The 72,089-nt window shown below is 37.5% G+C and overlaps 1 pseudogene across 1 annotated transcript; it reads right to left on the reverse strand.

Annotated features, from left to right (window-relative positions):
• Positions 1-23,586: 23,586 nt before the first annotated feature.
• On the reverse strand, positions 23,587-51,126 carry LOC134486849 (killer cell lectin-like receptor 4; annotated as a pseudogene). Its single transcript, XR_015686208.1, has 7 exons — positions 51,014-51,126; positions 48,999-49,079; positions 47,923-48,144; positions 46,008-46,150; positions 43,450-43,553; positions 23,857-24,012; positions 23,587-23,782 (listed from the first exon to the last, which is right to left on the reverse strand). The product of XR_015686208.1 is annotated as a killer cell lectin-like receptor 4 (transcript).
• Between the last annotated feature and the right edge of the window lie 20,963 nt (positions 51,127-72,089).

The raw sequence follows: 72,089 nt of genomic DNA on the forward strand, positions 1-72,089 counted from the left end.
AAGAAAATTGGGCACCAATGGAAGGAAAAGCCCTTGGCCCTCCCAAGGCAGGACCCCCCGCCCCAGTGTAGGAGTGTAGGGGAATCTTACAGGGCAGGAAGAGGGTGGTTGGGAAGGGGAACACGCTTATAGAAGAAGGGCAGAGGGATGGAATTTGGGGCTTATGTCCAGGAAACCGGGAAAGGGAATAACATTTGGAATGTAAATAAAAAATATCCAATAAAAAATGAAAACTGTTTATTTATTTATTTATTTATTTATTTATTTTATGTTAAAGACAAAATTATTTTCAAATGAACACATGCTCTTAGCTGACAAGGCTATATAAATTGGATAATAAATAGAACAAAGAACAAATGTAATATCTCCACATGTAGAAGTTTAACAGTCAAACAACGGCAAATGCATTCATCTATGGATAGAACCATAAATATTCAAAAGGTAGGTTGATGGATTCAATTCACCTGAACAAAGTATCCAGTTGCCCATTTGAGAACACAATCTGTCAGTCCACGGATTTTGACCAGATTCCCATTACTAGACATGAAAACTCTTCTCTACAGTGGGCCCCATGACAATCAGAAGTAATTTTTTGCTTACTTCCATAAATGACATGCTATTATTTCACAAGGCTGTACATCTTGGCTGGGAGGTTGATATTCTAGCCCTCATGGTTCATAGTTGCATATGAAGGTTGATAGATTTTTCCCTCCTTTTCCTATATGTCACCTTCTGTCACTCTGTACACAGTCCAGCAGCATGAAACCTTGTGTGTGTTCCAAATTGATTGCTCTATATGCCCTAACCAAAGTGTTCAGAAATAGAATATTATAATATTGTTGTGGTGACAAATCAACAGCAAAAGCATTACCCTATGTTGCTTTGGGTACCTCCGGGAACTTTCTGTCCAAAATATGGCCGGGAGACTTTTCTTTGATGGCTTCCAGCTTCTGGAATAATCATTATCCACCATGAAAAGATACCTCTCTTAACCTATGGATGTCAGTACTGAGACTGCACAAGTTTCATTCTGCCAACACTCAGTCTTGTATAGGGAAAAGGTTCATGGGACATTGGCCCCTGCTTGGAAACTATTGGCTATTGAAAAATGAAAGGAGGAGGGGTCATCATTGCTTTCATTTGACTTACTTCAAGTAACCATAGCAGCCTATATAGACAAAATTTCTCCACCTGTGCTCTGCATAGATGCAGGGATTGGCCTAACTGGGGCAGTAAGCAAATGAAGAAAAGACATAAACATGGATGGCTACAGGAAAGCTACTTAGATCAGGTGGACTGGACTCTCTGAAACAAGAACCATTTTTAAAGGAAAAATTAGTGTTTGTTATTTTCCTATAGAGTCTCATTGGGTATATAGACCACATTGAACGATATACCCCATGTGCTACAATAGAAGGTCAACGTAAAATGAATTCAATGGCACTTTCACAAGATCTTTGTCCCACAATGTCTTAAATATTGGAACTTTTTTTCTTTCTTCCTTATAGGCCCTTTGCTTATTTATTACAGACTCTAGTTGTGTATACAAATGTAGATGGCTCTGTGTCTACTTGTATTCCTTCAGAGTTTTCATTACTTTTTTGATTATGTTCCTTTGCTTTGTCCAGTTTAGATATTTTTATTACTGTACATAATTTTATTTCATTATTATTATCATCTTGATGTCAGTTTGTATACTAAAGAGAGAGGAGAAAATTTTATATTGATTTGAGAGTGTAAGGGAATTGGGACAGAACTGAGAAATGTTCATGTGAAACCATCATATGAACGTATACTCTTACAAAATTTATTTTTAATACAAATATACTTGAAAAAATAAAACTTCTTGGAAAAGTAAAGTCAGTTTTAAATGCCCAGCACTTGGTTGAGCTCACAGAATGTATTCACTGAATCTCTGTTATAATATTTAAAAGAGAATGAGGAGTATGCTACTCTTGCAGAGGATCTGAATTTATTTTCAAGCACTGAGTTGGTTCACAAATACCTAAAACTAAAACTTCAGGAGATCTAGTAGCACATTCTGGCTTCTGCAAGAACTCATACACACACAGCATTTGAACAAAGACATACCAACAGATTTGTAAATGAATATTTAAAATAAAATATTATTTGATCTAAATGTATAAGTTAAAGCTACAAGAATCGACAAATGGGACCTCATAAAACTGCAAAGCTTCTGTAAAGCTGTAATAACATTGTCATTAGGACAAAACAGCAACCAACAGATTGGAAAAAAAGATATTTACCAATCCTACATCAGAGAGAGGGCTAGTATCCAATTTATACAAAGAAGTTAGACTCCAGAGAGACAAATAACACTATTTAACAATGGAGTACAGAGCTAAACAAAGAATTCTCAGATGAAGAATATCAAATGACTGGGAAGCACCTATAGAAATGTTCAACACCCTTAGTCATCAGGGAATTGTAAATCAAGACAACCCTGAGATTCCACCTCACACCAGTCAAAAATGGCTAAAATCAAAAACTCAGGTGACAACAGATGCTGGTGAGGATGAGGAGAAAGAGAAACACTCCCCCATTGTTGGTTGGATTGCCAACTGGCACAACCAATCAAGAAATCAGTCAAGGGGTTCCTCAGAAAATTGGACATTGCACCACCTGAGGACACAGCTATACCTCTCTTGGCATTTACCCAAAAGATGCTCCAACATACAAAAAAGACACATGTTCCACTATGTTCGTAGCAACCTTATTTATAAAATCAGAAGCTGAAAAGAACCCAGATTCCCTTCAACAGATGTTATAGTCCATCTTACAAGTGGGAATTAAATTATTCACAGGAAAAATTAAGATTAACTTTGGAGCAGGCTGAAGGAATGGCCATTCAGAGCCTGCCTCACCTGGGGATTTAGCCCATGCATATACAGCCACGAAAACTAGATAATATCTATGAAGTCAAGAAGTACCATGCTGACCGGAATCTGATGTTGCTGTCTGCTGAGAGGCTCAGCCACAGCATGACAAATACAGAGCCAAATGCTAGCAGCATACCATTGAATTAAGAATGGGGTCTCTGTTGGAGGAAGGAGGAAAACAATTAAAGGAGCTGAAGGAGCTTGCAACCCCATAAGAAGAACAAAACCAATCAACAAGAGCTCCCAAAATCACTACCCAAAGAGTACACATGGCCTGACCCATAACTCTAGCTCCATATGGAGCAGATGATGGCTTTGTTGGGCACCAGCGGGAGGAGAAGCCCTTGGTTCTGCCAAGACTGAACCCACCCAATACAGGGGAATGTCAGGGCAGGTAGGCAGGAAGGAGCAGTAGTTTAGAAGGGGGAACACCTGTATAGAAGATGGGAAGGGAGATCGTATTGGGGGCATATCGACCAGAAACCAGGAAGGGGAATAACATTTGAAGGTAAATAAAAATTATCCAGTAAAACAGGGGCAAAAGAAGTCATATAAGTAGTTAACTGAAAAATAATTTAAAAAAGAGTAGAGAAAATTTCTACATCTACAAAAACAATACATAATTTTTGGGAAAATTAACAGATAAAATCTCTGCAGTTTGATACAGTTTGATGCAGAAAGGATTGATAACTGTTAAGTCAATCTTCAATAGAATGCTAAATTATCTGTTATTAATTGATTTATTTCAGAAAATGAAGAACTAGACATTGGGAACTTGTTATAGCATGTAGTCAAAGGTTTTGAATACAAATTATATGTGTGTGTCTCTACTTGTGTATATAAGTATGTATATATGGATATTTTCTTACAATTCAAAGATGAAAAGACTTGTAAGCAATGAGCTTATGTGAACGGATTTTTGAGAAAGGAAAACATCTGAGTGATCAAAAGGTACATGAAAATATGGTTGGTATCATTAGATCTCAGAGAATTAAGACCTCCTCAATTCATCCAGATGATTAAAAATTCAATGCATTGATATTACCAAATGGTAAAAGTAAGGGGTAACTTTTAAAAGTTTCTTGTGAAAATATCTTCACAGGAAAACAAATATAGCTCTGTATGCTTAACAAACAGACATAGATAGATAGATTAGACAGATAGACAGATATTTGATATATATTCACTCGCAGTGAATAACATAAGATTTTTTATTGGATAGTTTATGTATTTACATTTCAAATATCACCCATCCTATTATGAAGGTGCTCCACTTCACACCCATCAACTCCCACCACAAGACACTGCCATTTCCCTACACTGGGGAAAATAGCCTTCACAGAACCAAGGGCTTCTCTATTCATGCCAGACAATGTCATCCTTTGATACATACGTGGCTGGAGCCATGGGTTCCTCCATATGTACTCTTTGGTTTGTGATTTAGTCCCTGGGAGCTCTGGGGAGGTCTAGTTGGTTGATATTGTAGTTCTTCCTATGGTGTTGCAAACCCCTTCAGCTCCTTCAGTCCTTTTTGTAAATGCTCCACTGAGGCCCATGTGCTGAATCTGATGGTTACCTGAAAGAATCCTCATCTCTATAAGTAAGGCTCTGGCCAAAACTTCACATGAAAGTTTTATTCAGAATTGATAAAACTTAGAAATACATATGTTCAACTGTGGACAGAGGAATATCATTGTTATTTGTGAAACAGGCAAAGTGCTGATTAATAAAAATTATTAAACACTGATTTGTGAAAAAAGTTTGAATTGGCTGAAATTCAGTAATAGAAATAAAAATAATACAGAGAAAATGGAGTCAAATTCTCACTCTGAAATAGGACATACTAATTTGCATTACAACCAATGTATGTCTACTTGTCTGGAGTCAGGCAGGAGAGTGTCAAGTAGAATAGTCTTTAATGTTTCCCTAAAATGTTTCCTAAAATGTTTCCCTGTTAGGGATTGATGGCTCTATTCATCCGACTTTTCATTTGTATGATGAAACAGCATGATGAAAGTAACCTTGAGAGGCAAGCAATTATGTTGTTTACATTTTCACATTATAATCCATCACTTAAGGAAATAAGAAGAGAAACTCAAACTTGACAGGAACCAAGAGGAAGAAGCTGATGCACAGGTCAAGTAAGGGTGTTGATCAATCGTTTATTCTGCTTGGCTTGCTCATCCTTCTTTATTACAGAACCTAAGATCACTAAGCCAAAGGTGGCACCCACATCTGACTGGCCCACACACATTATTTGCTAATTAAGGAAATAACACCAGGTTTACCTACAGTCAGATCTTATCAAGGTGCATTCAGAACTGAGGTTCCCACCTCTGATATGATTTTATTTCTATTCTATTTTAATAGATATGAAACTACTGAGCAAAATAGTGATTAAAGAGGTGTGTATATGTGATACAACTCTTATTTCTTATGACTTACTGAAGATACATATTGTTACATATACACTCCAACTTTAAGTTTACATTTTTTAAATGTCAAGTTAAAAGACGCAAAGAAATTACAAGCCAGTAAGCATTTCAAAAGCAATGTTCATGAGGACATTACAAGTGACTATACAGCATGATACTGACCATAATGACATAGTGAGATCATCCAGAAAATGGATAGATATGAATGTGAATCATGCAATGGAACATAGTATTAGATCATTAATAAATTTTTGAGTTTTATCATTTTAGTGTTATTCTGTGAATGTAATTGCTTCTCTGTAGAAAAAGTTTTATAAATAATTTATATTATCATTATTATTATAGGACAGGCTCAGATGCCTGTTGTGACATCAGTTGAGAGATAAAAACATGATAATCTGGAATTCAAGGGTAGCCTGGCTGATATGACTACCTATATGAATACAAAAAAGAATAAGAGTTTAAAACACATTTAAAGATATAGAAGACAACTCTGAAAATTGCTAACTATAGACACTACATTAATAAAACTACAGAATTGTTGGGGGAAATTAATATTTAGTGTTTCTAAAACCATCAATATACCAGAGGAGGGATAAGTGTGTTATATGAAAACTGAGGGCTTGATTGTGAGTATTAAAAGATCAAAATGAGATGAAAAATGAAAAACAAGATGCAGGAGAGAATAAAAGATGGATTAACAAAAACAAAAGCTCTCTGAAAATGTCTGATAGAAAAATACTAGTTAGTAAGTCAGAAGTTGACATCATGAAACAGACTCTGTGTTTCTTTGGTAGATTGCTTTTTTGTTTGTTTATTGTATGTGTTGCTCTATTTATTGTTTGATTTGGTTTATTTGTTTCTTTACTTGTTTGATTTTCACATTTTTATTTATTATTTTATTGAATATATTTCTTTATTTACATTTCAAATGTAATTCCCTTTCCTGGTTTCCTATCCATAAGCTACCTATCCCCTACTCCTACCCCATAAGAGTGTTCTCCCCCATACACTTTCCCTTATGAGACCCCCTCAACATCGTCCTGCACTGAGGGTCCAACCTTCACAGGACCTCTGGCTTCCCCTTCCACTGGTGACCCAAAAAGGCTATTCTATGCTGCATATTCAGGTGGAGCCCTGGTCAGTCCATATATAGTCTTTTGGTAGTGGTTTAGTCCCTGGAAGCATTGGCATTTTTGGTTGGCATTTTGGTTCTTATGGGGTTGCAAGCCCCTTTGGCTCTTTCAGTCCTTCCTCTAATTCCCCAAAGGGAGTCCTGTTCTCAGTTCAGTAGTTTGCTGCTATCATTGATCTCTGTATTGGACAGGCTCTGGATGTGTCTCGGGAGACATCAAAATCCCGTCCTGTTCAGCATGGACATTTTAGCTTCATAAATCTCATCTAGTTTTGGTGGCTGTATATATACGGCTGTTCCTTCAGTCGCTGCTCTAAACTTTGCTTCCATATCCCCTCCTATGGATATTTTTCCCCCTAATAAGGAGTGGAAGCAGCCGCACTTTAGTCATCCTTCTTCTTGTGCTTCTTGAGGTCTGTGGATTGCATCTTTGATAATTCTAGCTTTTGGGCTAATACCCACTTATTAATGAGTGTATACCATGTGTGGTTTTCTATGACTGGGTTACCTCACTCAGGGAGATATTTTCAAGTTACTTCCACTTGCCCATGTATTTTATAATTTCATTGTTTTGGATTGAGGAGTAGTACACCTTTGTGTAGATGTACCACATATTTTGAATCCATTCCTATGCTGAAGGGCATCTGGGTTCTTTCCAGCTTCTAGCTATTTTAAATAAGGCTGCTATGAACATAGTGGAGCATGTGCCTTTATTGTACATTGGAGCATCTTTGGGGTATATGCCCAAAAGAGGTATAGCTGGGTCCTCAGATAGTGTGGTATGTCCAACTTTCTGAAGAACCTCCAGACTGATTTCAAGATGGCTTGAATGAGTTTACAGTCCCACAAACAATGAAAGAGTGTTCCTATTTCTCCACATCCTCGCTAGCATCTGCTATAAACTCAGTTTCTTATCTTAGCCATTATGATTGGTATGAGGTGGATTTTCAGGGTTGTTTTGATTTGCATTTCCCTGATAACTAAGGATGTTGAACATTTCTTTAGGTGTTTCTCAGCCATTACATGTTCCTCAGATGGGGATTTTTTGTTTAGCACTGTACCCATTTTTTAAAAGGGTTAGTTGGCTCTCTGGAGTCTATCTTCTTGAGTTCTCTATATATTTTAGATATTAGTCCTCTATCAGATGTAGGATTGGTAAAGATCTTTTCCCAATCTGTTTGAAGCCATTTTGTCTGAATGACAGTGTCTTTTGTCTTACAGAAGGTTTGAAGGTTTCTGAGGTCCCATTTATTGGTTCATGGTCTTAGAGCATAAGCCATTGGTATTTTGTTTAGGAAATTTTCCCCAGTGCCCATGTGTTTGAGACTCTTCCCCAGTTATTCTTCTATTAGTTTGTGTTTACCTAGTTTGATGTGCAGGTCCTTGATTGACTTGGACTTAAGCTTTGCCCATGGAGATAAGCATGGATCAATTTGCATTCTTCTACATGCTGACCTCTAGTGGAACCAGCACCATTTGTTGAAAATGACATCTTTCTTCCATTGGATGATTTTAGCTCCTTTTTTCAAGGATCAAGTGACTATAGGTTTGTGGATTCTCCTCTCACCTGTTTCTTTTTCCAGGCTCTCAGAGCTATGAGTTTTCCTCTTAGCCATACTTGTATTGTGTCCCATAAATTTCGGTATGTTGTATCTTCATTTTCATGAAATTCTAATAAGTCTTTAATTTCTTTTTTATTTCATCCTGGACCAAGTTTTCATTGAGTAGAGCGTTGTCATCTTCCATGTATATGTGGGCTTTCTGTCATTTTTGTTATTATTGAAGATGAGCCTTAGTCCATAGGGATCTGATAGGAAGCATGGGATTATTTATATCTTACTGTATGTCTTGAGGCCTGACTTGTGACTGCATATATGGTCAGTTTTAGAGAAGGTTCCATGAAGTGCTCTATATACATGAAGTGTTCTTTATACATTTCTGTTAAATACACTTGGTCCATAACTTCTGTTAGTTTCTCTATATCTCTGTTTAATTTTTGTTTCCATGGTCTGTCCATTGATGAGAGTCGGGTGTTAAAAACTCCTACTGTTATTGTGTTAGGTGCAATGTGTGAATGGAGCTTTAGTAAGATTATTTTTATGAATATAGGTGCCCTTGCATTTGGAGCACAGATATTTAGGATTGAGAGTCCATTTTGGTGGATTTTTCCTTTGATGAATATGAAGTGTTCTTCCTTATATTTTTTGATGACTTTTGTTTGAAACTGAAATTTATTCAATATTAAAATGGTAACTCCAGGTTTTTTCTTACAACCACTTGCTTGGAAAATTGTTTTCGAGCCTTTTACTCTGAGGTACTGTTTTGTCTCTGAGGTGTGTTTCCAATATGCAGCAAAATGGTGGATGCTCCTTATGTATCCAGTCTGTTAGTCTATATCTTTTTATTGGGTAATGGAGTCCATTGATGTTGAGCATTGTTAAAGAATATTGATTGTCACTTCCTGTCATTTTCATTGATAGAGGTTAAATTATGTTTGTGTGTCTCTCTTTTTGGTTTCATTGTGAGGAGCTTAAATTCTTGCTTTTTGAATGGCATAGTTCCTCTCCTTGTGTTGGAGTTTTCCAACTATGATCCTTTGTAGGGCTGGATTTGTAGAAAGATACTGTGTAAATTTGGTTTTGTCATGGAATACCTTGGTTTCTCCATCTATGTTAATTGGGAGTTTTGCTGGATATAGTACCATGGGCTGGCATTTGTGTTCTCTTAGAGTCTGTAAGACATCTGTCCAGGATCTTCTGGCCTTCACAATATCTGGTGAAAAGTTTGGTGTAATTCTTATAGGTTGGCCTTTATATGTCACTTGACCTTTTTCCCCTACTGTTTTTTGTATTTTTTATTTGTTTTGTGCATTTGACTATTATGTGACACGAGAAATTTCTTTTCTGGCCCATCCTCTTTGCAGTTCTGTAGGCTTCTTGTATGTTTATGGGCATCACTTTCTTTATGTTATGGGAGTTTTCTTCTATAATTTTGTGGAATATATTACTGGCCCTTTAAGTTGCAAATCTTCACTATCTTCTATACCTATTATCCTTAGGTTTGATCTTCTCATTGTGTCCTGGATTTCCTGTATGTTTTGGACTAGAAGCTTTTTGCAGTTTACATTACCTTTGGCAATTGTTTAAATGTTTTCTATTGTATTTTCTGCCCCTGAGATCCTCTCTTCTATCACTTGTCTTCTCATCTTCTATCTATTGGTGATCATTGTATCTACGGCTACTTGTCTCTTCCATTGGTTTTCTATATCCAGGGTTGTCTCCCTTTGTGCTTTTTTTATTGTTTCTATTTCCATTTTCAATTCCTTCACCTGTTTTCTTGTGTTTTCCTGTAACTCTTTTAGGGGTTTTTGGGTTTCCTCTCTAAAGGCTTCTACTTGTTTACTTATGTTGTCCTGAATTTTTGAGTGTGTTATTTAGGTCCTTCTTAAAGTCCTTCATCATTAACATAAACTGTGATTTTAAACCTAAATCTTGCTTTTCCAGTGTGTTTGGATATCCTATATTTTCTTTCGTGGAAGAACTGTGCTCTGATGATGCCAAATAGTCGTGGTTCCTATTGCTTAGTTTCCTGTGCTTGCCTCTTGCCATCGTGTTGTCTCTGGTGTTTCATTGTCTTGCTGTTTTTGGAAGTGGCTTAACCCTCCTGTAGGCCTCTGCGTAAGCACTCTTGTAGAACTGTTTTCCCGTTTTCGTTCATCAGTTTATGAGAACAGATGCTCTTCTCTCAGGTGTGTAGGCACTCCTGGAGACTGTCTTTCAGCTCTTGATGCAGGCAGGGATCAGATGGGTCCTGACCCTGACTGCTCTTAATCCTTACACCCAGGGGGCACAGCTGGCACTAGGTGATTCCCTCTTGGGTTGGGAGTGTGAAATAAATTTGATTTTCATTTAACTACCAGCAGATGGTAGTCTCCTCTGATTTCTCAGGAGTGTCAGTACTTCTGAGTGTCCAGCTCCCTCCCCCATGGGATTTGGGTGCAGGAAGCAGTATTGGTTCAAATCAGTTCATTTCTGGGTGCAGACCAGAACCACAAGTACCAGCAATTGACTACTCCTGTATTTCTGTGTCCTGAGACAGTATGGAGTTTCCTCTTGGTCCAAGGATGTGGGCAGAAGTGGGAAGAAGTGGCAGTGTGTCCTGCGATCTCAGGATGTTCTTCACTTCTTGGTTTTCAGTTCTCTTTCCCACAGAATTTGAATCGATTTTCACATTTTGTATGTTTTGTGCTCATCAAGAAAGAGAATGCACGTGAAACTCAGTGGGTAGGAATGTTGGGGAGGATCTGGGTGGATGTGAGGTTGTAAAACCTGATCACAATATATTCTGTGATGAAAATGTAACTTGGAGATCAAAATAGACCTGAATGTGGGGTGGTACATGCCTTTTATCCTAGCACTCAGGACTAGAGGCAGGCAGATCTCTGAAATTGAGGTCAACCATGTCTACTGAGTAAGTTCCAGCACACCCAGGATGACATAATGTCTGTATTCAAACACACTAAAAATTCAAAATATGACTCTTAAGAAGAATTAAACCACAGAAACATGTGTTATTAAATGAAAAATCAAAGTGCAAAGCAGGGCGCACCAATGTCTTCAACACAACACAGACCACTGCCTCTAGACTTGCTGATACATCATAACTACATGGAAACACCCTATTGCTGAAGACACCAGGATATAGAAATTAAATCTCCAATCCATCAGAGAACAGTTGTTTTTTGACTAGCTTTAGAAAGGTCAGAAGGTATATTAGACTCTGCTGTGAGGAGAAATGATATCAATGACTTTAATCTTACCATGCCTAGCTACATATTCTACACATGCTAAGCAAGAAATGCCCAGATATACAATTGTTAGAGTATATCTAATTGCTAACTTACTGGATTTGAATCATTCACCATATGAGAGATATCATGTTTTAAATTATAATTTAATTAAAAACCCATGACTAGAGAGATCGGGGACCTGCAGGAGGAATCTTCTATAATCCTACTGTCACATGGGCATGGGAAAAATTGAATTATTAATAATTTATGTTTATTGCCTACACCTACTTAGGTTTTCAGTGCTGTGAAGACACCATGATCAAGCACCTCTTATAAAGGACAAAATTTAATTGGGATTGGCATACAGGTTCAGAGGTTCAGTCATTATCAATACAGGAGGATGGAAACATCCAGGCAGATGGGGGACTGTAAGGAGAGCCAAAAGTTCTACATCTTGATCAGTAGGCAGACAGGAGAAGATTTGCTTCCCCAAGGCTAGGAGAAGGGTCTCAAAGTCCACACATACATTGACACACTTTGTTCAACAAGGTCACTCATGCTCCAACATGGCCATAATTCCTAACAGTGTCACTCCGTAGTCCAAGGATACACAAACCACTATATTCTAGTCCCTAGTCTCCATAGGCTTGTTCAAACACATGAGTCTATGGAGGACAAACATAAGCATAGCATAATACAAAATGCATTAAGTCCAATTTCAAAATCCCCAAAGTCAAAATCAGTCCCAAAAATCTTAAAAGTCCAAAGTTCAAAATCTTCTGAGATTCAAACATGTAAATATAATCCTCTATAATATCAAAATCAAGAGAAGAGACTACTCTCTGCCCACATTTCTGACTCTAGTGAAAAACACTTAGTGCCATCTAGTCACCCTGTACACAGGGACCCAGGAGAAGTACAGGCCATTCTGGTTGCTGCCCACAAAGAGAACTGAAACCCAGCCCCATGGAGTGACTTCAGAACCGAGACCAGAGGTAAGAACAACTTTTCTGCTCCAAGTGACCTGCCTGGTGGACTAAGGACACACAAAGGCAAAATTCCTCTGGGACCAGACACTTACAATTTCTCGCTGATTACCAAACCTCGCTGATCCTGGCCCACAGCTCCCTGCTCTCAAACCTTGTGGGAGAGAGAGCAGATCTCCCAAAAGTGTGGGCAATCCTGAGACTGCAGGCCAGGAGAGCCTGCCGGTTCTGCCCACCTTTGCCCACATCCCTGTCCCAAGAGGAGACTGTATAGAGCATCTGGGTACAGGAAGAGAGGGGCAGTCAAGCTGCAGGAGCCCTATGGTCCAGACTGCATCCAGATCTGATCGTGCTCAGTCAAACAGCTCCCTGCACCCAAATCCCTTGGTGGGGAGAGCTAGAACTTCAGATGGGCAGACATGCCTGGGAAACATGTAGAGACTAGACTCCGCCCACATTTCTGACTCTAGAGGAAAACACCTAGCACTATCTGGGCCACCTGTGCACAGGGAACCAGAAGTAGCGGCAAGCCCTTCTGGCACCTGCTCACAGGGGGAGCTGAAAGCCAGTGGACAGGAATGACTATATGAATGAGAGCAAAACACTCTATTTCCATAACTGGTTGAAAGAAAACAGGTCTACAGCACTCTTGAAACACAGGCCTATTGGCTGACAAGCCACTGTCAGGAATAAAAAAACAAGGTAACACCAGAGACAACCTGATGGCAAGAGGCAAGCATAGGGAACCAAGCAACAGAAACCAAGACTACATGGCATCATAAGAGTCCAATTCTCCCACCAAAGCAAACACTGAATATCAAAAACAAACCAGAAAAACAAGATCTCGATGCAAAAATCAAATTTTATCATGATGATGGAGGACTTTAAGAAGGTCATAAATAACTCCCTTAAGGAAACACAAGACAACACAAGCAAACAACTAGAAGCCCTTAAAGAGGAAACACAAAAACCCCTTAAGGAACTACTGGAAAAAACAACAAAACAGTAGAAAGAAATGAACAAACCCATCCTGGAGCTAACATTAGAAATAAAAACAATACAGAAAGCACAAAGGGAGACAGCAATGGAGATAGAAAACCTGGAGAAGAGATCAGGAGTCACAGATGCAAGCATCATGAACAGAATAGAAGAGATAGAAGAGAGAATCTTAGGAGAAGAGGATTCCATAGAAATTATCAACACAACTATCAAAGATAATGTAAAACAGAAAAAGCTAATAGCCCAAAACATAGAAGATTCAACCTAAGGATAATAGGTATAGAACAGAAGGAAGACACCCAACTCAAAGGACCAGTAAATATCTTCAACAATATCATAGAAGCAAACTTCCTTAACCTAAAGTAAGAGATGGCCATAGAGACGCAAGAACCCTACAGAACTCCAAATAGATTGGACCAGAAAAGAAACTCCTCCTGTCACATCATAGTCAAAACACCAAATGCACAAAACAAAGAAAGAATATTAAAGGCAGTAAGGGAAAAAGGCCAAGTAACATATAAAGGTAGACCTATCAGAATTATACCAGACATCTCACCACAGACTGTGAAACCCAAAAGATCCTGGACAGATGTCATACAGTCCCTAAGAGAACAAAAATGGCAACCCAGGTTACTGTATCCAGCAAACTCTCAATTAACATAGATGGAGAAACCAAGCTATTCCATGACAAAACCAAATTTACACAGTATCTTTCTTCAAATTGAGCCCTACAAAAGATAATAAATGGTAAAGCCCAACATAAGGAGGCAAGCTATACCCTAGAAGAAGTAAGAAACTAATTGTCTTGGCAACAAAACAAAGAGAAGACAAGCACACAAACGTAATCACACCTCCAAATGTGCAGATAACATTAAGCAACAATCACTATTCAATATTATCTCTTATCATCAATGGACTCAATTCCCCAATAAAAAGACACAGATTAACAAACTTGGTAGATAATGAGGACCCAGAATTTTGTTGCCTACAGGAATAACACCTCAGAGACAAAGACAGACACTACTTCAGAGTAAAAGCCTGGAAAAAAAATCTTTCCAAGCAAGTCATCTGAAGAAGCAAGCTGGAGTAGCCATTCTAATTTAGAAAAAAATCGATTTTCAACTAAAAGTCATCAAAAAAGATAAGGAAGGACACTTATATTCATCAAAATAAAAATTCACCAAGATGAGCTCTCAAACCTAAATATTTATGCTTCAAATACAGGGGCACCTACACACATAATAGAAACCGTACTAAAGCTCAAAGTAAGCATTGCACCTAACACAACAATAGCAGGCGATTTCAACACCCCATTATCATTAGTGGACAGATCATGGAACAGAAATAAACAGAGACATAGACAGACTAATAGAATTTGTGATTCAAATGGACTTAACATATATTTACATAACATTCTATCCTAAAACAAAAGGACATACTTTCTTCTCACCACCTCATTGTACTTTCTCCAAAACTGACCACATAATTGGGCACAAAACAGGACTCAACAGATACAAAAAGATAGAAATAATCCCATGTGTCCTATCAAACCACCACGGGCTAAACCCGGTCTTCAATAACAATAAGGAAAGAATGCCCACATACACATGGAAGTTGAACAATCCTCTAATCAATGATAACACGGTCAAGGTAAAAAAAAAAAGAAAGACATTAAAGACATCTTAGAATTTAATGAAAATTAAGGTACAACATATCCAAACTTATGGGACACAGTGAAAATTGTGATATGAGGAAAACTCATCCTTTTGAGTGCCTGCAGAAAGAAACAGGAGAGTATATATATATATATATATATATATATATATATATATATATATATATATCAGCAGTTTCACAGCACACTTAAAAGTTCTAGAACAAAATGAAGCAAATACACACAAGAGGAGTAGAGTAGAAGGCAGGAAAAAAATCAAACTCAGAGCTGAAATCAACCAAGTAGAAACAAAATGGACTATTCAAAGAATCACCAGAACCAAAAGCTGGTTCTTTGTGAAAATCAAGAAGACAGATAAATCTTTAGTCAAACTAACCAGAGGACACAGAAAGTGTGTTCAAATTAACAAAATCAGAAATGAAATGGGAGACATAACAACAGAATCAGAGGAAATTCAAAAAACCATCGGATCCTACTACAAAACCCTATATTAAACAAAACTTGAAAATCTGGAGTAAATGGACAATTTCCTAGACAAATACCAGGTACTAAAGCTAAATCAGGAACAGATAAACAATTAAACAACTCCATACCTACTAAAGAAATAAAAGCAGTTGTTGAAAGTCTCCCAACCAAAAAGTGCCCAGGTCCAGATGGGTTCAGTGCTGAATTCTATAAGACCTTCATAGAAGACCACCTACCAATACTATCCAAACTAATTGACAAATTTGAGACAGACATAGTGCTGCCAAATTCCTTTTATGAAGCCACAATTACTCTTATACCTAAACCAAACAAAGACCCAACAAAGAAAGAGAACTTCAGACCAATTTCCCTTATGAATATTGATGCAAAAATACCCAATAAAATTCTTTCAAATCGATTCCAAGAGCACATCAAAACAATCGTCCATCGTGATCAACTAGCTTCATTCCAGGGATGCAGTGATGGTTTAATATATGGAAAATCATCAACATAATCCACTATATAATAACTGAAATATAAAAACCACATGATCATTTCATTAGATGCTGAGAAAGCATTTGAAAAAATTCTAAACCCCTTCATGATAAAATGTCCTGGAAAGAACAGGAATTCAAGGCCCATACCTAAACATAGTAAAATCCATATAGAGCAAAACAGTGGCTAACATTAAAATAAATTTAGAGAAACTTGAAGCAATCTCACTAAAATCTGTGGCCAGACAAGGCTGCCCACACTCTCCCTACTTATTCGATATAGTTCTTAAAGTCCTAGTCAGAGCAATAAGACAACAAAAGGAAATCAAAGGGATAAAGACTGGAAAAAAACAAGTCAAAATATCACTATTTGCAGATTATATGATAGTATATTTAAGTGATCCCAAAAGTTCCACCAGAGATCTACTAAACCTAATAAGCAACTTTAGCATTGTGGATGGGTATAAAATTAACTGAAATAAATCAGTAGCATTCCTCTACACAAAAGAAAAACAAGCTGAGAAAGAAATTAGGGAAACAACACCCTTCATAATAGTCTGAAATAATATAAAATACCTCAGTGTGACTTTAACCAAGCAAGTGAAAGATCTGTGTGCTAAGAACTTAGAGCCTCTGAAGAAAGAAATTGAAAAAGATCTTAGAATATTAAAAGATCTCCCATGCTCATGGACAGGTAGGATTAGCATAGATTTGAAGACTCAGAAATGAACCCACACACATATGGTCACTTGATTTTAGACAAAAGAACCAAAACCATCTAATGAAAAAATGATAGCATTTTCAGCAAATGGTGTTGTTTCAACTGGAGGTCAGCATGTAGAAGAATGCAGTTTGATCCATTCTTATCACCCTGTACAAAGCTTAAGTCCAAGTGGATCAAGGACCTCCACATCAAACCAGATACTCTCAAACTAATAGAAAAAAAGTGGGGAAGAATCTCAAACACATAGGCACTGGAGAAAATTTCGTGAATAAAACACCAATGGCTTATGGTCTTAGATCAATAATTGACAAATGGGGTCTCCTAAAACTGCAAAGCTTCTGTAAGACAAAAGACACTGTTGTAAAGACAAAACAGCAACCAACAGATTGGGAAAAGATCTTTACCAATCCTACAACAGATAGAGGGTTATATATAAAATATACAAATACTTATGAAGTTAGACTGCAGGGAGACAAATAATTCTATTAACAATGGGGTTCAGAGCTAAACAAAGAATTCACAGGTAAGGAATATTGAATGGCTGAGAAGCACTTAAAGAAATGTTCAGCATCTTTAGTCATAAGGGAAATGCAAATCAAAACAATCCTGAGTTTCCACCTCACACCAGTCAGAATGTGTAAGATAAAATCTCAGGTGACAGCACATGCTGGCAAGGATGTTGAGAAACAGAAACACTACTCCATTGTTGGTGGGATTGCAAACTGGTGCAACCACTCGGAAAATCAGTCTGAAGTTTTCAGAGAAAATTTTACATTGTAGTACCTGATGATACAGCTAAACTACTCCTGGCTATATGCCCAAATTTTGCTCTAACATGTGACAAAGACAAATGCTCCACTAGGTTCATAGCAGCCTTCTTTATAATAGGAAGAAGCTGGAAAGAATTCAGATTCCCTTCTACAGAGGAATGGATACAGAAAATATGGTGCATCTACACAATGGAATACTACTCAACTATCAAAAACAATGACTTTATGAAATTCATTGGCAAATGAATTGAACTGGAAAATATCATCCTTTGTGAGGTAAGCCAATCACAGGAAAACACACATGGTATGTACTCATTGATAAGTGGATATTAGCCTAAATTCTGGAATTACCCTAGATGTACAGAACACATGAAACTCAAGAAGATGATCAAAATGCAGATGTTTCACTCCTTCTTTTAAAGGAGAACAAGAATACCCTTAGGAGGATATTGGGAGGAAAATTTTAGAACAGAGACTGAAGTAATGTCCATTCAGAACCTTCCCCACATGTTTCCCATACATGTACAACCACCAAACTAGATAAGGTGGATGAAGCAAGGAAGTGCAAGCTGACAGGAACCGGACATAGATCTCTCCTGAGAGACACAGCAAGAATACAGCAAATACATAGGCGATTGCCAGCAGCAAACCACTGAACTGAGAACGGGACCCCCATTGAAGGAATCAGAGAAAGGACTGAAAGAGCAGAAGGGGCCTGAGATTCCATATCAACAACAATGCCAACCAACCATAGCTCTGGGACTAAGCCACTACCCAAAGACTATACATGGACTGACCGTGAGCTCCAACTGCATCGGTAGCAATGAATAGCCTAGTATGAGGACGAGTGGAAGTGGAAGCCCTTGGTCCAGCCAATGCTGGACCCCCAGTGAACGGGATTCTTGTGGGGATGGATTTAATGGGAGGGGGGAGAATGGGTAGGGGAACACTTATAAAGAAGTGGAGGGAAGGTAAGGGGGGTGTTGGCCTGGAAACTGGAAAAGGAATAACATTTGAAATGTAATTAAGAAATACCCAATTTAATAAATATGGAAAAATATCAAAATCAAACAGAAGATCACATACCTACCATAGCATTCAAAATTCCACATGAAATAATGCTACACTAAAGAAAGACAGGCAACCAGTAAGTCATCTCTAAATTCTGCATCTGTATGTCTGATATCAAAGCAGTCTTTATAATCCTCATTCCTTTTTCATCTTTGTTGACAGCAACAAATGTATTCGACCTGGGCTGGTTCCATCCCCTGTTAGCAGCTTTTGCAGCTATGCCTTTTGTAGCACTCTAAGGTATGGTTGACTCTACACTACTGCTGCTACGGTTCTTGGTGTTCATTCCCTGATACTGGCATCTCTAATATGCTGGGGTCTTCTGCAGAAATTAGGCTTCAACAAAAACTTCTTCTTCTCTTTATGGTGCCAAACCTCATTTTCTTTGTATGACCCCTTCAGTCCTGGGATATCAACTGCTACTGAGACTATACCTTTACCAATGGCCTTCTCTAGCCTTTTATGGTGCTGAGTCTCAGTTATTCTCCATGACCCCTTCATACCATCAAAATGAGAACAAACTGGGTGATTCTTGCACCTTACACAGTTCAGCTAATGTGAGAAATACAACCTGGGTTCTCTCAAACACGGCTACTTTATGCTCTCAGAAAATACTTCCCAGAAGAATTAACTCACTGCAGTGATGCTGCTCTCTTCTCAATTCCTGCTAAAATCTTAGATCCAACTAAATGGAATCAAATGTCCCAGTATTTCCTTTGTGTTTTGCTCTAAACCCACTTCCTTGTGGCTGACGAAGGCAAATATTACTACTTGCTGTGGCTGAGACATACCCCTCCTCCACATTATATTATCAACTTTCTTATTTCTAACTCCCACACTGCCTAATATTGGGTGATTTGAAAGCTGATCTTTAGATTATTCTGGAGCTCAGAGGTCTGCATGTCTTTGAATCCTAAATGCTGAGATGAAAAGTATGTATCACCAGGTCTGGACTTAAACTTTTCTAGACCTAGAAGTTGCTCTGCCCTTAGAAGATTAAAAATGTTCCCATGCATCCTAGCAGATTGCCACGGACTAAGGCTGGTCTTCAATGACAACAAAAACAACAGAAAGCCCATATATACATGGAAGCTGAACAATCCTCTACTCTGATGAATTGGTGAAAAGAAAGTGAAGAAAGAAATTAAAGACATTTTAGACTTTAATAAAAATAAAGGCAGAACATACCCAAATATATGGGACATAATGAGAGCAGAGCTAATAGGAAAACTCATAACTCTAAGTGCCTCCCCAAAGAAACTGGAGAGAGCATACATTAGCAGCTTGATAGCTCAGCTAAAAGCTCTAGAAAAAAGAGAAGCAAATGAAATAGAGAGGAATAAAAAGCAGGAAATAATGAAAATCAGGGCTGAAATCAACCAAGCAGAAACAAAACCAACTATACAAAGATTAAAGAAAACCAGAAGCTGTCTCTTCGAGAAAATGAACAAGATAGATAGACCCTTTGCCAGACTAACCATAGGGCACAGAGAGAATACCCAATTTAAAAAAATCTGAAATGAAAAGGGAGACAAAACAACAGAATTTGAGGAAATTAAAAAAATCATCAGATCCTACTACAAAAACCTATATTCAACAAACATTGAAAATCTGGAGAAAATGGACAATTTTCTAGACAAGTCGTAGGTACAAAGGTAAATCTGGAAAGATAAACGATCTAAACAATCCTATAACTCCTATAGAAATAGAAGCAGTTATTAAAAGTCTCCCAAGCACAAATAGCCTAGGACCAGATGGGTTTAGTGCAGAATTCTATCAGACCTTCATAGAAGACCTCATATCGTTACTGTCCAAATTATTCCACAAAATAGAAACAGACAAACACTACCAAATTCCTTCTATGAATCCACAATTACACTTAAACATAAACCACACAAAGACCCAACAAAGAAAGGGTACTTCAGACCAATATCCCTTATGAATATGGACACAAAAATACTCAATAAAATTCTCACAAACCAAATCCAAGAACACATCAAAATTATCATCCATCATAATAATGTAGGCTTCTTCCCAGGGATGCAGGGTTGGTTCAATATATGGAAATCCATCAAAGTAATCCACTATGTAAACAAACTCAAAGGGGAAAAACACATGATCAATCCATCAAAGTAATCCACTATGTAAACAAACTCAAAGGGGAAAAAACACATGATCATCTCATTAGATGCTGAGAAAGCATTTGACAAAATTCAACACCCCGTCATGGTGAAAGCCTTGGAAAATTCAGGATTCAACACCTATCCCTAAACACAGTAAAAGCAATATACAGCAAACCAGTAGCAAACATGAAAGGAAAAGTAGAGAAACATGAAGAAATCTCACTAAAATCAGGGACAAGAAAATGCTGTCCACTCTCTCAAGATCTATTTAATATAGTACTTGAACTTTTAGCTAGGGAAATGAAGCTATTAAGGAGGTCAAATGGATACAAATTAGAAAGGAAGAAGCCAAGGTATCACTATTTACAGATGATATGATAGTATACATAATCAAGCCAAAAAATTTATCAGAGATTTCCTACAGATGATAAACAACTTCCTCAAATAGGCTGGACATAAATAAATCAAACAAATCAGTAGCATCCCCTCACTCAAAAGATAAACGGGCTGAGAAAGAATGTAGGGAAATGAAACCTTATACAGTCACAACATAAAAGACAGTGTGACTCTAGCTAATCAAGTAAAAGATCTGTATGACAACAACCACAAGTCTTTGAAGAAAGAAACTGAAGATCTGGGAAGATGGAAAGATCTCACATTCTCATAGAATGTCTATTTTCTTAAGATTTTGCAACTTATTGGAACACTTGCTTTTAAAGTGAGGCCTAATGATCCTTTGAATTTCTTCAATGTCTCTTATTATGTCTCCCTTTTTATTTCTGAGTTTGTTTATTTAGATTCTGTCTCTCTGTCTTTTAATTAGGTTGTCTAAGAGTTTGTTGATTTTGTTGATTTTCTCAAAAACCAACTCTTGGTTTTGTTGACTCTTTGTATTACTTTCTTTATAACTGATTGATTTGAGTTCCAGTTTTGATTATTTCTTTTATTCTACCCCTCTTTTTCTTTCTTTTTTAATAGATTATTCAGGTGTACTTTTAAGTTCCGGGTAAAAGAACTTTCTAATTTTATGGTGGCATTAAGGGCTATGAGCTTTCCTCTAACACTGTTTTCATTCTGTCCCATAATTTTAAGTATGTTGTGGTTTCAGTTTCATTAAATTTTAGGAAGTCTTGTTCATGACTTTCCCAATTAGGTATTTAATTGTGATCCACAATTAAACAATTTTTGAAGTTCTCCTATAATTCATGGTGATATTTTGAGACACAAAGCTCTATTTCAATTTTCTTGTATCTGTTCAGGCTTGTTATTTTACTGACTACATGATCAATGGTCAATTTTGGATCCATGAGGTTCTAAGGAGAAGGCATATTTGTTTTTTGTTTGTGTGATATATTCTACAGATTCCTGTTAGGTTCACTTCATTCAAAATACATGTTAGTTTCATTATTTCTCTATTTACATTTTGTCTGGATAACTTATCAATTACTGGCAGTTGGGTGCTACAGTCTCCCACTATTGATGTGTGACATTTTATTTAGGATTTAAAATTTAGCAATGTTACTTTTGAAGTGTTGGTATCCTTGTGTTTGAGTACAGTTCATTCAGAATTGAGATATTATCTTGCTAAAATTTTCCTTCGATGAGTATGAAGTCCTTACATGTCCCTTTTGAGTAATCTTGGTGATTGGTTACTAGATATTAGAATGGCTACTTCAGCTGGTTTCTTGGCTCTATTTCCTTGGAAAACTTTTTCCATCCATTTACTCTGACGTTAGGTCTATCTTAATTTCTGAGGTATGTTTCTTGTATGTGGCAGAATCATGGATGCTTTTCCAACCACTCATTTAGACTGAATCTTTATTGGGGAATTGAGTCCATTGAAATTGAGAGATATTAAGGGCCAGTGAGTGGAGTTAGTGTTTGTGTGTGTGCGTGTGTGTGCTGCTCTGTCCTTTTCTTGTTTTTGCGGGTACAAAGTTGCTTATTTCCTGTGTTTTCTGGTAGTTATCCTCATTGGGTTGGTCCAGTATTTTCTGTAGTGCTTGATTGGTGGATATATAGTCTTTGAATTTGGATTTCTCTAGACATAGCTTGTTTTCTCTGTCTATGGTGATTGAGAGTTTTGAGGGGTATTATAGTCTATGTTGGGCTCTGGATTTTTAGATGTTGCAACATGTCTGTCCAGTCCCTCCTGGGTTTTAGAGACTCTGTTCAGGATTTATTTGTAATTCTGACAGATCTGCCTTTGTATGTTACTAGATCCTTTTACCCTTGGTTCTTTTAATTTTCTTTCTTTGTTCTGAAGATATTGGGTTATGGTTTTTATATGGAAGGAAGATTATATTTTCTGGTCCCATCAAACTGGTATTCTCTAGGTATTTGTATATTTACAGACATCTTATTAGGTTAGTACTTATTTCTATGATTCATTGAAAATACTGTCCAGGACTCGGAGCTAAGACACACAACTTGCTTCTATTCATATTATCCTCAAGTTAGTTCTTTATATGGTATTCCAGATTTCCTGGATGTATTCTGTAAGGAAATGTTTAGAGTTAACTTTTTCTTTGATATATAACAACTTTTTTTTGTAGTTCTACTCCACAGATTATCTCATCCATCTCCTGTACTCTGGTTGTGATGATTGGATCTGTTTTTCCCGTCCTCTTCCCTAGATTTTTCAACTCCAAGATTCAATAAGTTTATGTTTTATTTATTACTTCTATTTCTATCTCTCTTTATTGCTTCTGACATCCTGAGAGAAAATTTTACTGGTGTGGCAGGCCTCTGATAAGTATCCCTGTGTTGTATGATTCTGAATGTACAGGTCTTTGTGGATGAGAATCTGCAGATCTGCTCAGCAGTGACAGATCTGATGAAAGCAGGAAGAATAATGGGTGGAAAACATAGGTGTCCCTGGTATAGCAGGCTTGCCAGAGCAGCTCAGTTTGCTCCAGAAGTCCTAGCCAGAAGGGAATTAGGTGGATGAAAGAAAGTCTAGCTCTTAATTGTGCTTTCAATTAAGATGAGTTATTCTACAAATAAAGAAATATTCAAACTGTTTCTTAGGGTTCTTTATTTAGTTCTGTGGGAGTTTATGCACACAAATAAGACAAATTCCTCCAGGCTTTGGTGTATACAGCAGAGGATCTGTCTTGTCTCCAGAGGGAAGGAAGATGTCCTCTGCTCTGTCAGGTAAGTTTCCAGAGAACATTCCCAAAATCTTCCAGATTGTCTCTCTGTTTGCCCTGCGGACTAAGATCAAAACAATTTTATAAGAGCTAGGAATTACTACTGGAAACAAATGAGTAACAGATTTCATCTTTTACCTTTAACATTCATTGGATTGTCAGTCAGGGAATTTATCCAGTCTCTTCCCACAAATACAGTTGAATAAATAATCACAGTTAATATTTTCTAGTCTTGTTTTAGATAAGAATACACATACTCCATCCTTAACATTGTATTTCCTTGTGTTCAAGGCACTGGGGAACAAAAAATGGACAATTGTTTAATTTTGGACATTCTCTGATATAAAGCATGGTTTTACAAGTTCTATTTGCCAAATGAAACAGAATATAACACTATTAATCATAAATTAATCACTAAAATGTCATCTTTTGTGTAAGCTCATTAAAAAGACATGGTAACAACCAAATCCTTACCTCTTTTCATACCTGCAATTTGTGGTCAGCTGGGAAAACTGAATGACAATATTTCTAAGGTATTACTTTATGCTGAACCTGTTCTCTTACTTATATCATATGAATGAAAGTGCTAAGATAAAAGTAAAATCAGATGTGTGACACAGAAAATATTGTCTTATATGCTTGTCTTGTAAGGAGAAAGGGAGGATTTGAAATATAATCACAGATGAAGGTTGGTAACTAAAATTTTGGACTTTTCTTTCCTTTTTCCTTCCCCACATCCTGGCTAATGGGGCATCACAGAAACATGATAATCTGCAAGAGAGTGTATTACAGCATATGAATTACTTCCTTTTATAATGAAATCACATGTTGCAAAACAGATAAATATAAAATCAGAACACAGAGTAAATTAGCATGTAGGATGAAATACAAGGAACATGTGTTCTGGGAGAGCCTGGGCTACATAGCAAAAACATAAGTCAAAAAGTAATTATTTAATAATTAATATCTTTTATAAACCAGCATAAATCAGAGTTCTACTCAGACAAAAAAGTACCTCAGCCAGTTTTTTGCCTAATAGAGATATCTGACTAAATAACACACTCAAAATGGAGATCCTCAATATTAGATTCATTGATGCCATGTGGGACTCAATTCTAGTTCCAGGATTTGGGAATTGACACCCTTCCATACAAAAAGAGTTTTAGGCTAGACTGAGTCAATGACACTCTGTCGAGAGAAAGAGAGGGAGAGAGAGAGAGAGAGAGAGAGAGAGAGAGAGAGAGAGAGAGAGAGAGAGAGAGAGAGAATGGAAACCACTCCACATGGGAATGGGACTTCAAAGGAATCAGTCATAGTGAAATATGTTACTGTCTTTTAACTCTGGGTTTAAGATGAGGAGAAATTGAATATTCATACTTAACATATATAGGTATGAAAAAGGAACAAAGAAGAAAAATTAAACCAAATGTTGTCCGGATCATATACAGAATAGGCAAAAAAAAAAAAACCTTAGGAATCGATATGCATATTATACATCCATAAGAAATTCTAGTAGGTATGGTCAAGAAATCATGTGTGAATGTGCAATAGAGGCAAATGGAAGAAAGAACCCGGAAGAGAGCAGTTCACAAAAGATAATTATTAAAATATAAATAAAATATATGTTCACACAATGACTTGCACATGAATTGCCATGACAACTTTTATAAATGACAAAGGATAATAAATGTCAAAATTTGGAAAAAGTATGTTCACATGTGTATTGAGAAATATTGTGAAATATCAGGACAATGTAAATGGGCTTTGTAAGTAGGACAGTGAAACACTGATCTAATAAAAAGCTTGAGTTAGCCAAAACAACATAGTGACAATGGCAACTGTAAAAGAGTCAGAGAAATATTGACCAAAGACAAATCTGTACATAGTACTTAACACTCTGAACTAGGCTACACTCATTTATAGTACAAGAAAGCACATGTCTGCTTGTCTGGGGCCAGGTGTGTTCAAGGTTCAGAAAAGAACTTTAAATCTTTTTTTTTACATATTTAATATGTTTTTATTTACTTTGAGAATTTCATAGGCATACACAGCACACTTTAGTCATATCCACCCCTACATCCTCTACAACGCTTTCTCCTGCCAACTTTATGCTCTTCTTTATTTTTTTTTATTAACTTGAGTATTTCTTATATACATTTCAGGTGTTATTCCCTTTCCCTGTATCCGGGCAAACATCCCCCTCCCCCCTCCCCTTCCTTATGGGTGTTCCCCTCCCAACCCTCCCCCCATTGCCGCCCTCCCCCCACCAGTCTAGTTCACTGGGAGTTCAGTCTTAGCAGGACCCAGGGCTTCCCCTTCCACTGGTGCTCTTACTAGGATATTCATTGCTACCTATGAGGTCAGAGTCCAGGGTCAGTCCATGTATAGTCTTTAGGTAGTGGCTTAGTCCCTGGAAGCTCTGGTTGCTTGGCATTGTTGTACATATGGGGTCTCGAGCACCTTCAAGCTCTTCCAGTTCTTTCTCTGATTCCTTCAACGGGGGTCCTATTCTCAGTTCAGTGGTTTGCTGCTGGCATTCGCCTCTGTATTTGCTGTATTCTGGCTGTCCGACTCCTGTCAGTCTGCACTTCTTTGCTTCATCCATCTTGTCTAATTGGGTGGCTGTATATGTATGGGCCACATGAGGGGCAGGCTCTGAATGGGTGTTCCTTCAGTCTCTGTTTTAATCTTTGCCTCTCTTTCCCTGCCAAGGGTATTCTTGTTCCCCTATTAAAGAAGGAGTGAAGCATTCACATTTTGATCATCTGTCTTGAGTTTCATTGGTTCTAGGCATCTAGGGTAATTCAAGCATTTGGGCTAATATCCACTTATCAATGAGTGCATACCATGTATGTCTTTCTGTGATTGGGTTAGCTCACTCAGGATGATATTTTCCAGTTCCAACCATTTGCCTACGAATTTCATAAAGTCGTTGTTTTTGATAGCTGAGTAATATTCCATTGTGTAGATGTACCACATTTTCTGTATCCATTCCTCTGTTGAAGGGCATCTGGGTTTTTTCCAGCTTCTGGCTATTATAAATACGGCTGCAATGAACATGGTGGAGCACGTGTCTTTTTTATATGTTGGGGCATCTTTTGGGTATATGCCCAAGAGAGGTATAGCTGGATCCTCAGGCAGCTCAATGTCCAATTTTCTGAGGAACCTCCAGACTGATTTCTAGAATGGTTGTACCAGTATGCAATCCCACCAACAATGGAGGAGTGTTCCTCTTTCTCCACATCCTCGCCAGCATCTGTTGTCCCCTGAGTTTTTGATCTTAGCCATTCTCACTGGTGTGAGGTGAAATCTCAGGGTTGTTTTGATTTGCATTTCCCTTATGACTAAAGATGTTGAACATTTCTTTAGGTGTTTCTCAGCCATTCGGCATTCCTCAGCTGTGAATTCTTTGTTTAGCTCTGAACCCCATTTTTTAATAGGGTTATTTGTCTCCCTGCGGTCTAACTTCTTGAGTTCTTTGTATATTTTGGATATAAGGCCTCTATCTGTGGTAGGATTGGTAAAGATCTTTTCCCAATCTGTTGGTTGCCGTTTTGTCCTAACCACAGTGTCCTTTGCCTTACAGAAGCTATGCAGTTTTATGAGATCCCATTTGTCGATTCTTGATCTTAGAGCGTAAGCCATTGGTGTTTTGTTTAGGAAATTTTTTCCAGTGCCCATGTGTTCCAGATGCTTCCCTAGTTTTTCTTCTATTAGTTTGAGTGTCTGGTTTGATGTGGAAGTCCTTGATCCACTTGGACTTAAGCTTTGTACAGGGTGATAAGCATGGATCGATCTGCATTCTTCTACATGTTGACCTCCAGTTGAACCAGCACCATTTGCTGAAAATGCTATCTTTTTTCCATTTGATGGTTTTGGCTCCTTTGTCAAAAATCAAGTGACCATAGGTGTGTGGGTTCATTTCTGGGTCTTCAATTCTATTCCATTGGTCTATCTGTCTGTCTCTGTACCAATACCATGCACTTTTTATCACTATTGCTCTGTAATACTGCTTGAGTTCAGGATAGTGATTCCCCCTGAAGTCTTTTTATTGTTGGGGATAGCTTTAGCTATCCTGGGTTTTTTGTTATTCCAGATGAATTTGCAAATTGTTCTGTCTAACTCTTTGAAGAATTGGATTGGTGTTTTGATGGGGATTGCATTGAATCTGTAGATTGCTTTTGGTAAAATGGCCATTTTTGCTATATTAATCCTGCCAATCCATGAGCATGGGAGATCTTTCCATCTTCTGAGGTCTTCTTCAATTTCCTTCTTCAGTGTCTTGAAGTTCTTTAAATCTTAACAAATTTGCTCTGTTTTAGTTAGATGGTTTCTGTTGCTTGATAAACCACCATGGTCAAAGCAACTTGGAGAGGACAGAATTTATTTTACTTAAACTTCCACATCAACATCCATAATTGAAGGAAGTCAGGGCAAGAGCTATTCTTGGCACGAGATGGAAAACATCATCTGATTTGGATATTAGGAAGAAGTACAGCTTACAGTCTTGATTTCCAAAACTGGCTCAGTGTACTTTATAGCATACCCAACACCACTCTCCCAGGAGTGAAACGCAAACTAGTCTGGGATCTCCCTCATCAGGAACTAATTAAGAAAATGCTCTATACCTTTCCTTACAGCTGTGTTATTGAGACACTTTCTCAATTAAGATTTCCTCCATTCAGATGACTGTCCCGTCTCTCGGTTGACACAATACTAGTTTGTACTATGGGGCTTGAAAAGGTGTATGTATTTGTTAAAATCCATTTATCTCATAATGTACAGTGTTAAACGTTATACTTACAGACTCCGGTTATAAGGTTTGACTTTAAAAGATGTAAGTATCAGGTGAGTAAACAAAACAATGGAGTGAATCATTTCAGAATTAAAGGACTGTACAGGGAATGCACTGTATGATCCTAACATGAATAAATATCAACAGTGGCATGATCCAGAAAACTGACAATTGTAAATATGAGTTATGGACTAAAACATATTGCTAGATCCATAAGGAAGATTTTGAGCTTTACATTTTAAGGTGATGACACAAAAGAAACTTCTTGACACAACAAAATATTTACTGACAGCATAGTATTAACACATTATCATTATTAGTAGTATTAGGTGCCATGAGACAAAATAATCACTCTATAGCACAGAATGACCTCAAACATATGATGGAGGTGTCATATGCAGCTGGCCTTGATGAATATCACCGTGTCTATGGGGTTTCAATATATCATCAAATAGTCAAAGAGAGATAGAGAGTGAATCAAGACATGTATAGATTATGGAAGATCATTTGACTTTCTTGAACTAGCCCAAAAATATTAATAAACTCTAAAATTATTTTAAAACACATAAATGCATTCCAGACTTTATTCTTCTTATGCGCAAAAAGTAACAAATACTAGTCAACCAAATAGAATCAAGTAATAAAGGAACAAAAGTCCACAACTATATTCTAGTTCATTTTTCATATTTTTGTACTTTATTTGGTAATGTCAAATAAACTGCACACCTACTTCCCACTCCTCCCAGGTATGTACCCATTCTTGTGACTATGCCTCCAAACGAGAAGAAAGGTGGTGGAAAGGACAACTCAAATAAACAAACAAAATGCAAACAACAATCAAAAGAAGACCAATATGTGTTGTCCACATAGTCATTAGAGAATTGCCAACCCCTCTCTGGCCATCCTATTATAGATAAATGAATCCTTCCCCACCTGCAGCCTGTGAGAAGCCATCCATTGTGGAGAGCTACACTAAAGAATCCATATCACATTTTTAGGTTCTCTTGGTTGCTCTCTGTCTAGATAATTACTTTGGACAGGTGTTAGTGATTGCCACAGATACCTTCTATGTCCCTCTCTCTGAATTCTGGTATTGCAGTCATCTATACCATGTCAAAAATGGTTCCTTTGCCATTTATCAATAGCAAAAGGTTGATAGGAACTTTCACATGATTTCTGGACATATTACAGACTAAGATCATCCAAAAGTTATCTCAAATCAACACAATTTATTGATAACCCTGGGCCCTTCAATGACAATTCAGGCCAAGACATTAATACAACTCCAGATTACTATATGACCAGGAATATCCACATGATATATGGCCTTTCAAATGACTTGAAACAGCAAATCAGGGATAACAGAGTGGCCTCAAGAAGCAGCATGGACCATGATTATCTTTCCAGAAGGTCCAATATAGAAATATAGAGGCCATTTAAGGAGGTCCAGTACAGGTATTAAATAATAAAATGCCCTACAGGTTTTACAGTCATATCTTATTAAGGCATATTCCCAATTGAGATTCCTTTTTCTCAGGTAACTTCTGTTGAGTTGATATAAAATTAATTTGCAGAACGATGATTGAAAAAATGTACATATTTGTTAAAACTCGAATTTCCCATGACTTACTGTTGTGGTAAAAATTAAAAAGGAACATTTTCTATCCATCCCCATAAGCTGGATCTGCTGGCTCTGGCTGCTACCCTGCCATGCCCACTCCCAGCTGTCTCCCTTTTACTCACCCCCTCCACAAGGTCCAATAGGTGGTACTTACAACACCACACGCAAACACACACACACACACACACACACACACACACACACACACATACACACACATCTCATTCTGTGGGACCCTGCGTGTTCTCACACTGTGTGAGAAACAGAACCTGGTCCACACACTCCAAGTGCCTCTCAGCCATTTATTTCACACACTGTCCTCTTTAGCCCAGTAAAAAGGAATTTCCAGATACTTGTAATTTAGCAATTAGATTTTCATGTTAAATTCTCAATCCACAATTCTTGCACACAATTATTTCACTGCCAATTGATAATGATATGAACTGCCTACCTAGACAAGATAAAATCGACCTAGTTCACCTAAATCTGAACCATCCTGCTCCATAAACTCCATCTTGATTGCTCTCCTTGTTCCTTTCTCCTGTATTACAAAAACTTTGTCCCCAACCCACTCTCTACTGTCCAATCGGGTACCTCTTTGACATCAACCTACAACTTACAGTGGGTACATTTACATGCAAACTCCAAGTTCCAGACTTGAATTTTTAAAAGTAATTTTCAAACAGTGAGCCAAGCTGTCTCAGAACTAAAGGATGTTACATGTGAAATCACAGCATGATCCTGAATACGAAGAATATCGACAGTGATGTTATCCAGGAAACATACAGTTATGAATATGGACTATAGATTAAAACCTGTTTCTTTGTCTATACTGAATTATTGAGTTTCTGAGTGAATCTATAAAAGAAATTGCTTCTCTTTTGAAAGTATTGATAGAGAGCTAAGTAATATAATTATTATTATTATTAGGCTTTATTAAAATATAGTCTCGCGGAAACAGCAGCGCAGATCTTCCTGGTTGCTGCCGCCGCAGAGAGCTCGTGCGCAGTACCCCGTGATAGAACTTGAGCCTCGGGACCACAGGTAAGACCAACTTTTCTACTGCAAGAGACCTGCCTGGTGAACTCGGGACACACAGAGGCAGAATTCCTCTAGGACCGGGCACTTCCTGTGTTTACCAGGAGTCCCACATCCGCGGATCCCGGCCAGCACCAGCTCTCTGCTCTCAAACCCGGTGGGAGAGAGACCTCACCGCCTGCTCAGGTGGGCACTCCTGAGGCTGCAGAGCGGAAAAGACCACCAACACTGCCCACCACTGCCCACATCCCTGGCCCAAGAGGAAACTGTATACGGCCTCTGGGTTCCCGTGGAGGAGGGTCCAAGAGCAGCAGGACTGCTGCGTCTGAGACACCGCCAGAACCTGAAGGGATCTACCGGATAAACAGTTCTCTGCACCCAAATCCCGTGGGAGGGAGAGCTAAACCTTCAGAGAGGCAGACATGCCTGGGAAACCAGAAGAAACTGCACTCTGCACACTTCTCGGACTCCAGAGGAAAACACCAAACACCATCTGGAACCCTGGTGCACAGAAGCTCCTGGAAGGGTGGCACAGATCTTCCTGGTTGCTGCCGCCGCGGAGAGCTCATAAGCAACACCCCATGAACAAACTTGAGCCTCGGGAACACAGGTAAGACCAACTTTTCTGTTGCAAGTGAACTGCCTGGTGAACTCAAGACACAGGCCCACAGGAACAGCTGAAGACCTGTAGAGAGGAAAAACTACACACCCGAAAGGAGAACACTCTGTCCCCATAACTGGCTGAAAGAAAACAGGAAAACAGGTCTACAGCACTCCTGACACACAGGCTTATAGGACAGTCTAGCCACTGTCAGAAAAAGCAGAAAAAAGTAACACTAGAGATAATCTGATGGCGAGAGGCAAGCACAGGAACCCAAGCAATAGAAACCAAGACTACATGGCATCATCGGAGCCCAATTCTCCCACCAAAGCAAACACGGAATATCCAAACACACCAGAGAAACAAGATCTAGTTTCAAAATCATATTTGATCAAGATGATGGAGGACTTCAAGAAAGACATGAACAAATCCCGTAGAGAAACAGGAAAACATTAATAAACAAGTAGAAGCCTAAAGAGAGGAATCGCAAAAATCCCTGAAAGAATTCCAGGAAAACATAAATAAACAAGTAGAAGCCCATAGAGAGGAGTCACAAAAATCCCTGAAAGAATTCCAGGAAAACACAATCAAACAGTTGAAGGAATTAAAAATGGAAATAGAATCAATCAAAAAAGAACACATGGAAACAACCCTGGATATAGAAAACCAAAAGAAGAGACAAGGAGCTGTAGATACAAGCTTCACCAACAGAATACAAGAGATGGAAGAGAGAATCTCAGGAGCAGAAGATTCCATAGAAATCATTGACTCAACTATCAAAGATAATGTAAAGCAGAAAAAGCTACTGGTCCAAAACATACAGGAAATCCAGGACTCAATGAGAAGATCAAACCTAAGGATAATAGGTATAGAAGAGAGTGAAGACTCCCAGCTAAAAGGACCAGTAAATATCTTCAAGAAAATCATAGAAGAAAACTTCCCTAACCTAAAAAAAGAGATAGCCATAGGCATACAAGAAGCCTACAGAACTCCAAATAGATTGGACAAGAAAAGACACACCTCCCGTCACATAATAGTCAAAACACCAAACGCACAAAATAAAGAAAGAATATTAAAAGCAGTAAGGGAAAAAGGTCAAGTAACATATAAAGGCAGACCTATCAGAATCACACCAGACTTTTCGCCAGAAACTATGAAGGCCAGAAGATCCTGGACTTAAGTCATACAGACCCTAAGGGAACACAAATGCCAGCCCAGGTTACTGTATCCTGCAAAACTCTCAATTAATATAGATGGAGAAACCAAGATATTCCATGACAAAACCAAATTTACACAGTATCTTTCTAAAAATGCAGCACTACAAAGGATAATAAATGGTAAAGCCCAACATAAGGAGACAAGCTATACCCTAGAAGAAGCAAGAAACTAATCATCTTGGCAACAAAACAAACAGAAGAAAAGCACACAAACATAACCTCACGTCCAAATATGAATATAACAGGAAGCAATAACCACTATTCCTTAATATCTCTCAACATCAATGGCCTCAACTCCCCAATAAAAAAACATAGATTAACAAACTGGATACGCAATGAGGACCCTGCATTCTGCTGCCTAAAGGAAACACACCTCAGAGACAAAGACAGAGACTGCCTCAGAGTGAAAGGCTGGAAAACAACTTTCCAAGCAAATGGTTGAAAGAAGCAAGCTGGAGTAGCCATTCTAATATCAAATAAAATCAATTTTCAACTAAAAGTCATCAAAAAAGATAAGGAAGGACACTTCATATATATCAAAGGAAAAATCCACCAAGATGAACTCTCAATCCTAAATATTTATGCCCCAAATACAAGGGCACCTACATACATAAAAGAAACCTTACTAAAGCTCAAAACACACATTGCACCTCACACAATAATAGTAGGAGATTTCAACACCCCACTCTCATCAATGGACAGATCGTGGAAACAGAAATTAAACAGACATAGACAGACTAAGAGAAGTCATGAGCCAATTGGACTTAACAGATATTTATAGAACATTCTATCCTAAAGCAAAAGGATATACCTTCTTCTCAGCTCCTCATAGTACTTTCTCCAAAATTGACCATATAATTGGTCAAAAAACAGGCCTCAACAGGTACAGAAAGATAGAAATAATACCATGCGTGCTATCAGACCACCACGGCCTGAAACTGGTCTTCAATAACAATAAGGGAACGATGCCCACATATACATGGAAATTGAACAATGCTCTACTCAATGATAACCTGGTCAAGGAAGAAATAAAGAAAGAAATTAAAGACTTTTTTAGAATTTAATTAAAATGAAGGTACAACATACCCAAACTTATGGGACACAATGAAAGCTGTGCTAAGAGGAAAACTCATAGTGCTGAGTGCCAGCAGAAAGAAACAGGAGAGAGCATATGTCACCAGGTTGACAGCACACCTAAAAGCTCTAGAACAAAAAGAAGCAAATACACCCAGGAGGAGTAGAAGGCAGGAAATAATCACACTCAGAGCTGAAATCAAACAAGTAGAAACAAAAAGGACCATAGAAAGAATCAACAGAACCAAAAGTAGGTTCTTTGAGAAAATCAACAAGACAGATATACCCTTAGCCAGACTAACGGGATGACACAGAGAGTGTGTCCAAATTAACAAAATCAGAAATGAAAGGGAGACATACCGACAGATTCAGAGGAAATTCAAAAATCATCAGATCTTACTATAAAGACCTATATTCAACAAAACTTGAAAATCTGCAGGAAATGGACAATTTCCTACAGAGATACAAGGTACCGAAGTTAACTCAGAACAGATAAACCAGTTAAACAACCCCATAACTCCTAAGGAAATAGAAGCAGTCATTAAAGGTCTCCCAACCAAAGCAGCCCAGGTCCAGACGGGTTTAGTGCAGAATTCTATCAGACCTTCCTAGAAGACCTCATAACAATATTATCCAAACTATTCCACAAAATTGAAACATATGGAGCACTACCGAATTCCTTCTATGAAGCCACAATTACTCTTATACCTAAACCACACAAAGACCCAACAAAGAAAGAGAACTTCAGACCAATTTCCCTTATGAATATCGACGCAAAAATACTCAATAAAATTCTGGCAAACCGAATCCAAGAGCACATCAAAACAATCATCCACCATGATCAAGTAGGCTTCATCCCAGGCATGCAGGGATGGTTTAATATACGGAAAACCATCAACGTGATCCATTATATAAACAAACTGATAGAACAAAACCACATGATCATTTCATTAGATGCTGAGAAAGCATTTGACAAAATTCAACACCCCTTCATGATAAAAGTCCTGGAAAGAATAGGAATTCAAGGCCCATACCTAAACATAGTAAAAGCCATATGCAGCAAACCATTTGCTAACATTAAACTAAATGGAGAGAAACTTGAAGCAATCCCACTAAAATCAGGGACAAGACAAGGCTGCCCATTCTCTCCCTACTTATTCAATATAGTTCTTGAAGTTCTAGCCAGAGCAATCAGACAACAAAAGGAGGTCAAGGGGATACATATCCGAAAAAAGAAGTCAAAATATCACTATTTGCAGATTATATGATAGTATATTTAAGTGATTCCAAAAGTTCCACCAGAGAACTACTAAAGCTGATAAACAACTTCAGCAAAGTGGCTGGGCATAAAATTAACTCAAATAAATCAGTAGCCTTCCTCTACACAAAAGAGAAACAAGCCGAGAAAGAAATTAGGGAAACGACACCCTTCATAATAGACCCAAATAATATATAGTACCTCGGTGTGACTTTAACCAAGCCAATAAAAGATCTGTACAATAAGAACTTAAAGACTCTGAAGAAAGAAATTGAAGAAGACCTCAGAAGATGGAAAGATCTCCCATGCTCATGGATTGGCAGGATTAGTATAGTAAAAATGGCCATTTTACCAAAAGCGATCTACAGATTCAATGCAATCCCCATCAAAATACCAATCCAATTATTCAAAGAGTTAGACAGAACAATTTGCATATTCATCTGGAATAACAAAAAACTCAGGATAGCTAAAACTATCCTCAACCATAAAAGGACTTCAGGGGGAATCACTATCCCTGAACTCAAGTAGTATTACAGAGCAATAGTGATACAGCCACCCAATTAGACAAGATGGATGAAGCAAAGAAGTGCAGACTGACAGGAGTCGGATGTAGATCGCTCCTGAGAGACACAGCCAGAATACAGCAAATACAGAGGCGAATGCCAGCAGCAAACCACTGAACTGAGAATAGGACCCCCGTTGAAGGAATCAGAGAAAGAACTGGAAGAGCTTGAAGGTGCTCGAGACCCCATATGTACAACAATACCAAGCAATCAGAGCTTCCAGGGACTAAGCCACTACCTAAAGACAATACATGGACTGACCCTGGACTCTGACCTTATACGTAGCAATGAATATCCTAGTAAGAGCACCAGTGGAAGGGGAAGCCCTGGGTCCTGCTAAGACTGAACCCCCAGTGAACTAGACTGTTGGGGTGAGGGCGGCAATCGGGGGAGGGCGGGGAGGGGAACACCCATAAGGAAGGGGAGGGGGAGGGGGATGTTTGCTCGGAAACCGGGAAAGGGAATAACACTGGAAATGTATATAAGAAATACTCAAGTTAATAAAAAAAAAAAGTAGTCTCACTGTGTAGCATACAGTTACTTCAAACACACTGTGAAGAATAAGCTCACCCTGAACTCAGCAAAATATAAGATTGTAAGTGTTGAGCTATCACATGCAGCTGGATGCAGTGAATATTACTATATCTGTGAGATATCAATTTTAATCAAATGGATCCAAGAGAGATAGTGAATGAGGACATAGGTAGATTGTGGAAGTTTGTATGATTTTATTGAACTAGTCAGGCAAATACTCTTCAATTCTAAACGTACTTTACAGAGAATAAATACACTCTAAAAGTATAAATTCTTCTATGTACAAAAAGTAACAGATACTAACCACCGACAAACAAATAGAAACACACAACTACATCCCAGTTCTTAATTGGGCTGCCAGAGCACTAGAATATTGAAAGCCTGGTGATGATGAAGTGTGTGCTATTCATCAGGATTATGTATTTGCTTCTGTGTGATTTGGGAACAACAGAGTAATTCCTCAGGTTTTGGGCAAAAGACATCCATCCTATAAAAATAGATGCTCTGAGTACCACGCAGAAAAAAAACAAAAAAAAAACCAAGGCTTTTGCAGTGTTAAGACAGATTTTCAAAGAGCATTTCTTTCCTTCCCAGCTCATTACCTTATTTCCACAGTGGCCTGAGTCCTGTGGTTAAATCATTCAGTCACTAAGTAATCACAAACCATCACAGGAAACCAACAAGAATGACAAAATATTCTACTTTTATATTTCCTTCACTCATCAAACTGAATCACGAAGTGTATATACTATGTTTTTTACAAACACAGGAGTAGAATTTACCACAGTCAACATTGTTTATATCTGTGAAACCAAAAAATGTACTGTCTCCATCTTACATAGTGATAATGCTACCGTGAAATCACTATAAAATATATAGTGGGCAGTTATTTAAATTTGAACGTTATATATATTTATGTGAAGGTATTTAAAACAATGTTTTTTTAAAAAACATACTGATTATGCACTTAATTATAAGTGTATAAGTAAAGAAATTTACTTTTCTCTAAACGCATAAAAAAGGTGATACATTTAGCTCAGACTGTAAAGGACATGATGGTATGTACTCACCAATAAGTGGATATTAGCAAAAAATGTATAGAATACCCAGGATACAATCCAAAGAACTCAAGAAGATTAACAAGCCTAAAAGCCCAAATGAGGATACCTCAATCGCACATGCGTTGAAAAAGAAAATAATCACTATGGGGAAGGGTGCTGGGTTGGAAGGGCCAGGAAGGGGAAAGTGGTAACATGATCAGGTATTGTGTGTAGGGGAATGGACTGAAGCCTTGAGAGCCAGCAGGAAGAATGGAAATAGGCTACCTTCGGAGATAGATGTTGGGGGGAGGGGACCCTCTAGAATATACCAGAGACTTGGGAGGTGAGAGACATTCAGGACTAGATGAAATGCCCTACAATGGGGAGAGGGAACTTGTACAGCCCACGTCCAGCAGAAAGACAGGGCATCAAGTGAGGGATGGTGTTGCTATTCCACAGTCAAAATTTCTGGCCATGTACTGTCTGAAAGAACTACTGGAAAAAAAGGAGAAGACCTTGAGAAAAAGAAGGTTTAATGACAGTCCATGAGATCCAGCTCAGGGGTAATCCACAAGGCCTGATGTTATTACTGCCTGCTTACAAACAGAGGCCTATAATGACTGCCCATGGAAAGGCCCAACAAGCAGCTGAAAGAGACAGATGTTTATATTTGCATCCAATCAAAGGACAGAAGTTGATGACCCCTGTGGTTTAATTATGGAAAAGCTGAAAGAAGCTGAGAAGGAGGGCAACTTCATATGAAGACTAGGAGTCTTAACTAACTTGGACTCCAGGAATCTCTTATACACTGAGCTACAAACCAGGCAGAATACAAATGTTGATATGAGGCCCCCAACACATATACAGCAGAGAACTGCCAATTCTGGAATCAATCAGAGAAGATGCACCTAACCCTTGAAAGACTTGGAACTCCAGGGAGTAGGGAGGTTTGGTTGGGTATGTGATGGGGGGAACATCCTCTTGGAGACTAGGTTGGGGAGATGGTGTCAGAGTGGACAGGGATGGAAGATAAATTCTGGACTGTAAAAAAATGATGAAAGAATTAAAAAAGAAAATGCTGGTCTTTTGGACAAAACTCAGATCCTAATACACTCTGCACTTTTAACATTTCATTAGATAGTTAACATAGATTTCCATATTTCTAACAGATAATTTTATATTAAAGTTGATTTCCTCTGATACTCGTTGCAAAAGCAACAGATGAATAGAAGAAATATGTTACATGGCAAACAGGACAAAGTCTTATATACCTCTTTTCCAAGAGGAAAGAGTTTTGGAATAGAGTCATAGAAGAGGTTTTGTGACCACTATTGTGGTTTTTGTTATCTTTCCCCTCTCTCTCTCTCTCTCTCTCTCTCTCTCTCTCTCTCTCTCTCTCTCTCTCTCTCTCTCTCTCAGAACTCATGGGACTTGGATGAAACATGGTGATTGACCATCTTCTCTGCATGCAATACAACTGCAACCTCTGCAGGATGGTGTATTAAGTGCTATGACTGTGTTCTTCAAAAAACAACCTTTAAAATGTTGACTAAAATATGTAATACTGGGAAAGCTGAAGCAGGCCTGTGACATCAGCACTGGGAGGCTGAATTAGGAGGATCATAACCAAGTTAGACTAGGCTATAGAGTCAGTTCCTAATTAAATTTTAAGTAATAATTAATACCTCAATCAATGCACTCTGAACAATCAGTAAGCAGACTCCTAAATAAGCTTAGGCTTAAGCAGAGCTGACACTTCAGAGGATCAGCAAAGCCTGATAGTCAGTCTCTCTTTTAATATTCATGTCAAGAAGAAATGTGAAATATGTAAAATGGTTATTTAAATACTAAATACTGAATCCGTGAAGACCAGGAGTTCAAGGCATATTTGGTCAAGATGGTGAGTTTGAATCAGGCTAGCCTAATGAGAATGTATGTCAAAGAATACCATACAGAAAATGATATCCAAAAAGCTCCTTGGAGCTGAAATGGCAAAGGGATAAAACTTTAAAAAAATGATGACCTTTCTTTAATCCTGGATGTAAACCAGGAAGAAACAGTATTTAGATTTACTTTAGGAACACAATGTGAAAATAAATGAAGTCGAGGTGGCATGAATAACAGGGAGCAGAGGTAAGATACAGTAGTAATAAGTATATGTGTTAGTTAGCCAGCCATAAGATTAAATTTGGGTACAATCAATAAAGAATATGTCTTGAACATGACAAAAGAAGAAAAGGCTCCAACAGATACTAACTATTCACAGATAGACATAAAGTACATATGCTGTATCATGAACTCTTATGGTTACTTTCATAGTAACCTAGACCTGTACGGAAACACAAGTTAGGAGCATGATTCTCAGTGAGTTGATTAGAAGATGACATTTTAACAGAAGAGCCAGGTTCTGTACCTTCTCACTGGAAAAAAATGTTTGTGGTGGCCACAGGAAAGTTCTGACACCTGGACTCCCTTACTCAAACCTCAGGTCTGGCCCTAGTAACAACACCATCATCAGGCAATTGTTCTGTAGCATAGACAAGGTCCACAAAGTTCTCTTAACTTGGATACAGGCATATTCTCTTCTTCTGGCACCTCATTCCATTTGTTACCACTTGCTCCTCGCTGACGGTGAATGCTTCTACAGGCTGTAAGCAAATTTATTAACTCTGTGGTCAGTCTCAGAGGCCAATACAAGTAATCCAGGTGCTTGGGAGAAAGAGATATGACTATAAAGGCTAGTTTGTTTGAAATGATAATGTATGTAGAAAAACATTAATAACAATACTAATAATCTCTGTGATAAGAACTTATTAATAAATCTTAGAAGGCTGTAGGTACTCTGTCTAATTCACTGACAGCCTGCTTAACAGTGTCCTTCAAGGAAAGAGAGGAAGAAATTTTCTGGATGGTTTGGAATCTAGCTGTCCACACTGAAAACACCTCATTTACAATAGACTTGGACCAGTAACTGAAAGGCCATTTTTCAAGTCACTGAAAGAAATATTCCTGATAAAGTTATCACTGTGAGTAAGATGCCTCAGATGCTTTCTGTAGCAGCTGAAGAAGAAACTCGGTGAATGTCACAAAGAAAATGGCATCATGAACAAAAGACAACAGGAATAATTAATTAAACACACAAAAGTACAGACAGTAGGATAGCACATGTAAAATAAGTAATATTGGGCATCATTTGAATGATAAGGTAGACATGTCTAACTATAGTCCCAATGCCAGAGAAATGGAGGCATGACAATGAGGAGTTGAAGGACAGCCTGGGTTTGATGAATCTCTATCTCAATATAACATGAAATAATAAAAAGTAAAATTATTTTAAAATTGAATAAAAAGCGACTTAAACTACAATTACCTAGAAAAGTCATTAAAGGAAATACAGAATTATAAGGTGATTTCTTAAAATTCATATTTCTAAAAAAAATCAACAATCAGCAAAAATGTTAAAATATGGTAGAAAGGCAGAAGGGCTATTCTGAGGATTCAAGGACAAGGGATGACGAAACAAAAGAAAGGAGAGAAAAAAAGATGGGTCAACCAAAACCAAGGATGTACAGAAGGTTACATGAAACCCAGGAGGTAGTAAATTAATGTTGACAAGAACAAAATACTCTCCAGGTTTTCTTGGTGGTTTGGAGTTTTTGTTGTGTTTGGTTTGGTTTGCTTTTTTTATATATGTGGTGTGTTTCAGTGTTTATTTGGGGACAATTTTTTTTTCTTACTGGGATTTTGTTTGCTTGCTTGCTTGATTTTATGTTACCTTTTGGGTTGTTGTTGTTGTTTTGGAGAAACAAGTAGCATGAAGATGACTGGGTAGGAATTTGGGAAGGAATAATGAGTATTTAGTGGAGACAGAACCTGATCAATATATATTCTATGAAAAAATCTAATTGAAAAATAAAAATGTAACAAGTATCTGAACGAGTCAAATGCAGATATTTATACCCAACCAATAGACAGAAGTCAGAGGGCCCTGTAGTTGAATTAGGGAAAATTGGAAGAAGCTGAGGAAGGTTACCCCATAGAAAGACCAGAAGTCTCATCTAACTTGGACCCCTGAGTTCTCTGACATTGAGCCACCAACTAGGCAACATACATCAGCTTTCATGAGGTCCCTTACACACATACAGCAGAAGACTGCCTGTTCTGACATCAGTGAGAGAAGATGCACTTAACCCTGGAGTGTCATGAGGCCCTAGGCAGTGCAGAGGATAGTTGGAGAGGTGGTAGGGGAGGTGGGGACATCCTACTGGAGACTGAGCAAGGAGTTTTGGAATGAAGAACAGAAGGTAGAACAAGAGGTGATTAAGAGTGGACTGTAAAAAAATATTTAAAAATAAAAAATAAATTAATTGATTGAAATTTAACATTAAAGAAGAGTTACAATTTAGAAGATATGTATTTTTATAAGAAAACCAATGTGCAAGGCATAGGATTACTCCAGAGGAATTACTGGTCAGGGAGACAAAAGCTGTCTCCCACATAGCACAAGCTATTGCTACTGTCCTTAGTAATCCATTATAAGTGTAAAGCAAGGCCCTATTGCTGAGGATATTCCACACCTTCCCATCAAGACAGAGACATTAACTTCAAACAAATATGGAAATATCTTTTTCTGTGCTGGCTTTCTAATGGTTAGCAGGTGCTTTGCAGGTTGCAGGGGAGAAAATTTATGAATAATCCTGTCCTGCACTGGACACTCAATCCTGCAATGCTGACCTGATACAAACCATACAGATATGTGCAGCATTACAATTGTAATAGAGATACCTTCTTAGTGGAACTGTGGCCTTTACCACAGGAAAAACATATTCGATATGGAAATCAAAATCCGGAATTGGGAAGGACTCAGGCCCTAGGTGAGAACTAGCTACTATCACTCTGCTGATATCGGGAATTAAATAGTATTCTTATCATTTATAGTAATGACCTAAACCTGAGTTTCTGTCAACCTCCATCAGAGAAGCTTCTTTTACAGTGGGTAGAAGTCAGTGCAGAGGGGCAGATATTGGTCAAATGCTTAGGAGAAGCTTTTTGTGCTCAGCCATAAAGGAGACATCTACATCAACTTCTTCCCCTCCATACCACCACCATGACTTGGGGAACAGCATGGAAGAGGACAGAACAAGAATGTAGGAATCACAGCCGGGAAAGTGCTCTCTAAAATGCAGGCTGTGGACAAGAGGTATGGCAAAGACTGGCAAAACTTTTTACATCTTAGGAAATAAATTTCTTTGGGTGACAGGTGCTGGAAAGGAGGGATTCATTCTTTTTTTGATAGTGTGGACATTGATGTGTTTCTTTACGCAATTTTGTGGCCTATAACCATGAACCATAAATACGAAGTATGAGTTAGCAGGGCACATGGTAGAGCTTAGGCAGAAGAAGCTTTTGTGGGGAGTGGGATGACATGATCATAATTTATTTAATATAGTGAGATAAATGAAATTTATCAAGAAAAATGAATATTATTAATAAAGATAATCAGTGAAGAATTCTCTATTAGATTATAAATAAACATAATCTTGGAGTCTACACAACACCTTGAAATAGAAAGTAGGCATACATATATATGTTTTCATAAACATGTTCTTATATTCTTAAGTAACCAATAATTATGTAAGCTAATGATAACAAAAATGTCACAGGAATGTCTGAGAGACTCATTGTATCTGTCATGATTATTCGGTCACTTCACACTCTCTCAAGATTTTTGACTTTCTAGTGCCCTTCACAACTTAGAACACACAGTCCTGAGGTGTATGCAGTATTAAGTCACTTTTGGTCAGTTTCTAAAACATACATCTTCCCTCTGAAACAAGTGCACAGTGTACAAGTGTAAGGCCTTAAGTAACTTCTTATACGTGCGGTGCATAGAAAATGAGGAAAGTCATGTAAAATGAGAGAAAAGTCTTTGCACACAATTCTCCCAATCCCCACACCAGTGTTACAGTCTGAAGGGTTCAGAAACTCACAGTTCAGATGGGTTGTTGTCAATCCATGTCCAATCACTTTTTGTACTATCATAAAATAATCCAATCCAGTAACTGTCTGGAGTAACCAGGAGATGAAGGAACAGCTATAAAGGAAACAACAAACCTTATGATGAAATTTCTTTCTGTTGAATGAGAGCACATGCAGCAAAACTTCCCAGCATTACTGTGTCATTCTCTGCTCTCCTGTCCCACCTCTCAGTCTCACCATGTAAACTTTCTAAAGAAATTCCTACTAGTATCATTTTTAAATCAAAACTATGTCAATTCAATGAGTTATTGAAAATAAAAACTTCAGGTGTCCTGAGATACTGGGTTCATGACACAATTTGTGACAGTGCTTGTTAGACAGAGTCTTACTATGTACAAAGCCAGTCCTTGAATTAACAATCTTCTTGCTTAAGGCCGATAAAAGCACATAGATCATTAAACAGTTTCTGATGCTCTATGAAATTGTTCAAATGTGCAGTGTATTCTGGAATACTTCACAAGCATATAGGAAGTGCTTGTATGGGAAGTACTGCCCTATTTTCAAAGAAAATTTATAAAGACAAAAATTGCTCTATGAGTGGGTGGGGATTTAGCTCAGCGGTAAAGAGCTTGCCTAGTGAGAGCAAGGCCCTGGGTTCGGTCCCCAGCTCTGGAAAAAAAAAGGAAAAAGGAAAAAAAAAACTTAAAAAATTGCTCTATGAAATTCTGTGCATGAAGCTCCATACTCCAGAGAGGAACTTTCCCTAGGTAAAATCCAGAAGTGACAGAACTGAGAAGTAGATGGGGACATATTTGCTAGCATTTAGTGTATCTTACATGAGATACGTGAGTGGTATGATGTCTAATAGAGTAATTATATATTAAAATATGTTCTGGGGTTAAATCTAATTTTATTGGTAGTGGTGGTTGTGGTGGTGGTGGTGGTGGTGGTGGTGGTGGTGGTGTGTGTGTGTGTGTGTGTGTGTGTGTGTGTGTGTGTGTGTGTGTGACTGTGTGTGCTTACATGCTTTTGCTGGTAAGGATTTACTTATTTTTTGTGTTTACCTGGATGCAGTTACCTAGTTACTCCCTTAGGTTGGATTTTTATTCTAGTATTTTGTGGAAGTCTGGAATTATGAATAGATATTGCTTGAAATTGGATTTGTCTTGTGATATCTTCTTTTCTCCATCTAAAGTGATTGAAAGTTTTACTGGGTATAGTAGTCTATGTTGTCATCTCTGGTTTGTCAGAGGTTACAAGATTTCTGCCCAGGCCCTTTTAGCTTTTCAGTCTCTGCTACGAATTTGGGTGTAATTTTGATAGTTCTCCCTTCATATGTTACCTGCAATTTTTTTCTGCTGCTTTGAATATTTTTTCTATGCTCTGTAGATTTTGTCTTTTTATTATTATGTGGTGGGAGGATTTCCTTTTCTCGCCCAATCTAATTAGTTTTCTAAAAGCTTTTTCTAAATGTTTATAGTCTCATCTTTCTTTAACTTGCTAAAGTTTTCTTCTATCATTGTGCTGAAAATAATTTTGGGCTTAGAGCAGGGACTTGTCAAATTCTACTAATCCTATTATTCCTAGGTTAGGCCTTTTTATGGTATATCAGTTTTCCTGGGTGATTTGTGTCAGGATTTTTTTAATTTAGCATTTTGTTTAACTGATGTATCAATTTCTTCTTTTGTACCTTCTAAGCTTCAGCTAAACAGAAAATTCCCAACATAGGATTTTCAAATGGCTGAGAAGCACATAAATAAATTTCAAAGACCTTAGCCTTCCAAGAAATGAAAATCAGAAGAAATCTGAGATGCCATCTTACAGCAATCAGAATTAATAGGATAAAAAAAAAACTAAATTGATGGCACATGATAGAAAGGATGTGGAGAAAGGGGAAGACTCCTCCAATTCTAATAGGAGTGCAAACTTTTACAAGCATTTTGGAAATCCATTTGGTGGTTTCTGATAAAACTGGTAATAGTTCTACATCAATTCCCAGCTTATCCTTGGCATATACAAAACATAAACAGGAAATGCCAGAAATTTGTAAATTTGTTTTCTTTTAAATTGTCATTTCTAAAGATGGATATCTTTTTTTCACAGAACATAGGAATAGTATATAATAAAGATTATGGAGATTTTCCATGAAAAATGCAATGGGACTAACTGGTCAAAACATTAAATTCACATTTCTCATATTATCTCATTATGCATCAAGGCCCAGAGTTCAACCATTTGCCCTGTTGTCATCTGATTACTCATTTCAGGCAGCCACACTCCTAATTCCAAAGAGCAAATCTCTAGGCAGAAGGGATTTAATAAACAACTGGCTACCACAGGATATGTTTTACCAAAGGATCAAACTACATCTGAGAAAGATATGCTTTCTGAGGAATTCTCTTGTAGATTCCTGGAAAGGGAGGAGACTGAAAGACAGAAGTGTCTCTATAAAAACAAGTCTCCCTTTAAAAGTACTATGTTCTACAGTTTTGTTCCCATTACAAGAAAACCATATACAAATATTTAAAAAACAAAACAAAACAAAAACATCCTGTATTCAGTATCTCACCAGTTCATCCTCATCATCTATTGCCAGAAGGGCCAAACTGTAATTCTGACAGGTCTGGCTATATCCACTCCATGTTTTTCTGTCCATGATGAAATGATAACATTCCATACCATAACAGAACCAGTGTATTTCAACACCTCTATCTACAACAGAGAATGTAAATGGTTAAACTTATTATTCTCTGGTATTTCGTTATGAGAACATTGTATTTATTCAACCTGTGTAAAAAAAGTAAACTTTCACATGGCTCAAAAATTGAGATTGTATGATGACCAGAGACCCCTGCACATAAAGGATCCTTTGTTAATAACATAGAGCTATAGAAACATTTCCTCTGGCAATCATAGTTGAATCACTAGAGAAAATGAAGCACAAATACACAAAAGAACACTATTTATTCTTTAAAGTGAAATGAATCAGCCTGGCATGATGACTTATGCCTGAAATCAGAGCACTCCAAAGAGAGAAACAGAAAGATCACTGCCAGTTTGATGCCAGCCTAGACTAAGTGTTGACTTCCATACCAGCCTTGGCTATTCAGTAAGTTCCAAGTCATGTTAGGCTACAGAATGACATCTTGTTTCAAACTGAACACAAAAGCAGGATGCTGACCTATGTGATGAGCATCATTGACTTTAAGGATGCTGTGCAAAGTGAAACACTTTAGGCCTAGGACAAAATTGTATGAATGCTTTCAGATTAGATTTCTAAAACAGCCCAGTTCTCTGAAGCAGACACTTGTGAGATACTAGGAGCCAAAGGGAAGGCAATGAGCACTTTCTGTTCAAAGGGATTTAAACTGATGACTGAATTCTAGTAAAGCATTGTGCCCACACTAGTCCCCACAACTTGATCTGAGTTAAATCCTATTATATTAAGAAAATTAAGAGACATATGAAGGAGGTTTTGCTACTGATGCTCTTCTCATTGTTATGTCCAGGCCTTCATTGGTGTGCCCACAAGCACAAATGATTCAAGTTTGATGCATTACGATGTGTGCAGTTTGTATAGTAGGATCACCCAATATGAATTTTTTGATTAGTGAGGTGCTGGGAATGTCTATGCTCTGTTAAAGTTTATCTCCCATCTTCATTTTTCTGTGACAAGATATCATTGTGCAGGTCAGACTGGCCTGAAATTTACTGGACTGTCTACATTGTCCTTACAATTATAATTCTCCTCTCCCAATCTCAAAATTATAGGGACTACATCAGTATGCTACCATTAACAGATAATGAACTTATATTAAAATAATGACCCAAAACCTATTTCATGGGTCTGAAATATTTCAATTACATATTTTGGAGCATTTTTCCCCTGACACATATTTTATACTGTAGCAGATTTAAAAAATCACTCCTTACATAATGAGAATCATCACAACCTACTATTGGCCAACTCTCTCAAAACAATTCAGATGGAAAACACACACACACACACACACACACACACACACGCACGCACACACACACGCACACACACACACGCACACACACACACACACACACACACACGGTTATTTTTATAACTGCATTCATGTAAATGCTCTAACTATATTTTAGCATAAATATTTTATACTATGCTCTTATGAAAAAGTTTCATGTTGTGTCAGGAATGAAGTCAGAGACTCAGACTTTCCCATAGACCAAAACAATCAAAATTCTCAGATGTACTAATGTCTAATTCCATCCCCTAGGATCAGTAGGAGTGCCAAACAGACACTCACTTCTAGAAACTATAATATTCTTCTAATCCAAACAGGGTTTTCTGAGTTTCCAGGCCCTAATAAGGAACCTCCAAGCAATTAACCCAGAGACCACCAGCATTTTAAGTTGCTTGTTGTACTTCAAAGGTTCCAAATAAGAAATAATAGGGTAATGCAGTTCTGCACTCATGGTCCTCCCATGCTCAGTACCTGAGTGCTGTGAAGAATCTAAAACAATCTTGGTTTTGTTGTATCATCTGTTCTGTTCTCTGTTGAGGAATTCCAGAAAATGATTAATAGCACTATACTCTGTAGGCATATCTCTCAGCATTTCTTCCTTTAAGTTGATGTCATTTTGCATGATGCTGTAGTTATGGTGGTGGTTGGTTAGAGTTTCCTGAAGTTCATGTTTTTCGTGACTGTACTGAAAAACTAAAATTAGTAACATATAAAATATCAAAAATGGTCCTAAGTGTTACATATTAAAATTTAAGATTAGAAGAAAAGATTCATGTTGACAGCTAACACACATCATTAATTTTGTTGGTACTGTTCCATTTGTAAATTGGCCCTTCAATTAACTCACTATAGAAATATATACATCAAGTTTTCCTTAGGGGACAGTTAATTATAAAATAAATACAGCTGTATAAAATTATTGTAGAAGTAATGACCAATTACTTCATTATTACAGCACAAATTTACAAATAAATACCTTAACACAACATAAAATTTTGACATAAAAATCGTTAGGAAATGATGAAATTCTTATTGCAATGTATGGAAAGCTACATATCCACACGTATAACAATATTAAAACACATTCTGAAAGTGATTTCTTTTTAATTGTGAAGGAATTCCATAAAGTATAACTTTTAATTTAGCTGTGCAGATGAGTCTCTTTACTTAACCATGATCTCAATATACTTTGAAGAAAAAGGAAAAGAAGGTCATTGTTATTCTTTACAGAGCTGTTTCTCCCAAAATGTTTACGTAACATTCACAGTCACCTGAGATCCAAAGGCAGACAATCACCAAGTAGTAAGACAGAACATTGCCAAAAGTGAGAGAGAAAGGGGAGTTTACAACAACCCCAGTGCTCATGCTTAGGTATGTAAGGGGAAAGGAGACTGCAGCGTGTCAGGATAAAAAATATTAGTGTACAGAGATTCTAGCTCATCCCCTGATTATAGGCAGAAAAACGGAAAGTGTGTAACTGCATAGCAGTTCATGATTAAAACTATTCTTTATGCAGAAGATAAAAAATGTGTATCTCAATTACTTACAGTTTGTCACCAACACTGCAACCGATACTAGCCGAAAGGAACACAGGATTCCAAGAGCTGTCACAGTGCTCTGCCAGCAGACTGAACAATCATAAAAAGGCAAAATATGCAAGAAAATCCCCATGAAAAGAATACATCTCAGTACAAATTACAGTCTGTGTAGCATGGAAACCCAGAAAATTTTTTACGCAAGTCTATGATATGAACTGACTGAAAATGTGCTCTCAAAGCTGTAGATTTCTATCTAAAATGTACCTGCTCTAGGAATGCTACTGGGGTAAAGTCTCATAAAATTTTGAAGAAGGCCATGGCCTTGTATTGTGAATCCTCCTACTCAGCCTAGAAGGAGGTAGATGACAGGCATGTCCCTTCACACAGTCCCATAGGAACTGTAGTACATTCTACAGAAGACACTGGAGGCACAGCTATAATCCATGTACAAGATACCAAGTTGGAGCATGCAGTCAACCAGCCAGAGAGCATAAATGAAGATGAAGAGGAAGGAAAGAGGGATGAATGTTCTTGAGAACTGATAGAGAACCTGAGTTGCTCTGGATTTGATCTGTATACAATCCCATCCTTGAAAGGGCATATAAGTCAACAATCTCTTTTGTCCTTTAAGTTCAAAATTCCTTAATATAATACTAAACATTTTGGTGTATCTAAGGTGATTGAAATCGGAAACTCATGCCTCTAATTAACACTGTATTAGAAAAAAAGAAAAGAAAAGAAAAGAAAAAGAAAAAGAAAAAATCTCGGCTTGGAGCACCTCAAATGCAGTGTCTACAGAGTAACTACAAAGAGAATAAAACGTAAGATTTCCTTGGCTTCATTAATAAACAAAATTGTTCTTTGGTATTTTGGGGAAATAACATTGGAGTTTACTCATTCCCACACACACTAATCCTTTCATTTGCTCTCCCTTCATCTGTACCTTTATTCTCAGGAGGACACTAATTCTTCTGATGGACATCTGCTGTTGCCTAGTTGCATTAGAAGTTGGGGTATTTATGGCAATTAAAACATATTTTTCAAGAGTGAAATATTTCACTCCTAACAAATGAAAACAAAAGCTTCATTTCCTTAGGAGTTCATTTCTCTAGAACACTTAATATTATTTAGGCACTAGCTTTTCTGTTAGTTTTAAAGGTTTAGCCTGCTATATTTATCTGCTGAGTGGCTTTTCCAGAGCATGAAAAATACAGAGGTGGATGCTCACAACTATTGAACTGAGAAAAAGATCCCCATTGGAGGAGTTAGAGAAAGGATTAAAGGAACTGAAGAGGTTTGCAACCCCATAAGAACAAAAATACCAACCAACCAGTGTTCCCAGGAACTAAACCACCATTCAAAAACTACACATGCACAGACCCATGGCTCCAGCTGCATATGTGACTGAGAATGGCTTTGTTGGACGCCAAGGCGAGGAGAAGCCCTTGGTCCTGACAAGGCTGGACCAACCTCACAGTGTAGGGGAATGTCAGGGCAGGGAGGTGGGAAGGGGTGGTTTGATGGGTGAAGGAACACCTCATGGAAGAAGGGGAATGGGGCAAGAAAAGGGGTTTATGGTCAGGATACCGGGAAAGGAGATGACATATGAAATGTAAATAAATGAAAAAAATCCAATAAACAAATATAAAAAAATAAATTTTCACTAAACTAAATAATAAAAAACCTCACTTCTTCAATAACAAGAATTTGTTTTACAAAGTTCCAGTGTTCAAATCAGCCCATCTGATTTATTCCCGTACCAAAAAATATCTAAGCAGTAGAAATAGGGTTATATTTTTCTTTCTGTTTTTTTTCTTAAACTTGTTTGCCTTATTTTTTAAACTTAGTTTTCAGCAATTTTTGTACGTGATTACCCTCCAACTAATACTCTCTGCTTCCCACTCACCCATGTGCATAACCAAGCCCAGATGTAATAGAACATTATTCTTTCGATAAAAGCAAGTTGGATACTTTTAAATTCCTAAAAGTTTAAAATACATTTTTTAAATGGTAAAATCACTTACCTCTGTTTCCAGCTTTTCTAGGCCTCTGAGTCCCCCTCTGTCCTCTCCTGGTTCTGCAGCACTGAGGAATTATGAAATCTCGCAGTTCAGAAAGTGACCCTCTGCTCATTCATCTTGGGAGTATTTGGAGTATCTTCTCTGTTAAAATATGTACTTGAGTGATTTTTAAAAACAGAAAAAGTTAAAATGTTTGCCTTTAGGAAAGTACCTGGATCTGATGGTACAGAGGGTTGGGAAAGGGTGGGGCCTGACTAATTCACTTAATGATCCAAACACCCTGATATGGACTAACCCTGAATTCAATTACAGGTGAGAAAACTTTGCAGATTTGTGTTAAAGTTGCTTACATTTCACATGCTAACATCAAGTTCTAGGAAATATGGAAAGAATTAAAAATTTAATACTAAATTATTATAATATTGACATGGCCTGTTTGTTCAAGATTTCAACACCCAAAAATGTTAGGTAAAATCAGTACCACTGAAAATCATTGAAGGACTTTTAAACAATCTATGCAAATAGCAAAGAGTCAAAGTTTAAGTAATAAATACAAATGTTGCTTTAAAGTTATTATTACACATTTTGATAAACACAAGAATATTAAATGTTTTTTTCTGTCTTTATTTATACATTATGTTCACAGCTTCACAGACATTACTACAGGTGATCCAAGACACAAAAATATCACTTGAGTTCATGTGTTGAAGACCCAAACACCTAAGATGGCCAACCTCTCCATGGAAGCCACAGTCTATAGATCCCACTCATCCTGGTACCTGGTAAATGGATTTAACTAGAAAAGATCCTACTGCGTGGGATAATTCAGGCCCAAATAAACAACAATGAATATTCTCTCTCATCTGAGACACCTGGCGCAAAGTCTTCAAAATGAGTTGTAATATTTAATAACTGCCAAGAACCAGGAATATAGAAAGGGCACATTGCCAGGTCAGGTGTGGGAACAGCAGAGAGCAGCCTGGAGGATGCAATATGAAGTTTTAATCTTAAATCATTCCATGCACACAGTCATGTCACATATAACATACTCATACATAATGTTGCAAGAGTGGGCTAAATGAAAATACATTTTGTTATATTTTAGCATATGTAAGGTAATGCCCATAAAGGAAACAATCTGACAATAGATATAAATGCATCAGTAAACAGTAAGACTTTGTAACTGGCCTCACCCTCACATTAATAACTGAGATGAGAGCCAGCAGAAAATAAAGAAAAGCTGCAAATGCATTCTCTCCTAGTTTTTTAATTTATGAAATTTTCTGGAGTAATTAATCTTTTTCCTTATTTCTTGACAAAACAGAATCCTTCAATTACAGAATTCTTTTTCACAATTGTTATTTATTATTATTGTTCTTGGGATGGGGGCCTCAAGCCAAGGTGCATGTGTCCGGAAGACAATTTTACAAAGCTGGTTCTGACACTCCAACTTCCTTTGAGTTAGTGCCAGATATCAAGCTCAAGTATTCTGTCAGGCTTCTGTAGAAAGTACACTTACACACATTTTACCTAGATCATATCATAACATCTTTCAGATGGTTTATATATAAACACCTTACACAGATAAAGAGTAATGAATTCCATAATTCCTCTACATTAATTTCTAAGAACACAAGTCACAGCATACTGCAAAAGAAAATCACCAGTGTGGAATAACAGTTTTCACATTCTGCCACAGTTAACCTGATCGAACACAACAAAAAGAACTTCCCCAACAATACCTATTTCATGTCACATCATGTGAAATTCTCTAAATTATATTTGATCATTTGATAGGAAAACAATAAAAGCTGCAATTGTTACCTGTGTCTCTACACAGAAGTGATTCTGGTAGAAGGAATTGATACCCCAATTGGGGGAAAGCTGGTCTTCTCTGATCTGTCTCCCTTAAGAGACTCCAAAAAGAAAGGTAAAACTAAATTTCTTCTTAATGATACTCAACCTCATGATTTTCTGCCCCTCCTCTGAACAAAGCGAAAAGAGGAAATTGCTTTTGAAAGCTGCATATGAGAGCAAAGGAAAGTAGCAGCATATTATGCCCGATGCTGCAAAAGTAGTGTCCATAAATGATATTTGAAGTCTAATAAAATAAACACTCCTGCAGATAGAGCAAAACTAGTGTCTTTAGCAAAACTATTAGGAAACAAGAGGGACTGAAACTCCTCTGCTTACACTTTTGTAAAAGACTTTTGGAAATTTTCTCTTATAGCTACTGTTTCTACACTTCTTGATTTTGAATTATGCTCATTGCAGCTAAGTGTGTATTTATTAGAAATACCTCTGGAGAACTCACATTTCCACTCTTAAAGTCATCCTCTACCCACTTCTAGCTTCGTAATCACAGATAATATTTACTGTCAACATTTATGCCATTCCATATGGAGTGTTGAGCTGCTGATGTTTTCCAGTACTGAGATATTAAATCTAAGACAATGAGCTTACTCAGCAAATACTCTTTCCCTGAGCTATAGACTCATGCTTTGTTTGGTTTTCTTCTGGTGTTTAGTTTTGCTTTTTGTATTTTGGTTTGTCTGTTTGGTTTCATTGTTGCTCTCTGCTCTCCCACTCACAGTTATCTGGGCTCACACTTTTCTGTATAAGTGTTACAGCTATACACAACTATAACAATTTACCACATGCTTCTGATAGTAAATTATCTGGAAACTAATAAGCAGTACATATATATATATATATATATATATATATCACAAGATGTTTAAACCTATATGTAATTATTAATCACCTCTATTCAGCATAAATTAATTAGATAATGCTCCAATATTGAATGATTTAGCTGTTTTACAGTGCTCAGTTTTTGTTTTTGTTTTTGTTTTGTTTTAAAACTACATGGGATATACTTTAGAACATATTCACGGAGTCATGGATTCAAGGAGATTAACATTGCAGGAATTTTGATATAGATCATTACATGACATCTAGATCATTTGCAGTCTACAAGTTAGAATGAAAATATTCACAATTTCTTTTCTAGAGATAAGAAGAGGTGGTTTTCTTCTATGAGTTTTGCACATGAGATTGTGATAAAAATTCCTAGAAAGAAGCTGTTTTATCATAGACTGATTTAAACTACAGGTGCATGGGGAAGTTGTAATAGTGTGGGTTCTAGGAACTAATCATATTAGCAGAGGTTAACTCTAGCCCTCTAAATTAACCTATATCAGAACTAACATCCTGTGACTAGTGGATTAAAAACTTCATGAAATCTATTAAAATAGCTGACCACTAAACTCCACTAGCCTGAAGGCTTAGAATGTCTTCTGATGACCCAGAGAAAAGATTCTGCCCCCTCGATGTAATTACTTCTCTGATGTACCCAGTAATGTATGCTGAAATTGCCTTGATTCATGACTTTTAGGTTCTTTGAAACTCCAAATCTTTATGAAACTGCTTTCACATTGGAACATGGAAACTTCGTCACTCAAAGTGTTTCCAAAATATACTGTATTTTATTTCTTTTAAGGTGACATCTGGTTTTTGCATCAGCAAACCTTCACTGAAAGTTATTGCTGTGCACAAATTGCTCAGGAGTTTGCAAATTCTAGTGAAGTTTCACACGCTGAATACTTTAGATACTTCATTGTGTTACAGGGAATTGTTCACAGGAGGTATGTACAAAGGCTTGACCTCATACAACAAAATAATCATAATAATAACGATAATAATACAAGTGACAAGGATAATAACTAAAACATTGATAATAATAATAGAATAAAGAGAGGAGGTAGAAGACTATTTGTCTTCAATAGTCTGTTGACTTGAGCCAACCCTTTTCAGAATATGTTCAAGTCTCTCACTAAATTGTACTTTCATTAGACTGTAGCTTTTCCAATTTGCTGGTTTGTGTTGATGAAAACAATTTAAATTATTCTTAAATCAAGAGATAGTGTTTAATGAAGCACTAGGAATTGGTGGATGTCTTGAGACTAGAAGAAGAAATGAAGATTCACTCTCAAGGCTGATCCCTAAAAGATTAAGTCAGAAGGGAACCCCTGCTTCTCTCTTCCACTGTTAACTTCTAGCCAGGCTTGAATCATAACTGCTCAGGGGTTTCTTCAATTTCTTCACTCCATCTCCAATGTTTACTCCCACTTCATAATCTACTCATGTGCTTACCAATAGACTGTTCTGCCTCTTTATTATATGATCAGGGTTTTTTTTTTTTCTTAAATTGTGTCTTTTACGGATTTAAAGATTGGGTTGTTTGGTTTTTTGCTGGTTAGCTTCTTGACTTCTTTATATATTTTGCATATTAACTCTCTGTCAGATATGGGGTGAGTGAAGATTGTTTTTCAAATTTGTAGGTTGTTGACTTGTCATATTGGCTATGTCCTTTGCCTTAGAGAAGTTTTCCAGTTTCGTAAGGTTCCATTTATCAAATCTTGACCTTAGAGCATGACACACTAGGGTTCTGTTAAGGAAATTTCCCCCTGTGACAATGTGTTCAAGGATCTTTCCTACTTTCTCTTCTATTAGATTGAGTGTATCTGGTTTTATGTTAAGGTCCTTAATCCACTTGGAATTGAGCTTTGTGCAAGATGACAAATATGGGTCGATTTTAATTTCTCTACATACAGACAGTTAGACCAGCACCATTTACTGAAGAGGATTTCTTTTCTCCATTGTATATTTTTGGCTTCTTTCAAAGATCAAATGTGCATAAATGTGTGGTTTCATTTTCGGGTCTTCAATTCTATTCCGTTGATCAACCTGTCTGCCTCTGTACCAATACCATGCATTTTTTGATCACTGTTGCTCTGTAGTAAGCTTGAGATTAGCAATGGTGATTCTCTCAGACATTTATTGCTAAGAATTGTTTTCAATATTCTGAGTTTTTTTGCCTTTCCAGATGAATTAGATAATTGCTTTTTTCATGTCTTTGAAGGATTGTCCTGGGATTTAGATGGGGAATACATTGCATCTGTAGTTTGCTTTAGTGGGATGTCCATTTGTATTATGTTAATTTTTCCAGTGCATGAGCATGAGAGATCTCTCCATTTTCTGAGAACTTCTTCAATTTCTTTCTTGAGAGACTTGAGGTTACTATCATCGAGATCTCTCACTTCTTTTGTTAGAGTTCCCTCAAAATATTTTATGTTATTTGTGACTATTGTGAATTAAGTTGTTTCACTTATTTCTTGTTCAGACGGTTTATCATTTGTATAAAGAAAGGCTACTGATTTATTTAACTTAATTTTTTATCCAGCCACGTTGGTTATGGTGTTTATCAACTGGAAAACTTCTTGTGTAGAATTTTTGGGGTTGCTTATGTATACTACCTCAACATCTGCAAATAGTGATACCTTTATTTCTTCTTTTCCAATTGTTATCCCCTGATCTCTTTTTCTTCTCTTATTGCCCTAGCTATTACTTTGAGTACTATATTAAATAGGTATGGGGAGAGTGGGCATGCTTGTCTTTCCCCAATTGTAGAAGGATTGCTTCTAGTTTCTCTCCATTTGACTTGATTTTGATTGCTGGTTTGTAGTAAATTGCTTTTATTATGTTTAGAATTTGGCCTTTAATTCTTGATGTCTTCAATAATTTTAACATAAAGGTGTGTTGTGTTTTGTCAAATATCTTTTCTAGATCTAATAGATCTAAGGAAATGAACATGTGAAAAGAAGATAAATTTTATATTGAGAATTATTGGTGTGTGTGTGTGTGTGTGTGTGTGTGTGTGTGTGTGTGTGTGTGTGTAAGTACATAGTTTGAGTACATAGATGCCTTGTGGTGTACATTGTTTTCAGAGGACAACTTTGGGGATTTATTTCTTCGACCAATGATCCTATGAAACAAATTTGGGGATGACATCAGGCTTGTGTGGCATATGCTTTTACCCACTGAGACACTTCAAAATCCAATTTTGGATACTGTAACATAAGTACCTATGAGTCACCACTCAAGTCTGCCATCATCATGCACCTCATGTTCGATGAAACAGATGATAGATGTTAAGTCATCTCAACAGTAAAAGAAAAGTTACATGGGTAGGATGTGGTTGACTCAGTAATCACTCCAGCTACTCTGTTTTGTCTCAGCACCCTCATCTGGGAAGAATTCCTGTATTTCCAGCACACAATTTTGGAGGACATGGGAAGGGACAAGTAGGATGTACCAACAGCAGAGTTGATTAGGTGGTCCCAGTGTCCCAGTGCAAGCAGATGCTTGTGATATCTCAGTTTTCTGTTAAAAACGATGCTGAAGTAGTCAGATGACTTACTTAAGGACCCTGTATAACTATCTCTGAACCTATGCTCCACAGACATCATCAATGCATGCATAGAAAATGGATACAATGGCACTTAGAAGGGTCTGGAATTTAGCTTCTCACAAAGAATGAATCTGGGAGCTGGGGAAACATGAGTGGAGATACTATCTCAGACTCATTTAACTTTATGTAAATCTTATCATTCATAAATTCTTTGAGCACAAAAATCAGAAGAGCAATTTCTTTACAAGGTTAATGTGAAAGTTTAATAAAATACACAAATAGCTTTTTGTTTTGTTTTGTTTTGTTTTTGTTTCTGAGACAGTATTTCACTATTAACACTGGGGGTTCTGGAATTCACACATAGACTTGGTTGGCCTCAGAATAATAGATTGCCTGAGTTTCCCAAGTGTTGGGATTAAGGTATAAATCATCACACTCATTTCCAAAAGAAAAAGCTTTTAATCATGAATTGGCAAATGGATAGTAAGTTGCATTCAGCATTAAACATTATTATTCATGGGGCAACAATCTAATCTTTTCTTAGCATATAACTCTGAACAAAACACTGAAACTTCAAGCACGTGTTTTCATGTGATCACTAAGAGTATGTCACCTCCTTCCTAGGTTCAGAGTAACTGTTATCAGGGATATGAACAGAAGCTGGTAGATTTTTAAGAGCCTCCAAAAGCTTCTCTAAGACACAAACTGGGTAAATTTTCTAAGAGTGCAGGTGTTGGAACCACAGGATAGGGAGGGTACTTGAGCAAAACTGAGAAAATGACACATCTACTGATGTGAGCTATTGCTGCTCAAGAAAACCCACATTTTCCCTCATCTGGGAGGTTTGTATCACAGCCCCCTCAGAAATATTAAAGGTGCTGAGACCTTTTGCATCCTTATCTCTGTTGAGTTATTATCTTTACCACAGAAACTAACCACATGCACAGGGTAACACTTCCTTGTGCTTTCTGCATATTGTTTGCCTGCTCTAACATCAAGCAAACAAGTGTGTGAACAAAAACTTCAGAGTTATTTGTTCATTATTGTAACCATATCATTAGTGGGAGGAAAGGGGCCACCAGTGCACTTGAAAAACAGGTGATAGTCAACAGAAACTGAACACAGAGTGAGTGCTGGATTGTTTTTATGGCCAAAGATAGGAGGATGCCCATTAACTGTAAAGCCAAAGAGCAGTGATTTCCTCTAGGCTTTGTACACCTGAACTCTGAATAAATAGAAAAATGCAAACTGTAATGACTGCAGAAGAAATGGAATTAATCGATGACACTCCAATTATTTTCTTTGACCAAAGTTCATCATAAAACAGAAAGTCCTGAGCTCACATGGCAAGGTAATACAAGAAAAACTTAAAGATATTTAGTTTTCTTGAGTTTTTGTCTCTAAATTCATGTTTGTTAAAAAAAACATACTTAACACACAAAACACACAAACATATATGTATATATACACATACATCATATATGTCTATATCTACATCTACATACAGTCTCAATTTCTTGGCTTTGCTGTAAAAGCCTTTATTTCTGAAACCACAACTGTCCATCCTCCTTTATGGTGAGAATATCACAAACAAAATCCAACGTTCAAACCTTCAGTCAAACCCTCAAACCTCAGTGACATCATTGCAGAGCTGCAAATGGCTCTTCCTGTGGCAGGCTGAGGTGAGAGACACCTGGAATAGTCACCAGCCCACAGGAAAGGGCTCATCACTTGCTTCACTAAGACACTGGCCAGTGTCTCACCTCTTGGTTTTATCTTTTAAGGTGGAACTTTTACCACCATGATATACAGTAAACTTCACAGGTCTTAAAAAAAAACAAAAACAGCTCTATTTTGAGATTTCCTGTGCTTGTATTCACGCTGTGCATTTATAATGACAGTTATTTTAACACTCTGCCTTCCCTGCCTACACAGATAGTCTTAGACTCGCTCAAGCACTGAGAGAAAATAAGGAAGTTGATTCAGAATATACTAAGAATGATAAAGGGGGCCAAAATGGGGTTTATTGTGGATATCTGTTCTCTTCAGTACCCAGGGATAAAATTCACTCTTGGAGAAGACATATGACAATCCATAAGACCTGTGCTCTTCATTCTCTCTTTTCTCACTGTGTCATACTTCAGAGCAGAGACTTTAGTCCACTTCCACTGCATCCTCTTTGGACTCTGCAAGTTCAGCTACTCCTCCTTAAATCACTCATTTTTTTTAAGTTTTATTTCACTTTCGTAATGTGTGGTCTCATATAGTTCAGGATGGCCCAGAATTACTATGTAGCTGAGACAGCCATGAAACACCTTCTAAATTGTGAGTTCTGGAATTACAGGGGGATCTACAATATCTAGCCTTCTTATCATTCATTATTTTACCTGTGGTGGTGTGCTTATTTTTTTATTTTGATGAGAAGTTTTATGCTACTTTATTATCCAATAAGACTAGGAATTCTGCTATTACAACAGGAAATCGTATTTGTGGTTCAACTTATACTTAGAAGTTTAATAGCACAATTTTCAAATAATCTCAGCTATCATTCATAGTCCTCTCAACAATGTAGAGCAGCCATATTGAAAATGGCTAGTATTCCATGGAATCCAGTTTTGATTCCCAGAATCAACATATAACATCTAAGTGATTGTTTTATAGTTTATGGACATTTATTTACGGTTTGTTTTCATTTTAACTCACTACAAATTAGAATCAGCTGAGTTTAGAGCCAGCATTTCCAGGCTTCAATCATGGGCTAATAAATAGTTGGTTTCCAGAATCATAAAGGTTTTCCACGCCACAGTGGAACTAAAAAAACCTAAAAGGTCCCCAGTCTTCTTGACTGAACAACCACTGCATTGTCAGCTCCCTGAGAGAGAAACACTGTGGAACTACACAAAATGTTAAAACATCAGCCAGGAGGACAAAGCACATAAGTGGGAATTCCACTCTGAATATTGAATCAGCTCTTGTTAACCCTATAGCATTTGCAGAGTTAATAAGTCCTTATATATGTTATTTTAGGGTTACTTATTTGACTACAAATGGCACTTACAGGCTTATTTAGGTATCCCCAATGTAATGAGTCATAGCTAAGGTCACACTCATTGATTCTTAGGTGCCACTGTCTTATCCCCACTCTCTGTCTCATCCTGGGCACTGAAACAAACAAACTTGGAAAGGGATGGTCTATTCATTTGACATGTTACTACTGGATGTTAAAGGAATATGCCACAAGCATATATATGAAGGCTGAAAGCAGAAATTGCAGAGAAACTCTCTGGCTCAGGCTAGATATTTTTCTTTCTTCTCTTTCTTTTGTCAATTTATTTATTTATTTATTCATTCATTCATTCATTCATTCATTTATTTATTTGACCACTCTTCACTCCTCCCACTACCATTCTCACAAGCTTCTCCCCCATTAATCCTTCCCCTTTTCCTCAGAGAAGGGGAAATCTTCTAAGGGTAAGAATTTGATCTTGTACCTCCAACTACAGCAGGCACATCCTCTCCCTCCAAGGTTAGATAAGGCAGTCTTTATTGGAGAAAGTGATCCTAAGTTAAGCAACAAAATAGCAGCAGACTCCACTCCAATTCTTAGGAGACCTATATGAAATCTAAGACATACATATGTTAAAAATATTTTGGACTCCTAAGTCCAGCCCTTGCATGCTTTGCGGTTGGTGCTTCAATCTCTGTAAGGCCCCATGGACCCAGGTCAGTTGTCGCTGTAGGAATTCTTGTAGAATCCTTGAATGTCAGGATCCTCCCTCAATCCTACCCTCTCATCTTCCAAAAGACTTCCTGAGCCTTGCCTAATATTTGACTGTGGGAACACTACATCTCTTTCCATCATCTGCTGGATGGAGACTTTCAAGAGACAGTTATTCTGCAAGCATAGTAGAATATCATTAATCACGTGAGGTTTTGGCTTTTTTCCAAAGTATGGGTTTCAAATTGGGTCAGTCATTGGCTGGCCATTCCTACCATGTCTGCTCAATTTTTACTCAAGCGTATCTTGTAGGTTGAACACACTTTGAGTCAAAGGTGTTGTGGGTAGGTTGGAGCGTATTTCCCTCCACTGGTACTATCAGTTTGCTAGAGGTAGCCATTATATGGTGGTCTTCATATTTCCATCTGCTAGGAGTCTCAACTAGGTTCATCGCCACAAACACCCAGATACTTCTTCCATGCAAGGTCTCAAGCCATTCCCAGAGATGCCCCCCAACTGATTTCCTTCTCTTTTTCACCACTTTTATACACTCCCTTACCACTCCTGATCTCCATCTCCATTATTCTTCTCAAACATTCTCACATGTAGTTTCCTCCATTTATCCACCGCTGGTGTATATTTTATTACCCCTTCTGAGAGAAAAACAAGCACATCCCACTTGAATCCTCTTTGTAAATTAGTTTCTATGAATCTGTGGATCGTAGCATGGGTATGCTGTAATTTATGGCTAATGTCTGCCTGTAATTGAGTACATATTATGTGCGTATTTCTGTATCTTAGTTGCCTCACTCAGGATGAGATTTTCTAGTTACATTAATTTACAGCAAATTTCATGACATTTTTGTTTTAACAGCTGAATAGCATTGAAACAAACTGAGTGCCAGGAGAGGGAAATGGGCACCAACCCATTCACTGTGTAGATGTACCACATGTTCCTTATACATTCTTCAGCAGAGGAACATCTAAGTTGTTTCACATTCCTGGCTATTATTAATAAATCTGATATGTACATAGTTGAGCATATGTTCCTGTGATGTGGTGGAGCATTTTTTTAAGTATAGGGCCATGCATGGTATAGCAGAATCTTGTAGTAGAACTTTTTGCCATTTCCTGAGAAATTGACAAATTGATTTCCAGGGTGGATTACAAATATGAGTTCCTGCCTCTACTAGAGGAGTATTTCTAATGCTCCACACCCTTGCCAGCATATGCTAACCCTTAAGTTTTTTTTTAATTTTTTTATTGGATGTTTTTATTTACATTTCACATATTATCCTCCTTCCCAGTTTGCCATCAATTAACCCTCATTTTTAAAATGTTTCACAGCCCTTCCATATTCCTTTGTTTAGAATTCTCTGTTTATATCTGTACTCCAATTTTAATTGGGTTTTTTGGATTATGTGTATAACTTCACAGTTGTTTTTATATATTTTGGATATTAGCCCTCTATCAGAAGTAGAGCTGAGGAAGACATTTTCCAATCTGTAGGCTCTTATTTTATCCTAAAGAAAGTGTCCTTTGCCATACATAACTTTTCAGTTTCATAAAGTCCCATTTACTGTTGATCTTAGTGTCTGAGCTGTAAGTGTTCTCTTCAGAGAGTTGTGTTTGTACCAATGAGTTCAAGGCTATACCAATCTTTCTTTCCTTTTAAATTTTTATTTATGGTTTTTGTAGATCCTCTTTAACTTGACTTTTGTGCTGTATGATAAACAAGAATCTATTGGCTTTCTTCTACATGTAAGCATCCAGTTAAACCAGAATCAGTTGTTGAAGATACTCTCTCCCATTTTCATTGTATGGATTTGCCTTTTTTGTTAAAAATTAAGTGTCTGTCGGTGTGTGGTTTTACTTCTGTCTTTGATTTGATTCCATTAATTAGCCTATCTCTTTTTATACCAATAAAATGCATAGTTCATTTCTATTGCACAGTAGTGAAGCTTTAAGTCAGTCAGATGATACTTCCAGAATTTCTTTTACTGTGCAGGATTATTTTAGCTACCCTGTACTTCATGAATTTTTGTTTTTCCATATGAAGTTGATAATTACACTTTCAAGGTCTGTAAAAACTTGCGTTGGAATTTTCATGGGAATTGCTTTAAGTTTGTGGATTGATTTTGGCAAGATATCTATTTTCACTATGTTAATCCTATCTATCTATATGTAGCACCCATTACAACTTTTAAAAGTTAAAAATATTTAAAAATACTTTCAATATTTTAAAATTCCAAGTGGATTTTAGAAATTCAGCATTTTTGATTGTGGCTACTGTTTGATGAAATGTATGTTACAAACCTTCTTAATTGAGGACAGAAAATACATGACCTAGAAAAAATATTTCTAAGTAAAACTCAAAGGCTTTTATTTCAATCCATGTTCGGTAGTAGTTTCTGGTGTCTTATTCTATCTATGAGCTTCTGGACCAAAAGGACCCATGTACTCCCACTTCTCTGCACAGTGAGTAATTAGCTAAACAGTGCTAAACAATGACATGCTGTCTCCAAAACAAAGTTTAAAAAGCTGAAAAATAAGTTCATTTAAGCTGAATGAGCAATCCAGAATAATCTGTACCAAGGGCAATGTATAGATAAGTATTACTCAAGAGGTTTCCCCAATGGTTGATAGTACATATTATGTAGAGGGGCCTACAACAGCTTATTCAGGGTCCATTTTCCTGAGCATTCTTGAGCAATCTTACTATTTCTCCTCATGAAAATCTTGAATAAAAGATGTCATGGGAGTCTTCTGTGGGTGGTCACAGGATCTCTGGTTCATGTAATGACAATGTTATGTCCAAAATAGAATTTACAGATACACATCTGACTTCAAAGTGGAACTTGGATGTACATTTCCAGTCTTGCCACTCAGAAAGTCATTCAATGGGGATCAGCAAGTCAAATCCATCATTTTCTATAGAATGAAATTGAAACTAGGTTGCCTTATGGAATCCTGATCTCACAAGAAAACAAAAACAAACAAACACATATACTCTCCTCACTTTAGGCAAATAATCATTGTTTTACTTTAATCCGCAAAGTGTATGGTCTTCATTAGAAAACCCCTAAGAAGCTAGTACACACTTAAAAAAAGCAAAAATCCTAAATTGTTGTTTGCCATTTTGTCCTAATGACATTATACTTTGCCTTACAGAACCTTTGTAACTTTATGAGGTCCCTTTTGTCAATTCTTGATCTTAGAGCATAAACCATTGGTGATCTGTTCAGGAAATTTTCCACAGTGGCTGTGCGTTCAAGAATATTCCCCATTATGTTTTATATTAGTATGAGTGCATCTTGTTTTATATGGAGGTCCTTGATCTACTTGGACTTGAGCTTTTTTCAGATCAATAGAAATAGATTGATTTGTATTCTTCTAAAAGCTGACCTCCAGTTGAACCAGCACCATTTGTTGAAAAATTATATCTTTTGTCCATTGGATGATTTTAGCTCCTTTGTCAAAGACCAAGTCACCATAGGTGTATGGGTTCATTTCCAGGTTTTCAATTGTATTCCATTGATCTATCTTTCTTTTTCTGTACCAATACCATACAGTTTTTAATCACAATTTTTCTTTAATACAGCTTGAGGCTGGAAAACATGATTCCCCAGTAGTTCTGTCGTGTTGAGAAACAGTTTTCTCTCTCCTGGAATTTTTTTTTTCTATTACCCCAAATGAATTTGCAAATTGCCCTTTCTAACTATGAAAAATTGATTTGGAACTGTGATGGGTACTGCATTGAATCTGTAGATTGCTTTCACAAAATGGCCATTTTTACTATATTAATCCAGCCAATCCTTGAGTATTGGTGGTCTTTCCACCTGCTGAGATCTTCAATTTCTTTCTTCAGAAATTCTTCATCTGTATGAAGTTTTTGTCATACAGATCTTTCACTTGCTTGGTTACAGTCTTTTATATTAATTGTGACTATTGTGGAGGGTGTCATTTCCGTAATTTCTATGTCATGCTGTTTATCCTTTTAGTAGAGGAAGGTTACTGATTTGTTTGAATTAATTTTATGTGCAGTTAATTTACTGAAGTTCTTAATCAGGCTTAATAGTTCTCTTGTGGAACTTTTGGGGGCACTTAACTATACTATCATACAATTTGCAAATAGTGATGCATTGAATGTTTCCTTTACAAACTGTATCCCTTTGACAATCTTTGGTTGTCTGATTGCTCTGGCTAGGACATCGATTATTATATTGAATAAGTAGGGAGAGAGTGGGCAGCCTTGTCTAGTCCCTGATTTATTGGGAATGCTTAAAGTTTCTCTAAATTTAGATTGATGTTGGCTACTGGTTTGCTATATACTGCTTTTACTATGTTTAGGTATGGGCTTTGAATTCCTGATCTTTCCAGGACTTTTATCATGAAGGAGTATTGGATTAATGAGATGATCTTATTTTTTTTCTTCGAGTTTGTTGATACAGTGTATTAGGTTTATTGATTTCTCTTTTTTTATCTTTATTAAATTGAGTATTTCTTATTTACATTTCGATTGTTATTCCCCTTCCCGGTTTCTGGGCCAACATCCCCTTAACCCCTCACTCTCCCCTTCTATATGGGGTTCCACTCTACATCTTCTCCTTATGACCAACCTCCCCCTAACAATCACGTTCACTGGGGGTTCAGTGATGGCAGGACAAAGAGTTTCCCTTTCCACTGGTGCTCTTACTAGGCTATTCATTGCTACCTATGAGGTTGGAGCCCAGGGTCAGTCCATGTATAGCCTTTGGGTAGTGGCTTAGTCCCTGGAAGCTCTGGTTGCTTGGCATTGTTGTTCATATGGAGTCTCAAGCCCCTTCAAGCTATTCCAGTCCTTTCTCTGATTCCTTCAACGGGGGTCCCGTTCTCAGTTCAGTGGTTTGCTGCTGGCATTCACCTATGTTTTGCTGTATTCTGGGTGTGTCTCTCAGCAGAGATCTACATCTGTGTCCTGTCAGCCCGCATTTCTTTGCTTCATCCATCTTATCTAGTTTGGTGGCTGTATGGGCCACATGTGGGGCAGGCTCTGAATGGGTGTTCCTTCTTCCTCTGTTTTAAACTTTGTCCCCCTATTCCCTGCCAAGGGTATTTTTGTTCCCCTTTTAAAGAAGAAGTGAAGCATTCACATTTTGGTCATCCTTCTTGAGTTTCATGTGTTCTGTGCATCTAGGGTAATTCAAGCATTTGGGCTAATAACCACTTATCAATGAGTCCATACCATGTGTGTATTTCTGTGATTGGGTTACCTCACTCAAGATGATATTTTCCAGTTCCATCCATTTGCCTATGAATTTTATAATGTCTTTTTTTGATAGCTGACTTATATTCCATTGGTAGAAGTACCATATTTTCTCTATCCATTCCACTGTTGAAGGGCATCTGGGTTCTTTCCAGCTTCTGGCTATTATAAGTAAGACTGCTATGAACATAGTGGAGCATGTGTCTTTGTTTTAAGTTGGGGCATCATTTGGGTATATGCCCAAGAGAGGTAGAGCTGGGTTCTTACGTAATTCAATGTCCAATTTTCTGAAGAACCTCCAGAATGATTTACAGAATGGTTGTACCAGAGTGCAATCCCACCAACAATGGAGAAGTGTTCCTCTTTCTCCAAATTCTTGCCAGCATCTGCTGTCACCTGAGTTATTGATTGTATCCATTCTGACTGGTGTGAGGTGGAATCTCATTGTTGTTTTGATTTCCATTTACCATATCACTAAAGATGTTGAATATTTCTTTAGGTGTTTCTCAGCCATTTGGCATTATTCAGCTGTGAATTCATTGTTTAGCCTGAAGCCCATTTTGTAATAGGGTTGTCTGTCTCCCTGCAGTCTAACTTCTTGAGTTCTTTGTATATTTTGGAGATAAGCCCTCTATCAGTTGTAGGATTTGTAAAGATCTTTGCCCAATCTGTTGGTTGCCATTTTGTCCTAACAACAGTGTCCTTTGCCTTACTGAAACAGGAACCATTTGAGAATATTATTATTATTATTATTATTATTATTATTCCCTAATCTTTTTTCTTCAGTCTTCATACCCCTCCTAGCTCTCTCAATGGTCCCAGTCCTATACCTCCTCCACCCCCGTTCTTCAAGCAGATGTCCCCACCCACCACCCTCCACACCACTAGACCTCCCTACTCCTTGGGGTCTAAATTCTATTGAGCATTAGGTGCATCTTCTCTCACTGAGGTAAGCCCAGGCAGTCTTATGCTGTATCTGTGTCAGGGACCTTATATCACCTCTTGTATACTTCCTGGTTGATGGTTCATTGTCTGAGAGATCTTGGGAGTCCAATATATTTCACACTGCTGAGTCTTCATATAGGGTAGCCCTACTTCTCAACTTCTTCCACCTTCTTCCTAATTCAGCCACAGTGGTCCCTGACTGCTTTCCATTGGTATCTGCATCTGACATCTTCAGCTGCTTCTTGACCCTCTCAGGGGTCAGCCATGCCTGGGCACCTGTTTTTAAGCATACCATAGCATCAATAATAGTGTCAGGCCTAGGGTGTTCCACATGAGATTGATCTCAATTTGGGCCTGTAACTGGATAGTCTTTCCCTTGGACTCTTTTCCATTTTTCTTTCAGCAGTTCTTTTAGAGAAGAAAAAAGCTGAGTCAGTGTTATTGACTGTGGGATGGCAACTTCACCCCCTTCACTTGATGCCCTGCCTTTCTATTGGAAGTGGAACCTACAAGTTCCCCCTAAACCCTGTTGGATGTTTCATCTAAGGTCACTCCCTTGAGTCCAGAGAGTCTCTTACCTCCCAGGTCTCATACATTCTACAGGCCATACCCCACTTCTAATTCTTAAGGTTGCTCATTTCCATTCTTCCTTTGGCCATTTGGGCTTCAGTCCTATACTCCCCAATACCTTATCATATTCCCATTTCCACTCCCTTTCCTCTCTCCTAACCAGGTCAACCCTCCTTTTGCCCCACAACAGCCATGATTGCTTTCTTCACCCTCCCAAGTTTGATTGAGTCATCTTCCTTTGAGACCTTCAGCTTCTTAAGGTTCGTGAGCTCTATGGATTGTATCCTGGGGATTCTGTACTCTTTATTTGCTCATATCCCCTGATTAGTGAGTACATGCAATGTATGTCCTTTGAGTCTGAATTACCTTATTCAGGATGGTATTTTCTAGATCCAACTATATGACTGGAAAATTCCTTAATAAATTATTAGTAATCCACTGAGGAAATGAACCACATTTTTCAATATTTTTTACTATGTTGTGGAACATCTGGGTTGTTTCCAGCTTCTGGCTATTACAAATAAGACTTCTGTGAACATAGTGGATCATGTGCCATTGTGGTGTGGTAGGACATCTCTTGGGTATATGCCTGAGAGTGGTATAGCTGGGGCTTCAGGTAGATCTATTTCCAATTATCTGAGGGACCTCCAAATTGATTTCCAGAGTGATTGTACCAGTTTGCAATCTGACCAGCAATGGAGAAGTGTTCCTCTTTCTCCACATCTTCATACTGACATGTGCTATCACTTGAGTTTTTGGTCTTAGCCATTCTTATTGGTATAAGGTGGAGTTTCAGGGTTGTTTTAATTTGCATTTCCTTGATTACTAAGAATTTCTAACATCTCTCCAAGGGCTTCTCTGCCATTACAGGTATATCTGTTATGAATTCTCTTTTTATGTCTATATCCTATTTTTTAATTTGGGTTGCTTGTTCTTTTTTGTGGTTAGCTTCTAAATTTCTTCATATATTTTGAATATTAACCCTCTATCTGATGTGGGGTTAGTGGAAATTTTTTAACGATCTGTAGGTTGCTGACCAGTCCTATTGACTATATAGCCTTTGCCTTAAAGAATCTTTCTAGTTTCATGAGGTTCCATTAATTAATTAATGTTGATCTTAGGACCTTAGCCATTGACGATTTGTTTAGAAAGATACACTGACACACACACACACACACACACACACACACACACAAACACACACACACAAACACACACACACACACTCACACTCACATACACAAACACCGACGTGCCAATGAAGTCAAGGCTCTTTCCCAATTTCTTGTATTTTATATTCAGTCTATATGTGTTTATGTGGAGATTTTTGATCCCCTTGAAGAGTAGACTGTAGGAAATAGCAAAATCCATGACTGAAATTAAACAAAGAGAAATAATGTGAACTATAATAGATTGTACAAAGTCAAAAGCTGGTACTTTGAGAAAATCAACAAAATAGATAAGCCCATAAACAAAATAAATAAAGGGTACAGAAATAGTATCCAAATTAAGCAGTCCCATTAAAGTCAGGAAGAAGATGAGGCTGCCCACCTGTCCCCTGCCTATTCAATATAGTACCCTTAGTGTTGTCCAGAAAATTAGGAAACAGTAGGATATCAAGGGGATTAATATTGGGAAGAAGAAAGTCCAGATATCACTATTTACAGATGATATGACAATATACATTACCAACGCCCAAATTCTACCAGAGAGCTCCTATACTTGACAAACAACTTCAGCAAAGTGGCTGGAGTTTTTGAACTTTTCAAAATAAGTAGCCTTAATATAACTTAAGTATGAATTGGCAGAGCAAAAAAAATAGGAAAACAACACTCTCACAATAGTGACAAATAATATATCTTGGTGTGACTCTAGCCAAGCAAGTGAGTGATATGCATGAAAAGATCTTCAAATCACTGAAGAAAGAAATTGAAGAAGACCTCAGAAGTTGGAAAGATCTCCCACACTCATGGATTGGCAGAATTGATGTAGTAAAAATGGCATCTTACCAAAAGCAATGTATAGATTCAATGAAATCCCCATCAAAATACATTCCCAATTTTTCACAGAGTTAGAAACAGCAATTCTAAAATTCATTTGGAATAACAAAAAAGGTCCAGGATAGGAAAACAATTCTTAACAATAAAAGCACTTCTGGTGGGAATGACCATCACTGACCTCAAGTTATATCATAGAGCAGTACAGATACAAGCCACGTGGTTTTATTACAAAAATAGGAAGATATATCAGTGGAATAGAATTGATGTCCCAGAAATGAACCCTCAACCCTATGGTCACTTCATCTTTGATAAAGAAGCCTAAATCATCCAGTGGGGGAAAAACAGCATTTTCAACCAATGGTGCTGGTACAACTGGCTATCGGCATGTAGAAGAATTTAAATTGATCCATGGTCAAGAAATCAAATAAAAATATGTTGCTAGGCTATAGGGGGGAGACGAGGAACTGGGGATAGCCATTGTATGATTCCCAGACAACAGGCGAACAACAGGCTCCCAGGATCACACTCGAATAACTATAGCCAAAATTCCCAGAGGTACAGAAGATAGAACCTACAGAGACCTCCTCCAACAGAGAAGCGCAGTCCCCTGTTGAGGGATGGGCCAACACAACCCTCTCAAAATTTTTAACCCTGAAATATACATGTCAGAAGGAAGAACAGGGACAAAAAATGGAGCAGAGTTTGATGGAAGGGCCATCCAGGGACTGCCCCATCTAGGGATCCATCCTCTCTGCAGATACCAACCCTTACACTGTTGGTGTGGTCATGAGGCACTTAATGACAGGAACCTATTGTGGCTGCTTCCTGGGAGGTCTGACTAGCAAATGACCAAGGAAGGTGTGTATGTGTGGAGCTAACCATCAGACTGAGCTAAGGGAGCCTGGTGGAAGACCTGATAGAAGGACTGGAGGAGCAGAGGGAAATTGCAATCACATAGGGAAAACATCAACAACACCAGTTGGCAGCACCACTCCCAGAGAATAGACCACCAACCATGGAGGGTGGGAGGGATCCAGGACTGTGGATACATATGTAGCAGAGGATGACCTTACCTGACAACAATGGGGGGGAGTCCTTAGTTCTGTAGAGGTTTGATGCTCCAGTGTGGAGGGATGCTGGAGCAGTGGGGCAGAAGATGTTGGGTGAGCAGGAAAGTACCCTCGTTGAGGCAAAGAGGAGGAAGGGGAGGGTGAATATGGTAAGGGGAGTGATTATTGTGGGATAACTGAGAAATGGAATTTCATTTGAGAATTAAACACATAGAATGATTAACAAAAAAGAAAAATGAGAACAAGAACATGGAGAAAAATGTTGATTTAGTTAGCAAGTACTGTAAGTTACTTGTTACAAAGGTGGCTTATGTTTTTTATTATATAAAAATGTCAGTTTCCATGCAGGAATAAGATAGGTAAAATCCTAATGTTCAGGATGTTTTGCATGGAAAATAAGCAGAAAATAGACAAAACACTTCAGAAATGTAAAGGGAGACATAACAACTGAAATGGAAGAAATTCAATAAACTTCATCAGATCCTACTAAAATGCCTATCATGAACAAAAACTGGAAAATCTAGGTGAAATGAATGAAATTCTAAAGTATTACCACATACCAAAGTTAAATGAAGTGCAGGTAATATATCTGAACAGTTCAATATCCCCTTAAGTAATTAAAGACATTATTAAAACACTACCAAAGCCCCCCCCCCAAAAAAAACCCTGGGTCAGATGGGTTTAGTGCAGAATTCTAAGCGACCTTCCAAGAACAACTAATGAAAAAAACACTCCTCAAACTATTCCAAAAATAATGAAAGGAAAAGAACTTAATTCATTCTATGAAGCCACAATTACTCTGATAACTAAAACATGCGAAGACCCAACAAAGAAATAGAACCGCACAACAATTTCACTTATAAAATCTGCAATAATACTAAATAAAATTCTCAAAAGAAATCCAAGAACACATCAAAACCACTATTCAGCATGATCAAATTGGATTCCTCCCAGGAATGCAAGGTTAGTACAATATATGAAAATCCATTAATGCTTTCCACTATATAAGGATACTCAAAGATAAAATTACATGATGATCTCAATAAATCCTCAAAAATTCTTTGACAAAAGATAACACTCTTTCAGGTTGAAAGTATTGGAGAGAACAGAAATTCAAGAAACATACCTAAACCTAATAAAAGCAATATACAACAAACCAACAGCCAAATTCAAATTAAATGTAGAAAAACTTGAAGCAATCCCACTAAAATCAGAGAATATACAAGGATGTCCACTCTCTCCATATCTATTCTATATAGTACTTCATTACTGGTTCAA

The sequence above is a fragment of the Rattus norvegicus genome, chromosome 4 (assembly GCF_021556685.1).
Source record: "Rattus norvegicus strain SHRSP/BbbUtx chromosome 4, alternate assembly SHRSP_T2T, whole genome shotgun sequence".
In the NCBI taxonomy this organism is placed as follows: Eukaryota; Metazoa; Chordata; class Mammalia; order Rodentia; family Muridae; genus Rattus; species Rattus norvegicus.